Raw genomic sequence first — 72,089 nt, 5'->3', positions numbered from 1 at the left:
ACTGAATGGAGAGCTCTTCTTCAGCTACAGTGCTATTTTTTGTACATGTAATAAGCATCACTGATGATTGTATTTCTGAGTTGCATTTCATGATAAGTTCAGATACCACCTGAATACTTCAGTATGCACCTTCTGGAACATAGGCAGAGTTTAGGCAATGCTCTGCATATCTGCTGTTCAAAATGGAATCACATGCCAAAGGGCTTTTTTGCACTGTATTTCTAATGCTTCCCATCATTCCCATAATTCCCACCAGCACCTGAAGATGGGGCTATTTCTCATGTTAAAATATTCATTGTTTTTCTACATGATTGCAGGGAGTAAGAAGGTTGAATTCCTAAAATCAGTGAACAATGATGGCAACAAAAACATCTTAAAAATCTTACCCCTGTAAACAATTTTCTAACTCTAGGAATACAACAAAAATAAATTATGTGGCACTTTTTTGGTGTTTCACAGCAGGAAAACATTGGTAGTGTCAAATAACAAGAGAACCTTAGAATATGAAACACGAACCCTAACAATAATGGAGATGCAGGCTAGTATTGCAGGTTGCATGCTGGAGGCTTTGCAGAGCCTACTATATTCACTATAAATCCTACTGGTGACAGAAACAGCCTCTTTCCTGTACTGTCGACATTTCCTTTTCATCTGTGTGTTTGTATGGGTATTGACCGCATCATTCAAACATGGACTTCGAGTTATGTGATCAAGGAGATGAAATTTTAATACTACCTTACCTGACAATGTAGAAGTTAATACTGAGGTTGAACCACCTCTCCACTGGCAAGAATCTCATTAACTTTAGTGACTACTAGCTTCTATATCAAACTCCCAACAATTTCAGTTGCTAAAAGCATGAGGAGTATTTTATGGGAAAAGTGAACTGCTCCAGTGTGAACATGTTTTTGGCTTATGCAACACTTGGGACAATAAAATTCTGATCCTGACTGAAGCCTCTACATGACAATGACACCGGATATAACAACTTCAAATTATACCCAAATATGGATTTTATAACTGGCCTGTAGAAAAGAATGCCAGGGGAGACCTTATAATAATCTTCCAATACTTAAAGGGGGCCTACAAGAAATCTGGAGGACTTTTTACAAGGGCATGTAACAATAGGACAAGGGGAATGGTTTTAAGCTAAAAGAGGGTAGATTTAGATTAGAAATTGGGAATAAATTATTCATTATAAGGATGGTGAGACACTGGAAAAGGTTGCCTAGAGAAGCTGTGGATGCCCAATCCCTTGAAGTGTTGAAGGCCAGGTTGGATGGGGCTTTGAGCAATCTGGTCTAGTGGAAAGTGTCCCTGCCCACAGTAGGGGGCTTGGAACTACATGATCTTTAAGGCCCCTTCCAACCCAAACCATTACATGATTCTATGAAATACTAGATCAGACACCAGATCCAGAGTTCATTCAAACATTTTTTAGTTGAAATGTGGATCTAAATATTACATCTTGTGTACACTCAAACTCAGAATTTATGAATCTAGGAAATTCTGAGTGTTCAGATTTTACTGCAGTTCACTAACTAATTCCCTCTAACAACCTGCCATATGTTAGGTTTTTTGATGTCAGTGGCACATAAAATAAATTGTGAACCAGAACCTTCAACTAGTTGTTACTCCAGTTTTAAAAAGCTATCTAAGACTTTGCAAGCACCAAACGGTTTATAGTTCACATGAGAATGCAATGGTTTTCCTCTTCCATTAAGTATTCCAGTTCAGAATGTCTCCCTCCATAAACAGGAAAAAAGACACCATTACTACAGCCTATTCTTTCTTACAAATAATGTTCTTGAAAAGGAATTATGGAGAAAACAGGCTTTGACTGGTTCAGATTTAGTTTGAAAAATACTGTCATAAAATAAGGGCAGGAGCAACTGCTACTGAGGACAATGTGTTGCCAACATGCTGACCCCTAATTTTAAAGATCTACAGAATAAAAGAAAATGTAAGAAAGGCTTAAACAAGATTAGCACAAAATAAGGAACATGGGCAACTAAGAAGACTGGCATTTCCTCCCTAGAGTCATAAGAATTTCAAATTCCACAAAATGTCTTTTTTGAGACTGTTAACAATTCTGCTTTATTTTGTAGTGAGTTCTTTCCGAGGTGGTAAATGTTGGTATCATAAAATATTTCTTACAGGATACAATGAACAAAAAGGACATAGCATATGCCAGTAAAAAAACATCTCTAATATTAAAAAGTAAATATTACTTCAGATACTGAGAATATACTGTAAAATAGATATTCCAACATAATTTAATTGATCATAAAGAAAATGTAAACTTTTATAACAGTGCAGTTAGCAGATGACAAAATCAGAATATCCATTCTATGAAGGTGTGCATATTAAAAGTATGTGTACATATATTTGTACTATTAGAACCTAAACCTTTTCCAAACTTTTACGGCTTTGAACTAAAAAATTTAAAAAAAAAAGGAAATTAAAGTCACTTGCCTTCATGGCAATTGTCCTGGTTTTAGATGGTATAAAGTTGATTTTCTTCCTAGAAGCTTGTATAGTGCTGCATTTTGTATTTAGTGTGAGAATAATTTTGACAACACACCAATGTTTTAGTGTTGCTCAGTAGCTCTTACTCTGATCAAGGACTGTTTAGTCTCTCATGCTCTGCCAGTGAGGAGAGGCACAAGAAGTCAGGAGGAAGCAGAGATGGGACACCTGACCCAAAACTAGACAAAGGGGTATTCCATACCACAGAACATCGTGGTCAGTGTATAAACTGGGAGGAGCTGGCCAGGCGGGTGGTAAGCAATTGCACTGTGCATGACTTGTGTTTCTTGGGGTTTAGTCCTCTTTCTCTTTTTCCTTTTCTTTACAATTATTATTATTACAATATTTAACTGTATTTCAATTACAAAACTGTTCTTATCTCAACCCATGGGTTTTACCTTTTTTTCTGATTGTCCTCCTCATCCTGCTGGGGGAAGGAAAGTGAGCAAGTGGTTATGTGGTACTTAGTTGCTGGTTGTAGTTAAACCATGACAGCACTGAAAGTTAAAATTTTTATTCTGACAATTTATCTTGCAACTGAATAGCATAAAATGTCATAGCAAATATATTGAAATTAATAAGTACTCTGAAATGAAAAGTTACAATATTCTGTTAAAGAAGGCCAGCTAGAATATTTTAACTTTACTGAAATTATTTGTGTTATTAAAAAAAAAAAAAATTGAAATCTAGCTGCTTAATTTTAATAAAGTGCTGTTCCTCAATGAAAACAATATTACCCCAGAACAATTTATAAGATTTCAGATGTTTTTTTCATGTCTCTGATGCAAATGTGCATTTGACATTAAGAGTGCAAAATGGGAAAACACACAAAACTGTTTCGTATTGGCCCAGCTTTGCTTCCATGGAAGGAAAGGAGGTGCGAAGAGTAAGTTGACAGACATGTCACAAGCTATATACATGCCTACTGCATCCAGCAGTGTCATAGTGGAGCGATGGTGAATTTACTTCTACTTCAGACCACAGCCAATTATATATTATTTTTCCCAATTTCAAAATATAAACCAGAGAACAATAAGAATACCTAGAATAAGATCCTGCCTGTCACTCTGTTGTCTGTTTAAATTACACATAGAAGAGCTTCTCAAATTTATCTTGCCTTTTAAGAACATCCCACCATAAAAATATTTTGCAACTAGCACTGAATTAAATCCATTGTACTTTCCTGTGACACTGATGAAGGAATTGTATGCTATGTTTTCATAACAAACACATCATTAGCGTACATACATTTAAGCTGATTATTTCATTCAGCGCAAGGGACATTAGGGTTAGAATGATACAAAAGCACAAATCACACTTGATGTTTCCCAAATACCAAGCCTTGTGTGATCTAATCAAGATTTCATCAAATGTTTTATTAAACTCAGTCACGTGAGCCTTGCTGAAGCCAGATGATCTCTTATTATCAACTAGCAGTAAATTACATTCATTTTTGAACTGAATTTCAATTAAACCCTTCCTAAAATACTTGGAAGCTAGAAGGGGGTCAGCTTGTAAAAATATAAAATTGCTACTGTGTTTTTTCCTAGAAATTAAACGATGAGCAGAGGAAAGTGGGGTTATAAATGCTACTGATCACAAAAAAGATGGAGATTATGATACTAACAAAATGTGGCATGATCATTAATGACCAAAAGGAATTCTCTTTGATTTACCAGTTAATCCTCATTTGTATTACAAATACTATTACAACTAGAGAGGTGAGTCACTGGAACAGGTTGCCTGAGAAAGCTGTGAATGATCCATCCCTGGCAGTGTTTAAGGCCAGGCTGGACAGAGGCTTGAGCAACCTGACCTAGTGGGAGGTGTCCCTGCCCATGGCAGGGGAGTTGAAAATAGATGATCTTAAGGTCCTTTCTAACCTTAACCATTCTATAATTCTATGATTCTATAAACAAAGGATACCCAGTAGAGAGCAAAGAGCAGCAGAAAGAATCTTACACACATGACCCCAGCCTCTTACACCACACCTTGCTCAAAGTAATTGGGATTAATGCATGGTAAAAACAAAGCAGCTGATAGAAGAAAGGGTGCAGGAAAAGGAGCCAGGATAGGTGCTCAGCTCAGGCTGAGTGTAGGAAAGGGGAAAAAATGTGCTTAATAGTTTATGTTTTCTTTTTTCTCAATTAAATGTGATTAGAAATTTATATTAACTGGCAATGTATTAAACAAAGTGTAAGTACTCTGAGCCAAGACTGGTTTTTCTGCAATGCATCCGTAACTTATTTCTATGGGAGTTTCACTGTCAATCGGGCGATAAGGCTCATCAAAAGAAGGAAATAAAACTGCATTATTGGCCTGATTATGACTATTACTGCCCCACTGGAAGAAGTCTGATATACAACTAGAGAGATGTTGAGCTGCTGAAGCAGGTCCAGAGAAGGGCAATGTAGCTGTTTAAAGGCCTAGAGCAGAAGTCTGACAAGGAATGGCTGAGGGAGCCGGGATTGTTTATCGTGGAGAAGACAAGGTTCAGGGGGGACCTTATTGCTCTCTACAACTACCTGAAAAGATGATGGAGCAAGGAGGTGGTTGACATTTTCTCCCAAGTAGCAAATGATAGGACAAGAGGTAATGGCCTCAAGCTGTGCCAGGGAAGGTTTAGACTGGATATTAGGAAAAATTTCTTCACTGAAAGAGTGGTCAGATTTTGGAACAGGCTTCCAAGGGAAGGGATGGAATCCCTGGAAGTGTTCAAAAACCATGCAGATGAGGCCCTTACTGACATGGTTTAGTGGTTGGTGTTCTTAAAGTCTGTTGGACTTGATAATCTTAAAGGTCTTTTCCAACCTAGTTGATTCTATGATTCTATTTTTAAAATATATTCTTATGTGAAACTTATGGCCCTGATAATCATAGTAAATGTTGAGGACTGCTTCCTTCTCATTATTTTTGTCTATATTTTGTTGCAATTGATTTACATTTTTACAGTTGATATAAACGTGGCAGTATACCTTGCTTCTTATATATCAAAATGTTTTGTACAAAGCATAGTGTAATGCTAGCACAGTATTTAAACACTTCACTGCAAATTGGACATTTAAACTGGACACTTACTTGGAAATCGAGTGTAAGGTATGAAAAAGAAAGAAATGGCTGATTTTAAATAATATTATTAATGAGTAACTGATAGGCCACATAGACTTTTCTATCAGAGTACACTAAATATTTCAAGTAGTGAAAATATAGCAGACATTGACCCTTGCTGCGATATAACAACTTTTAGATTCCATTATATTATACCACTTCCTACTCTAGAGATCTTTCTCACATTGATACCTCAGTAGGTTGAGACCTCAGCTTCTGTAATGATCTAATGCAGAAATTACAGCAAATTGACAGTAAAATGGCAAGGAAATAATCATTAACTATGAAGGAGGTGAGGACCATGCAGTTTTCTTCAATGATGATTAAAACAAATATTCCAGGGCATTTAGTAATAAAACTTCTTTCTCTTTTAAAACACAAATAGTCTGATTAGACAACCACATGAAGAAAGCAATACATAATTTACTCTTGGATAAAATTTACATAAGAGTAAAACATACTGGAATTTCTAGTGCCATAGTTTTGCCTATATTGTCTTTACAATTACTACTTTCTCAGCAAAGGTTGGTGACAGGATCGTAAAACACCAGTGACCAAACCTTCCAAAGTTAACAGGAAGGACCTGGAAGTCCTGAAAAAGAATAAGATTTTTTTCCTGTTTGGAAATGCTCAAAATCTTGAAACATTAGCTGAGAATCTCTTTGTGGATAGCTAGTATCGATCTATTACTTTTCTTAATATGGGATATGACTTGAAGATGCTCTCATTTCTCTCTGTAAGAATTTCTCACTATTTTCTACTAAAACATCAGAAGACTAAATGTAGAATAACCTTAAGTTGGGATGCTGTAATGAATATTGTCTGTTTCTTTATATAAAAAAAAATCCAATTCTATACACACCCAATGGTCACAATGATTTGGGTTGGAAGAGACTTTTTAAAGATCATCTAGTTCAACCCCTTCTCATGGGCAGGGATACCTTCCATTAGACCAGGTTACTCAAAGCCCCTTTGAACACTGACAGGGATTGGGGAGCCACAGCTTCTCTGGGCTACCTGTTCCAGGATCTCACCACCCTCATAGTCAAGAATTTCTTCCTTATAGCCAACCTAAATTTATCCTTTTTCAGTTTAAAACCATTACACTTTGTCCCATTATTATAGGCCCTGGTACACAGTCTTCCACCATCTTTACTACAAGACCCCTTTTAAGTATTAAAAGGCCAAAATAAGGTCTTCTCAAGCCTCCTCTTCTCCAGGCTGAACCTAGAAATTACATAGAAAATGTCTGTCTTTGTACAATAGACTGGTTTGAAAGATTATTTTCTTCTGGATTTTTGTTGTTGTAAATTTGCTTAAATGTTATTAACGGGAAAAATACTGCCAACATCTCGTCTCTTTTATTCCTTCAGAGATTAAATATAGAAGTCAAGGGGTAATGAGTTAAATAAGTAGGTATAAGTTAGTTTATGGTTCTTCCCAGATGGCAGGAATACTTCTAGATGTTATAATAAAGTCACAAACACTGACTGCAAGCCTGTAGTGACTGGGTGAGTTCTTCAATGATAATTCAACTGATGTGAGAAATGTAATTCTCTGAGGACAGATGATTTCTACATAGTTAAGTGCATTGGTAGTGCTTCCACAGAGATAGGGATGTAGGAAACACAGCTGGAAATGAAGAAAAGCAGGCCATTCAGGGTACCTGATACTGAAACAGATGGTGCAAGGGTTTATACCCTGTGTAGGCTCTCAGAACACCTCTGGGTACAAATCTTTTGGAAAGAAGTTAAAAAACAAACCCACTCTCCACAAATAATTGAAAATTCTTAATTTCCTATGTTCAGTGGCAGCCAAGTTCAGTTTGTTTTATCATTAGAGGAAAAAGTTTATAGAGCAACTCTCACCTGAAGGTTGAGACTCACTTGCTACTCAGCACAAGTCCTGTGCTATGGGGGTTCCTTTAATTTTTTTTTACCAGCAAATCTGAGCAAAAAAGTAAAGATAACACACCACCTCTGGCAAGGGCAGGTGGCTGCAGGTTTCAGATATAAGCTGTTATTTGTGGCTAAGTGAAGAAGAATTAGTTCTGTTTGCTTGACAATATGAGAATGTCCATGTCTTCTATGTTTATGAATTCCATACTTTCAGTTTGAATTTGTGAAACACGGACTGCTTTACAAAATAGAAGTATATGTTTTTTTCCAGGCACAGGTACATAGGCATATATGTAACTATATGAATTATCTAATCCAATAAACCCTTTCAGTTTAGCCTAACACAAACTCAATGATAACACTTAAGTTTAAAAACAAGAAGGTGGAGAGATGATTCCTCTTTTGAAGTATTAAACACTATTTGTGTTAGCTTCTTTCAACTGCATGCATAAATATTTAAAAGGTTCACTTACATTTAATATTATACATTTTTCATCCTATTAGATTGAGGAGAAAAATCAGATTTAGGACAGAATTGTACAGGAAATGTTTCATGACAATTTCATGAAACTAAGAACCAACTAAGTTGGTTCTAGATCTCCCATTTCTGAAGAGAAGCTTCATTTATGTGAAGTATGGGACTTATCTGAAGTGATTCTGACATGCTCTGAAGTGCTGCAGATGCTATATGTGCTTCAGTAAATAACATGCAAACAACACTGATTAAGATCATTTTGGTCATTCTGATTCTTTTTCAGTGTTGATTTTCAATATGTTATAATTCCTTTTGTGATTTATATAACAACATGATGATGAGACAGTTTCAATCATACCCTTTTTTTGAGGCCACAGAAAATATGACAAGAAAATGTGTAGGTTTTTAGTTAGTTGCTGTTAACAGAAAAATCTACTCTGAAAGGGTCACTTTGAGATATAAAACTGTGAGGTGTATGAGATCACTGATTTATTTTACTTCATTTAATTGAATCACATCTGTGGAAACAGCAAATTAAGTCATGATGAGGCCAAGCACCCTGAGGAGTCAGAGCGAAGGATGGTTATTAAGCAAGGAGCAGTTAGGAAGCAATCATGCTGCTCTCTCTTTCCATCCATATGAGGCATTTCAGACTGGCTCTGGAGTGATCTCGTCATACCAGTGGCTGAAGTAACCATCAGCACACTGAAGCAACCTCTGTTTAAACACTAAGATTAGGTTCCAAGTGAATCCTTTCAGTGAAGACTGGCACACTGAAATGCAGTCTTAAATTTACATCTTTTCTTCTGTACTGTTCTTGGACATGACAAACAAAACTCCTTTTCACTTCTAAACCAAATAAAACCTTTTAAGAATGACAAAACTATTGAGTGGGCTATATGTAGGTCTGGTCCTGATACCACTGATATCAGCAGGAGCTTGGAAATTTAATTTCAGTGGGAAGTTTGGATTGATTAATGGACATTAATAAAAATATGCTCCTATTAGTATGGTTAAATATCAGGCAAGTAATCTGTTTCAGTGATAAACCCTAAGGAAACCTAAGCACTTGGATAAGTTCTCCGTAATTTAAACTCCTGTATTTGTTAAAGTACAATGACATGTTTTTTTAATTTGTTCAGTCAGAGCAGAAGTTTACGGAAATAATTCTGCTGTTCCAGAAGAAAGAACTAGATAAAGAGACACCTTACTTCCACACTAAATTCAACAGGAAATTGTTCTGTGAGTAGGTGTACATGTGGAGAAAGTAAAAGAGAAAGCAAAACCCTAGTGTTTTATTTGGTAGAAAGACCTAGAAAGAAAACAGCATCCTTTCATATAGACCAGAATGTTTTTTCTAATTGATGAATGAAGTTTTGCCTGAGAAGTCCATCCTTTTTATAGAAAGGCATTCTTTGGATTATCTTAATTGTAAGCACAGTCTTGATCCCAACATATGATCCCACCCGCTTCAGGCAGCTAAGCTTACAATTTTGCTTCCAAATACGACCCAAGGAGAAAGGTCATAAAAATACGCTCTAGATGTGTTGACACTCTCTGACATACACTGGCTGCCTAATCTTCTTTCAACAGAGGTACAGTTCATAACTCTGGTTTACCTGGGTACAGAGACAATTGCACTGCCAAAGCTTTGCAGCGCAGTCAGGCTATACCATGAAATCTGGCTGAGAGAGTCTTGGAAATTAGTTTGTGGAATATAGGAAGATGTTGCCTTTACTGGAGTAATTTAAATTTCCAGAAAAGTAGCAAAGTCTATGTTTATTTTTTTTTATGTGTTTCAGTTATATTTACTGGAAAGTGGTGCTAGCCTTGATATTTTGTAGTATTTGTTTATTTGGTATTTTCAGCTGCATGAAAGTTTATCTTACAACATTTATTTTGTTGCATCACACTCTTTGAATTTAAAATTCAGCAGAAAGATCCATAGTGCACTGCGCTTCCTCCTACCCCAGCCACCTATTTCCTAAAGTACATAAACACTAGCCTCTTTGTGGCTCTTGCATCTTTTAGAATCTCACGTTTACTTATTGATGAGTTCAAAGCCAAGAGATGCTACTTCTCTGAGCTAGATCCTCACCAGTTTTGAATAGAATCATAGAATAGTTAGGATCGGAAAGGACCTTAAGATCATCTAGTTCCAATCCCCCTGCCATGGGCAGGGACACCTCACACTAAATCATATCACCCAAGGCCTCATCCAACCTGGCCTTGACCACTGCCAAGGATGGAGCATTTACAACCTCCCTGGCCAACCTATTCCAGTGCCTCACCACCCTAACAGGAAAGAATTTCCTCTTTCTATCCAATCTAAACTTCCCCTGTTTAAGTTTGAACCCATTACCCCTTGTCCTATCACTACAGTCTCTAATGAAGAGTCCATCCCCAGAATCCCTATAGGCCTCCTTCAGATACTGGAAGGCTGCTATGTCTCCATGCAGCCTTCTCCAGGCTGAACAGCCCCAACTTCCTCAGCCTATCTTCATATGGGAGGTGCTCCAGTCCCCTGATCATCCTTGTGGCCCTTCTCTGGACTTGTTCCAACAGTTCCATGTCCTTTGAATGTTGAGGACACCAGAACTGCACACAATACTCCAGGTGAGGTCTCCCAAGAGCAGAGTAGAGGGGCAGGATCACCTCCTTCGACCTGCTGGTCATGCTCCTTTTGATGTAGCCCAGGATACGGTTGGCTTTCTGGGCTGCAAGCGCACATTGCCTGCTCATGCTCATTTTCTCATTAGCCAACACCCCTAAGTCCTTCTCTGCAGGGCTGCTCTGAATCTCTTTTCTGCCCAACCTGTAGCTGTGCCTGGGATTGCTCTGACCCAGGTGTAGGACCTTGCACTTGTCATGGTTAAACTTCATGCAGTTGGCATCAGCCCACCTTGGTTCAAGCCAGTACATTTATATCAAACACACTAACTGACGATCTGGCCTATAGCTGGTGAACGTTAGGCTATACATAATTAACACCATTCAAAAGAGCCCCTATATACTTGATTTTTCTAGATCATTTTAAAATAGGACGAGTAAAGCTGAAAATAATGGGATGAGCACTGGTGTAAAACTGATGGCAGAAGATTACAGGAATATGAATTGCTATTTCCCTTCATTTGACCCATCTTTTTCCATTTCATCAGGCACTACAGGAAAGAGGCACAGGACGTGGTAACACCAATGTGCCATGCCAACAGTCTGGAGAGCTGCCTAAGCTGGCTAAGGTTTAATGACATCTGCTGTACTTAAGGATGCACTTCAGCAGCAGCAGGAGGGAATTGCCATATTGTTCCCTATTTGAGAGTGAAGAAATCTTTGACAAAATTTCTAAGGTTGGAATTATGATGACTGGGAATGTGTGTGTAAGCATTGAAACTTAAATATAAAACGAGACTGTTGATAACACAGGACACTGTTTCCAGAACACCATTCCCAGCAGTAAAATTAAGAAATGTATTATGACAGGACTAAAAGGCTTCCACTTGAAACATCAAAGCACGGTGACTGTCAGCAAAGACCATGAAGATGACAGCAAGATTATCAGTTTATCACATATACCATTTTTCCTGTTATCTGTTCAGGAGAGCAAACTACAAACATGTATTTCAAGCCATATATATCATAAAAGGAAAAAAAGACCCAGGCAGCAAGCAAGCAATGTGGCCTAAGTCTATGGAGACTGAAGTAAGCAAGATTCTGAGCCATATTACAACCGTAACAGCTGATAAACTACTAAAGGTTATAAAATATTTGGTTTGTCATTGCCAGTCAAGAAGACCCAGTGCTGTTGTGAGGACTCGACAGCCAAGTCTCTTCTGTGGTCACACAGATGTGACCCTAGCCGGACCAGCTGGATACACACATCCTGTTGCTTGCAAAAATGTGAACGCATAAAATTAACTTGCATAAGGGCTTTGTAAAGAAGGATCACCTTCCCCTTCCATAAGGTCTCTAGTTTTATAGTAGCAGTTTCATAGAATCATGGAATCAGCTAGGTTGGAGAAGACCTTTAAGATCATTGAGCCCAAGTGTTACCCCAGGACTACCAAGCTCACCACTAAATCATGTTACTAAGGCAGACTTATCTCCCATCATGTCTCCCCCTCATGATCTCCAGTCACAGCCACCCTTCATCTGCCCTCCCCTAGTGGCCGCACACTATATAGCTGCTGCCTCAATCCCTCATGGCCACCCCTCATCTCCCCTTAAGATCTCCCCTCATAGCCACCCCTCACGGCCCATGGCTGCCCCTTCTCTCACCTCACCATCTCCCCTCACAACCGCCCCATCACCCCCTTCATGATCTTCCCTCATGGCTGCCCCTGCTTTTCCCTTATGATCTCCCCTCACCCCTCATGGCCACCTCTCCTGTCCCCTCACGATCCCCAGTATTGATCGCCCCACCTCTCCCCTTACGATTTCCCCTCATGGCTGCCCCTCCTTTCCTCTCACAATTCCCCCTCATGACTGTTCCACCTCTCATGTCATGATCTTCCCTCATGGCTACCCGCGCTCTCCTCTCATGATCTCCCCTCATGGCTACCCGCGCTCTCCTCTCATGATCTCCCCTCACCAATTATGGCTGCGTCTCCTGTCCCCTCATGATCTCCCCTCATGGTTGCCCCTGCTCTACCCTCATGATCTCCTCTCACCCCTCTGCTCTGCTGACAGGGTACGCCACAAAGTGACCACACACTAGCTGCATAATACGCAGAGTTTATTAAACAAGCACACAAAAGCCAACAAGCACACTAAAAGCAAGCACACTAATGTGAATAAGGCAAATATCTCTCTCTATATATAGTGACTAAGTACAATAAGGCAAATCAGAGTTACAGGTATATAAGTAAAGTACCAAAGAAAGTTAGCAATGCATTAGATCATTACTGTATAGAGAGAATAGAGATTAAGAAGAAATACATCACCAGTTACCACTCACTCATAATTGACGCCCACACTTCCGGCTGGGAAGCCCCACTGCAGCTGATGCCAGGAGTCTCAGGTAATTGGGAAAATTCCTATGCAGTGCATTCACCCATAGGTGAAGCTTCTCACATGGCCACAAGATTTTATACCCTTATCAAACCAACTGGCTTTATGCCAGATCTCTAATCATTTACTCATAGGACCGTGCAGTTTCTCGTGATCTCATCGTTGTCCACTCTGACAGCGTTGGCCAGGCACACCAGTGCAGCCAAGTATGAAGGTCATAGAACAGCTGCACATCTATGTTTTCCTGCCTCTTTCTGACAGTCACAATGAACACAAACATGTATACTGTGCTGAATACACTGTCACAAACAACATCCTTTGTTATGGTTCTCAGTCGTGAAAGGGAATCAACTGCCAGCTAGGTTCCCATCCATTACACCCTCATGGCTGCCTCTCTTTCCCTCCCATTGAATGATGCCTGTGATTGCCAAGAAAGCCAACAGCATCCTGGCCTGTATCAGAAATAATGAGGCCAGCAGGGCCAGGGCAGTTATCTTCCCCCTGTATTTGGCCCTGATGAGGCTGCACCTCAAATACTGTGCTCAGTTCTGGGTCCCTTACTACAAGAAACACATTGAGGTGCTGGAGTGAGTCCAGAGAAGAGCAACAGAGCTGGTGAAGGGTCTGGAGCACAAGTCTTATGAGGAGTGGCTGAGGGATCTGGGGTTGTTTAGCCTGGAGAAAAGGAGGCTGAGGGGGGAACCCTATTGCTCTCTACAACTACCTGAAAGGAGGTTGTAGTGAGGTGGGTATCAGTCTCTCCCAAGTAGCAAGCAATAGGACAGGAGGAAATGACCTCAAGTTGTGCCTGGAGAGGTTTAGATTGGATATTAGAGGAAACTTCTTCACCAAATCAGTTGTCAAACATTGAAAGAAGATGCCGAGGGAAGTGGTTGAGTCACCATCCCTGGAGATATGTGCAGATATGGTGCCTAGGGACATGGTTTACAGGTGGACTTGGCAGTGTTGGGTTAATGGTTGAACTCAATAATTTTAAGGGTCTTTCCTAACCTAAATGATTATGGTTTTTTTATTACAGTGCAATCCTGCAGGAATCTTATGAAAGTGCTTATTGTGAAAATCATCTTGGTACCAAATTTATGTACAGTCCAGTCTAACAAACTACAGTCAAACCAGTTAACTGGAGTCACAAGATCTTCCCCCAACAAACTAAAAAAAAAAAAAAGCCTCTTACGGATCAGAAATAAACAATTGCATGCAGCATTCTTCCCAGTCTTCATTTTCATTCCCCAAACAGCAAGGCTCCTAAACAACTAGGTATCAGAAGTGTTGCTTCCTTCCAGTTGCATGCATTGGTGAAACCTTAACGTACTCAATGCTATTTAGTACGCATTTACTATGCTAAAACACTGAAGTCAATCAAAAGTTAATATGTATTTTCTTTGGTTAATTAAAAAAAAAAAAGGAGCATCCACATGCAGAGGAAGTTGAACCAGAAGATGCACTCAGAGCACACTTCATGTTCTCTAGCTGCTAATGGGCACTTATTTAATGTAACAAACTGCAGCTAGTTTCAAGTAAAAATCATGCATACTATAGCCATTGGTACTCCAGCACAAGCTGTACCTATCCCTAACAGGTACCACTACTACTTAACAAAGACAGTGCCAAACAACCTTTTCTTTTTCTGACAGGAGAGAGAACATCTAGATGTGTTCTGGTTTCTCCACTTTGACTACTCGTCCCTCAGATTCCTGCTTGCAGACAGTAAAAAATTCATTCTTACAGTAAAAATTCATTCTTACGGGCTCTCTGCACCAGTTTCCTGCCATGAAACCCTCACTGCATCAATAGCCTGGTACTGGAAATCCTTACTCAGCCAAAGCATTGACAGCTTTCCATTGGGTACAGGGGCCAGGTAAGGACATGCCATCAAGGCAGACTCTCCAAGTCCTTTCCTTCAAGAAGGGCTCAGCCCAGCTCCCCATACACAAAGCTGGCTCTCGCATAGGGCTCAAGCACACCCCTTATGCACATTAACAGAGTTTTAAATTGATCATAGAATCATAGAATGGTTTGGGTTGGAAGGGACCTTTAAAGATCATCTAATTCCAACCCCCTTGCCATGAGCAGGGACACCTTCCACTAGACCAGGTCGCTCAGAGTCCCATCCAACCTGGCCTTGAATGTTTCCAGGGATGGGGCATCTACTGCCTCTCTGGGCAGCCTGTGCTAGTGTTGAACCACCCTCATTGTAAAACTTTCTTCCTTATATTTAGTCTAAATCTGCCATCTTTTAGTTTAAAACTAAAAACACCCCTTTTCCTATTGATACAGGCCCTGCTAAAAAGTCTGTCCCTATCTTGTAAGTTCCCTTTAAGTACTGAAAGGCTGCAGTAATGTTTCCCCAGACCCTTCTTTTCTCCAGGCTTTTCTCTCAGCCTTTTCTATAGGCAAGGAGCTCCAGAACTCTGATGACTTTTGTGGCTCTCCTCTGGACCCAATCTCCAGTTTGGGCTGTTCTGGAGATGCCCGGAGGGTCCCCGAGCTCCGGTCCCTCTGGGGTTACTTGCTGAATCTCCCGTTTGCAGGGTGCTGGCACGGATGAGAGGACCCTCACCCGCATCATGATTTCCCAGAGCGAGATTGACCTGCTCAACATCCAGGGCAAGTTAATGGACCTGTTCAACAAATCTCTGTACCGCATGATTGAGGTGAGGGCACACGGGCATCCCTCCCTGGTTTGTCACTTTGTCTGGTTGGGTCCTGGTCCTATAGGATCCATAGCCATGAGTGGCACAGGGGCTGAGCATCACCTGGGGAGGGAGAAGTACCCCAACCAGCTCCAGTGTTGGCATTTCTGGCTGTAGAGGGGATGTACTGACATCTGTGGCATGGAAATATTCCTTCCCGATGCCTTGCCCTGGGCTTTCCCAGTTCTGATATGGGTCTCCCTCTTGCAGAAGGACACCTCCAGTGACTGCCACATGGCTCTGCTGTCCCTGTGCGGAGGGGAGGACTAGGTGGCTGCAGGAGCCCCTTCTTCGTGCCTGAGCCAGCACGCTCAGCCACCCACTGCCTTGAAGTCACTGCAGCTTCGGGGGTTTCGGGGGACACTGGGCTCCCTGCAGAGGATGAAAGCAGCAGCACATTGCAAGGGGGGTCTTGGGGAGGGGAGCAGAGGGCTCTGGGTAAGGAGATGTGCACAATAATTCATACCCAACTTGCCACTAACCCAGGAATTTACTCATATGGAAAAGACAATTTTAGATCTCATAAATAAAACCTTACTGTTGCTGACCATGGGGTGAGAGCAGTTGATTTATTGGGGTAGGTTTGGGGGAGATTGAGCCCATGCTGAGGAGTCTCAGTGTCTTCTTGCTACTGCAGGGACGCCAAATTCCCTTTGAACAATACTGCAGCATTCCCTGCTGTGAGGAAGGGGCTGGAAATTCATATGGGGCTGGCAGCAGCGCAGGGAGTTCACTGAGATGACACGGTATATAGGCTGCACAGCCTCTTAGTGTTTTCCTGTCTAAGACCATTACAATTCTTAGACGCTGATGGGTTTCTGGGGAGAGGTTGGAATTATATTTTAACTTGAATACATTTCCTTTTTAAATTAGGTAAAAACCCACAAACAAACAAACAAAAAAAAACAACACCCCCCAAACCCCACCCAAAAAACAACCAAACAAAAAAAAACAACCAAACAAAAAAAAACATCAAAACCTGAAAACGAAAACCAGATTTCCTCCTAAGACGAAAAGCCACCACCACCCCAAAATCCACCCTTTGAAGAACGAAAGCATTGTTTTCCAATATACTGCCTGCGTCACTGCAAGGCTCCCACCTCTGCCACTTTCTTTCCTCTTGAAACAGTGTTGTTATGAAGCAATCTCTCCCCAAACGCCCAGGCTCGCCAACGCTGCAATGCCCCCCTCCTGCTACCCCTGGCATAGGGCTGTACCGGGCTCACCCACTGCCCTGAGAGGTGGGAAAGCACGAACTGCCAGCTTGCCACGGGTACCCTGATCGGGCAGGTGGTCGCCCTGAAGGGTGGCAATGGTTGTGCACAGCAGGGAGCAAACGAAGAGCGCTGGCAGAGCGGTCGCCGAGAGGCCGCACACGAGGCGCCCGATTGAGGGGGACACGGCTGGAGCCGCGCTCTCAGGAGGAGGCTCCCCGCTCCGGGAGGGCGCCCCTAGGCGGCTGCGGCCCACGCCGGGGCAGAGGAGCGGGAGGAGGCAGCTACCGGCGGAGGGCGAGGAGCGAGCTGCAGACGGGCACCGCGGCACCGACCCCCTCGCCTGAGCTGTCCGCCCTCGCCTTACCGGAGGGGGAAGGAAGTGTAACCTGGGGCGGGGAAGAGGGTAGGTGTGTGACGAGGTGTTTGGCGTTGAACCTCAGGAAGCGGGGGGGGGGGGGGAAGCGTTTACCTCAATACCGGGAATTAAAAGTTTCTGTTCATCGGCAGTAAATTAAAGGGATGAAAGGTCTGAAGTCGAGGAAGTTTGCCTGCGGCAGTAACTGATGGAGAACGGGAGTACTGCCCTCCGGAGGCTGGGACTGAATCTGGAACTTGGCAGCACCAGCACTGTGGTCGGGTATGAAGAGCTGCCGTGGGGTGCCCGGGGCTCACCATGCGCTGCCGGCCGCGTTCAGCCGTGGCCGCTCAGCAGAGCCGGGTGGGCTGACAGCCTTCATTAGAGCTACGCGCCGCTAACGGAGGCGGCAGCTGGCGCTCGGCGGGGCCCAGGGTATCGCCCAACAGCTGCAGACGCGGCCCCAGTGGTGCGGGAGCGCGCGGCGAGATGAAGTGACCGCCCTGGCGGGGGAAGCCGCCCCTCGGTTGCAGAACACGAGGTCTGGTCGCAAAGGCTGTGTTCAAAGTCATGTAAGCGTCTGGGGTTTGCATTTTGCAGGAAGAGGGGAGGTTTGTGAATGGCGTTTATTCAAACTGTGGTGACATTAAGAGCCACAGTATAGTTTCCAGAGACAATGGATGGAGATGTACTTAGTGTGCGAGCACATTGTAACAATTTAATCTCCCTTGTCTAAGAGGAGTGGCCGACTGACTTTGCAATTTATGTATATTAAAGTTGTGATTATGCTAAAAGTACAGTTTATAAAGATGTATATTAAAACAGGAATGTGAAGGGGCTTGTTTCAAGAGAAAATGGAGGAGAAAGTAGAGGAGACATGGAAAGCAACATGCTTGGATATGCAGCTGGAGAAGTGCTTCCTGCCAGAGGTATGGCCCTCAGGGACTGTGGACTGTGAGTGAGTTGCCCGCACCAGGGCACAGACAACAGGCAGGCCCACAAGACTGTGACTTACAGACAGCTTGTGCTGGAACAGAGGAGCAGTAAGAAACCAGTAGCTATGGGAAAAAAAAAAGATGAATAAGCAAGCACTGGCAAAAGTAAGCTACTAGACAGCATCCATAGCATTCTCCACTGTGTACTGCAAAAATAATGAAAGCTAAGGCTAGGAGAGAAGAGAGGAGAGATAGATGTTGGGATAAGTTGAGCCTGGGGAAGGGCCAGTGGGGAAGGTGTTCCCTAAGTGTTTGTGTAATTGAGGGGAAAATATTAATGCAATCAAAAATTCAAGGCTTATATTAATTGGCAGTATATCAAATTAAGTGAACCTCTCTGAGTGAAGACTGTGTTGGCTGCAGTGCTGTAGCAGGCAAAGAGGACAAACTAACTTCCCTCTTCTTCCCTGCTTTCCTAGAGGTGTCTGATACAATCTTGTCAATTTTTCTGTCTCCCAAGTAAAACAATAAAATTCACAACAGTCTTCCAGGCAGGTAACCAGTAGTCATCACTATGATTTTTCCCCAATAAAAAAATGAGACCCTCTCAATAAATAAAAAAAAAATTGCTTTTAGAATAAAATATGCCTTTCTATCAGGAAATGTTTATTTTATGAAGTAATAGGTTATCTTTTTCATGTTCCTGGAGAAAAAAAAATGCAGTTTGTGTTGAAAACTTCCTTATATTTAGCAGAACTTGTTTTTCCTTGTACTCGGGTGAATCGATAGAAGAGTAGCCAAAGTGAACTCTCTTGTACTAAGGTGAATCGATATAAGAGTTACCAAGCGAATATAAAATACTCTCAAAGGCCTACTTTAGAAATAGCATGCACTGATCTGCTAATGATAGTTCTTGAGGAGAAGCCTTTCCTGTGAATATAGTCAGAAGAATCAACTTTATATATATATAAACTTTATATATCTCTTATGTGTCTTCTGAATATTGTGTCTAGTTCTGTGACAGAAACATACTTACTTTCTTCTCAGTACTGACAAGCCAGTATAGCTGCAGGTGGGCAAGCTGTGTTCTGTTTTGTCCATCATCATCAGAATTTCCAAATTAATTCTCACTCGAGTCTTTCCCACTAGAGTTTGTATTTTAAACAGAAACAAAAAACACTTGATCTTGAAATCTCCTCTCCTGATCTGGAAACTGTAAGTCTAAAAAATCATTCCTGGGCTAGGAAAATTACTGAATGCACTGTGCTTCCAGCTAAAGAGTCATAAGGGGCTGTATAGAGAAGCACAGAGGCTGTATCTCATGCAGTTGTGTGTACAGGGAGAGTATATGAAGCTACACACTTAAGATGATTTTTCATTGTCTTGGCTCAACTGAGGGAAATAGGTGACACAAGGGGTTGAATGTTGTGAACCATAGGAATAAATGAACATTTTCCAAATGCTATTTAGGGTATATTCAAGTAATTAACTTGTATGTCTTTGATACTCAGCTGCCTTGTCCACATTCCTCTGCTGAATTTGATATGCCTTACGAAGTACAGCTTCAATGTTGCCACCAGAAAAGCACACATTAGCAATGCTTATGTTCTACTATATCTGCAGTTCTGTGAACTATCACTGGTGTAAGGTAGTCTCCTTCTTTACAGGAGAACATGTATTTTTTCTTTTGACTTTGTTACAATGAAATGGCATTGCATTAAATCAGACTGGAAGAATAGCTTTTGATGTCCTACAAAAAAGAAATCAAAGTATGTTTTTATGGCTAGCCAGTAACGTTAGTGTTATAGAAGCTACAGTAACTAGGCAGAATAAAACTGATATACTCACTGAAAATGGAATTTATGCCTCAGGTTCTAGTATTCCTAACAGAATTGAAGGGTGGTATTTTCAAAACACTTAGTCCTCAAATTTACTCAGGAACTACCTTAGTATATAAGTGGTCTGCTGATTTCTCGTCATAAAATGTACATAAAATGTACATTTGCTATTGACAACCTGGACTGTTGTTAAGTAGGAAGTGTTCCTTGACTCATTGACATTGTAATCTTAATAATAGATTCAGTGGTGTGGGCTGAGGTATCTTGTCTTTAGGGAGCCAAAAGTATGTATTATGGGTGTGCTAAGTGAATGAGCATCACAATGTCTGCACTCCTGAATAGACAAAATCTCTGTTTCATATCCATGTCACTTAACACAGTACTGAAGACTTGACTTTTTAAAAAAAAAAGTTACTTGAGCAAATGGAGTAATTTCTGCAACTTAAGTTAAAATAGTAACTCAAAGATTGATTTTAAGTGAAGGTTGTCAAAAACATAAAGAAGAAAGGAATGATTAAGGGGTTACTAGATTATAGCTGAGAAAGCCTGGAGGGGTGGTCTGTGTGTAAGCAAGGTAACTCACAGAGCAAAAGAATTTGTGTGGCTTCTTACTCTAACTTCTTTGTATGGTAAGTGAAGGTTAACACATCATGAAGTCAGTTGCTTACCAGATTCTGTTCAGACGCTTGCTGTATCCTTGGATAAGGAGATGTACTCAAGATGGAGCCTGTTTATGTAACAATGAGGATTATATCAGCGGAGTATTTGGTATTGTAATACTACACCTTTTAGCTCTCCAGCCAGACATTGCTTAGGGATTGACTTCCTGTGGGTGTTCTGCAAAGCACACTCTTTTTAGCAGGCTTTTGGGTGGAAGCTTTTGCTGTATTTTAAGAAGAGTAAAGCCTGGGTGATTAATTGTACCAGTTCAGCTATCTAGATTAACATGAGGTGGTGTAAGGGGGACTGTGGAGGAGGAGAAAAGATGATTAATTCTGTTTTGCAATAAATTCTTTATTAATACTGATGTAAAAGTTACAGGCTGCTTAAAAATAATACCTGGGTGGAAATGTGAAAGATATAATGAGAGAGAATTAATTAAAGCCTGAAGAAAAAAAAATCATTATGAAAAATGATAGATAAGAAGGCAACATGCTTAAAACTTCCTAAATGCTCACCTGAGCCAGACACATCATCTCAACAGAGCTGAAGGTTGGTGAATGATCACAAAGTCAGTATAATATTTTTCAGCTCAACAAATCAAGTGAGTGTTAAATAAAGTAAGCTTAAGCAATTTAATCTTAGATGACAATATGCAAATTCCATAGAGTATGTAGTAAGCACCTTTCTTTTTATATTCAGGATCTGGATAGTGTCTGTGTAGTCCCTGAGCAGGTATCTCATTGTGTCTGCAGTCACTTATCTGCATGACTGACAAGCTACAGACAAATATGAAATAGAAGTATTTTGCATTTTTGAAAAAGCAATAGCAGATTTCAGTGCATATTAAAGAATAAATCAACTCAAATACACGTAATCCTTTCTTGCTCAGAAGAAAAGCAGGACAGTTATATTTACCTTGCAACATACTGTGTGCTTCTCTTATAATGAGAAATTCATCCAGTTCCAATTCTGAGGTATTATTCATGTAATCCCTAAAAAAATTATTTCCAACGAGAATGAAAACTTACACAGATCTACCAAGCTTATAAAAATGTTACTCAGGCTGTCAGTGTACTGTACCATTTTCTACCTCTTGGATTCTGGCCTCTCTGCTGAGTAGGTCAGAACAGCATCAATCTTTCAGTTTTTAATTTGAATCACAAACTATATGATATCCATTTAAATTCTGATAAAACAGTGGTTTATGTATGCAATTGAAAAATTTTGTATAATTAAAAACCCTCACTCCACAGAGCTGTACATTATCATAGAATCATAGAATAGAATCATAGAATCATAGAATAGTTAGGGTTGGAAAGGACCTGAAGATCATCTAGTTCCAACCCCCCTGCCATGGGCAGGGACACCTCACACTAAATCATATCACCCAAGGCCTCGTCCAACCTGGTCTTGACCACTGCCAAGGATGGAGCATTCACAACCTCACTGGCCAACCTATTCCAGTGCCTCACCACCTAACAGGAAAGAATTTCCTCCTTCTATCCAATCTAAACTTCCCCTGTTTAAGTTTGAACCCATTACCCCTTGTCCTATCACTACAGTCTCTAATGAAGAGTCCATCCCCAGAATCCCTATAGGTCCCCTTTAGATACTGGAAGGCTGCTATGAGGTCTCCACGGAGCCTTCTCTTCTCCAGGCTGAACAGCCCCAACTTCCTCAGCCTATCTTCATACGGGAGGTGCTTCAGTCCCCTGATCATCCTTGTGGTCCTCCTCTGGACTTGTTCCAACAGTTCCAAGTCCTTTTTATGTTGAGGACACCAGAACTGCACGAAATACTCCAGGTGAGGTCTCATGAGAGCAGAGTAAACAGGCAGGATCACCTCCTTTGACATGCTGGTCACGCTCCTTTTGATGCAGCCCAGGATACTGTTGGCTTTCTGGGCTGCAAAAGCACACTGCTGGCTCATGTTCATTTTCTCATCAACCAATCTGAGTGTTCCTTTTGTGGCACAAGATACTCAGTGTTATCTCTGGAGTTTAGCTAATGAGCTTTCAGCAAACAAACCACAGTGCATAAAACAGGAGTAAAAACTTGGGGCTACTCAAAAGATGCACTTGAACATTCCATTTAATCAAAACTGATTAAAACTATCATTCATAGAATATTTAATTTTTTATACATTTTTGAAAGGAGGAAATGAAAATGTATTCTGTATTTTTTTTTTCTAAACCCATGTTTACATTTTTATTTCAATTTGATTTTCCACTTGGAAATACATATTTTTTAATTAAAAAGCTGTACAGAAGAATTTGTGCAGGAAGAAAGTAATACTAAACAACAGTAATTCAGGAAGTCATGGCTTTAGCTCAGACTAAACTAAAGTGAAATGTACTTGCCTGTTCCTTTTCCTGTAGTGCAAACTTGGTATAAAATCTAGTGTTGTGAAAAAATGGTTCTAGTGAAAAGTTTAGTAAAAAAGCTGGGGGTGTTTAAGAGAAAAAAAATGAGATAAAAGTTTCAAATAAGTTTTATTTTACCTGACAGTTTCTATCCAAAGGTTTGATACCTAGTCTTACCTACTCATTGGTGTTGCCTCCAGAGTCCATGAAAAGGGAGAACATCCATCAGATGACTCATCTCCATCCTGGAGTCTAGGAGTTAGCTATAGTGAAGGTTTAGTTATGTTTCCCTTTCTCCAGCTTCAAGGGAGCAGCATTACCTTTTGCTGAGACAACTATTCATTGACTTTTACTTACAATTTTGCTTTTTCGGATCCTAAAGCAGCTCACTGTGCCTGGTGCTAGGGAAGGCAAACAGTGGCAGCTTCTTGCCAGGGATGGGATGGAATGTGAAGCCAGGCAGTCATAATTAGATCAGTTTAGCCATCCATACTCATGAAGGTGTAGCCTTATCTACTTTCTTAGGATCAGCTGAGAGTCTCTCCATATGCTAGAGAGAGTGCCTTTGAAACTGAGATTATACACTTAGTTTTCATCTGACTAAAGTTAATTCGTTATTCCAGTTATCTCTGCTGTTCAGGTGATTATTTTGGATTGTTCAACTTACAAAAAAGTTTAACTTGGTGTGGCATTATGTGTTATTTTCAGTGTCCTTTGATACAATATTACATATTATTGCTAGTATTCTGGAATAATTTTGTGAGAACCCAGGACCATGTCAGTGCCATGAGGGCACATGGCCTGGGCAGAGTCCTCTGGACCTTCTACACCACACTGCCTCCAGCCCAGGACCCCGTTTCAGCCCAGCTTAAGGCTCTCAGTCCCTGCCCTACTGATGCTGCAAGGAGTGCTGGTTGCTAGATCCACCACAGCCATGCTCTGCCTGGTGGCTATGGTCTGAGGCTGGTGTCTTACCCTGGCCTTATGCTGTCGCTGTCCCTGCAGCTCTTCCCAGCCATCATGGGGCTTAGTCTGACCCTGACTGCCCTCTCTGGGTCTGATCTTGACCCGTTGCAGGAGGCAGTGATGTGGCCCAGCCACTGGCCTGCCAGCCTTGCTATCTGTCCTGGCTCCATATTCTTCAGGAAGCAGTCGGCTCACACTGCTCCCTGGAAAAAATTGCTGTATCCCTTTTAGCACGGTTTATCAGAAATTGATTTACTGTGATGTTTAGAAAATATAATAGGAGCTGCTTAGAAGTAAACTGGGAATTCTAAATATGTAAACTGTAAATGCAAATTTGTCTGAATAAACATCTTAATTCTAAAATAAAGTTAATAAATCAAGTTACAGAGCTAAGTAGCAATTATTATCAAGATGTAGGATTAGTGTACAGTTTGCACTTGCATGATCTGTAGCTATCTGTTGTAGTGACTAGATTTTGAACATTAACATGGAAAATGAAATTTTCCCATTTCATATAATTGTACAAGGAGAATTGGGTCTGGATTATGCTCAAAATTAGCACTAGTTTTCTAACTGCTATACACACAAGGACTCAACTACTGTGCTTCAGTATATATACTGAAATATAAAAGTATATATTAAAACATATATATATATATGTAAAACATATAAAAAATAATATCTATAATCAGTATTTCAGGTTGAAGCCCTAACAAGCATACAGGAGTATCAGCATTGTGGGAATTTCTCACCTGTGTCAGTAGTTTCGGAAATTCTTTAGTTAATCTTAAACATACATGCAGGTACTTCTGATTTATTTTTGTAAATAACTAATAAATGTATCAGTCTAACAATAAAATTTTTAACAATTGTGTGTATTTCAAAATTGGAGTTTATCACTACTCTTACTCCTATTTTTTCAATTGAACAGCCATTAAAAAAAAAACAGTATCTTGCTGACTTTTAAGAAACAAGTTTATAAAGCCAGACATTTGTATTCTTTCATGTTGACTCTTTTTTCCTTTAGCCCACAATAATTCTGGAACTCCAAGTGCATGTAAAACGTATTATTTGTCTTCTCGGGTCAATATTTAGAGACAGGAACTTTGAAACAGTGCCAGTGATTATGTTATCAAGCACTTGAATTCTTCACTGAGTTACTTGTTTTGGAAGAATATATGATGGCTGATGCACTGGTAAAGAAGATATCTACTGGTGCTGCAAGGAAAAAGTGGCAGGTTGTAGTGGTGGGGGACTCTACTTTGAGAGGGACAGAAGCAGTCATCTGTCAGCCTGACCCAGTCCCAAAGGAGGTGTGTTGTCTACCAGGGGCACACATCAGGGATGTTGCAGAGGAGCTGCCTGCTCTAGTAAGTTCTGCTGACTATTACCCATTTCTAGTGATCCATGTGGGTGCTAGGAATATAGATAGTAGTAGTCTGGAGAACATAAAGAAGGACTACAGAGCCCTGGGGGAGGTGGTTAGAGGCTCTGGAGCTCAGATAGTCTTTTTGTCAATTCTCCAGGATACATGGCAGGACTTTAAAAAAGCTAGGAGTATTGGCCAGGTTAATAAATGGTTAAAACGGGTGGTGTCATAGTCAGGGGTTTGGGTGTCTTGGACATGGGACCCAAGTTTGTAGGCCAGGTCTAGTGGGAGCTGGTGGAGCTGGTCTTAAGAGGAGGAAGAACACTTTTGGTAGGAGGCTTGCCAGACTGGTCAAGGAGGCTTTAAACTAGATGTGTTGGGGGAGGGGGGCATCATTCTATCTCAACACATCCAGTCAGTTGCCAGAACCTATAATAAATGCTCAGAGCAATGCAGAGATATCCCATCTGCTCCAGCCAATGAGCCGGATTCATTTGGAGCTCGGCTCAGATGCCTCTATACAAACGCCCATAGCATGGGGAACAAACAAGAGGAATTAGAGATGTGTGCATGTCTATGGGGGTATGATATAATAGGCATCACAGAAACATGGTGGGATGGCTCCTGTGACTGGAGTGTTGGAATGGAAGGTTACAGGCTCTTTAGAAAGGACAGGCCTGGCAGGTGGGGAGGGGGAGTTGCCCTTTATGTTAGGGATAGGCTGGAGGGTATGGAACTCTGGGGACAGGTGAGCAGTCAACAGAGAGTTTGTGGGTCAGGGTTAAAGGGAGAACAGCTATGGGAGACGTTACTGTGGGTATCTGTTACAGACCGCCTGATCAAGAGGACTCTGTGGATGAAGCACTATATAGACAGATAAAAACAGCCTCATGCTCACAGACCCTTTCTCTCATGGGGGGCTTCAGCCACCTTGACATCTGTTGGAGCGATGGTATGGCCCAGCACAAGCAATCCAGGAGCTTCCTCGATTGTGTGGAAGAGAACTTCCTTCTTCAAGTAATAGAGGAGCCGACAAGGAGAGGTGCCATGCTTGACTTCGTGCTCACCAACAGGGAAGGGCTCATTGGAAATGTGACGCTGCAGGGCAGCCTTGGATGCAGCGATCACGAGGTGGTCAAATTTGAGATCCTCAGGACAGTGAGAAGAGCGTGCAGCAAGCTCACTGCCCTGGCCTTCAAGAGAGCAGACTTTGGCCTCTTCAGGAACTTGCTTAGTAAGGTTCCACGGAATATAGCCCTAGAAAGCAGGGGGCCTCAAGACTCTTGGTTGATATTCAAGGATCACCTGCTACAAGCTCAGGAGTGTTGCATCCCAACTAGAAGGAAGTGCAGCAGGAGGGCCAGGGGACCTCCTTGGGTGGATAAGGAGGTGCTGAGAAAAATTCAAAGAAAAAAAAGAGGCTTATAAGAAGTGGAAGCAAGGAGGGGCGGCCTGGGAAGAATACAGGGATGTTGTCTGGGAAGCTAGGGACCAGGTTAGGAAAGCTAAGGCCCAGTTAGAATTAAACTTGGCTAGGGATGTTAAGGATAATAGGAAGGGACTCTATAGGTATGTAGTGAATAAAAAACAGACTAGGGACAACGTAGTCCCCATGCGGAAGCTCTTGAGAGAACTAGCTACACAGGATTTGGAGAAGCCTGAGGTTCTGAATGACTTCTTTGCCTCAGTCTTCACTGGCACAGGCTCTGACCGCACCACCCAAGTCAGCAATTGTGAGAATGAAGACCTTGGGCCCACTGTAGGCCAGGATCTAGTTCAAGACAATCTCAAAAACCTGAACGTACACAAGTCCATGGGACCTAATGAAATCCGTCCACAGGTCCTGAAGGAGCTGGCAAATGAAGTTGCTAAGCCACTGTCCATTATAAGTGAAAAATCACGGCAGTCACGTGAAATTCCCAACGACTGGAAAAAGGGAAATATAACCCCCATTTTCAAGAAGGGGAAATGGATGACCCAGGGAACTACAGACCAGTCAGTCTCACCTCTGTGCCTGGCAAAATCTTCGAGCAGATTCTCCTGGAAGGCATGCTAAGGCACACGAAAAAAAACAAGGTGCTTGGTGACAGCCAGCATGGCTTCACTAAGGGGAAATCCTGCCTGACCAATTTGGTGGCCTTCTATGATGGGGCTACGGAACTGATGGACAGGGGTAGAGCAGTTGATGTCATCAGCAGGTCGAAGGAGGTGATCCTGCCCCTTTACTCTGCTCTTGGGAGACCTCCCCTCGAGTATTGTGTGCCATTCTGGTGTCCTCAACATAAAAAGGACTTGGAACTGTTGGAACAAGTCCAGAGAAGGGCCACAAGGATGATCAGGGGACTGCAGCACCTCCCATATGAAGACAGGCTGAGAAAGTTGGGGCTGTTCAGCCTGGAGAAGAGAAAGCTCCGTGGAGACCTCATAGCAGCATTCCAGGGGCTTATAGGGATGCTGGGGATGGACTCTTCATTAGAGACTGTGGTGATAGGACAAGGGGTAACGTGTTCCATCTTAGACAGGGGAAGTTTAGATTGGATAGAAGGAGGAAATTCTTTCCTGTTAGGGTGGTGAGGCACTGGAATGGGTTGCCCAGGGAGGTTGTGAATGCTCTATCCTTGGCAGCGTTCAAGGCCAGGTTGGACAAAGCCTTGGGTGGCATGGTTTAGTGTGAGGTGTCCTGCCTATGGCAGGGGGGTTGGAACTAGATGATCTTAAGGTCCTTTTCAACCCTAACTAGTCTGTGATTCTATATGAAGACATATACTCAGAAAATCTGTGATATTCAGTAGATATGTACTCATGGAGGGGAATTGTATTCCATTCTCTGGAAGTTTCTTACACAAATCTACAGTGCAAGAAAATCGAGCACCATTATTCAACTACTTCCATCAGCTGGGAATTTTTTATTATACCCAACCGTAATCATCAGTTCCAATGCCTTCTATTCAACAAGTAATTTTCTAAGTTAAAAATGCTAATAAGTCTGGTTAACAGCATAAAACAGAGCTAAATTATGAGCCTCAGAATTACAGATGTTTTCATCTGTTTCAATCTTGCAGCTACTAACCACACTGAATTTAACAGTAACAAACCTCACTGCACTTAACATGTCTTTCAGAAATGATTTTACAGACTGACATGGAGAAAGTATTTACCCCAGTACAGACAAGAGTAAACGAGCAGTGGTCTAAGAAACAGGGAGCCAGAAAATGTTCATATTTTTCATTGTATGGAAAATGTCATCCTATCAAATAAAATTTCTGGGTCATATGGGTCATAGCAAAGTACTTGTAATAAGTTTATCATAAAGGCAATTTTGTTTGTTTGAAAACTGGGTGTTGTTTAAGTAACATAATGGTTCACAGTGTGTCAGAATAAAACTTAACAGTCTATATAGTAGAAATATATTCTGCATGAACAGTTCATGAAAGTTTGGATAATTTCATTTTTCATCTTGACTGGGGAAAAAACAAAATGAAATCTCAAGCAGTAGGAAAGCATTTCCTACACACTTGTACTGGGAAATGTCTGATGGTCCAGGAGAAAAACTGCTGCTGGAACCTACACCAGCAGCAAGGGCAGTGCTAGTACAGTATGAAATTGTGCAAATCCACATTGTTGTGTCAGCTGCAGTTACTACTCAGAATGGGGGACTCTCCCTCTGGATCAGTAGTTGCTGCCAGAAAGGTGGGAGAAGACAATAGGAAAATTATTTGTGTATTGACTGTTGCTTCCTGTGACAGGTACATTCTTTCTGCACAAGGAGCTTGTGAATATCCAGTATTGCTTTTGTCTCTTTTGTCCAAAGGTAAATTTGAATTAGTCATCCTTGTTGAGAAGGAAATTAGCCCTGATCCATATTTTCAAATTGTGCTGATCCTACAGCAAAACATTCTACAAATATCTGCAGCATGTAGTAACGCTGGTAAAAGTTAGTGGATGCTTATACAAAATAGGGCATTAATTGCATAACTGGAAGTGCATTGGAGAAATATATGCCTCCATGAAATCAAGCCACAAGTTAGAAACTTAAGTCAGATGACTTCGTGAACAAGTCTAATACCAATGAAAGACAGCCAAGCATTCAATTTTGCTTTTATTTATCAAAAAGCAGGGATTGCAAGTATGTGGAGGATTTCTGAGTCTTCCAATTGTTATTTGAATTTGCTGGTCCTTTGAGGAAGAAATCATTGGAGTAAGGAATTCATAGACTCATAGAATTACTGCTTTGTTGTCTGATTAATGCCTGTTGATCTTTTCTTAAAATGTGCTAAAAATTCACAGGTGGTGCATTTAACCCAGGAATTCATTAGCACTAATTTATCAGTGCCACATGTCAAGTTTGACCTGAAATTGGCCAACTCAAAATCCATTAGGTTTATGAGAAGGTGCAAAAGCACTGTTTTCAACAGGGCTTTCCAATTATAATTGCATTAAATACTGGACAAAACCTTGTATTTCAGGAGAAAAAAAATGTATCCAATAAGAGCTTCTTTATAGTTTTTTAATTCATTTTGTGAACATTTGCGATGTGACTTTTTCACAGATGATTTGAAATCTTGGGAGATTTGTTTTCACTTTTCCCCATTTGTTCTCTCTTTTCTTATTCCAGTGAATCTTAAATAAATTTACTATTTACTCTCTTTATTATATTGGTTTTTTCCTTCTTAATATGTTTACAAAAGTACACAGTGGCTCATGCTGCTACTAGTCTTTGCTCTAAGTGCTGCCTTCACTATAATCAACATCAAATGTTTGCCTTAGATTATAATACATGTATTTTTTTTAAAGACAACAGAACAGGACTTTGATCTCAATGAGCTTTGGTAAGGGCAAGAAGGAAGTTTTGTATTTCAGTAGTATCCTAATGAAAACAGTGTTATGGAAACAAGGAAAACTTCTCTTGCACTAATTTTCTACTTTATTACTGTATTGCATACTGTGTTTTACGTTGCCCTTTGTACTGCTTTTCTGATAAAGAAGAATGAACACTGTCACAGAAAATGCCTCCATCTTGGTTTTCCTTTTGTCAAATCATAAAGTGGTTTAAAGCACATTTTTTTCTTTATGTGTGTTTTGGTTTTTTTTTCCCTGGTATAGTTCAAGTTGTCTGTCTAGATGGACTTCTGTCACTTTTCTTAACATAACCAAATAGGTCTCCTGTTCAGAAGTCAATTTCTTAACTTCATCTTGCTAACCTGTCTATAAAGCCTTTCAGCCTGATAGAGTCTATTCTTGTCCAGTGGTTATATTCTTTCATTATTTAAAAGCTTCCACTTTGTCATCCAGGCATTTTACTTCTAATAACATGAGAATTGCTACAGCAGCAGCAGCATTTTTGCTGCTCCTTTCTGATTCTTTTCAACTTACCTATACACTCCTAAGAATGAAGTACCAAGGTCTGTCTGCAGTATTTTAGGTGCAATTTTCTGTTCATTCTCTAAAGAGGGACTTATTAAGCCTTTGTCATGATATCATCTTTCCCTTCATACAGTTTCAAATTTGCTTTATAAACACATATCTAATTTACTGTCCATTGTCACTTGTCCTTTAACCAGTGTTCTTTTCTAGATTACTATCTCATAGAATGTCTATTTCATATTATTTATTTACTAGATAAATAATTCACATGAGAAAGCCAGCTGCATCTCCATCCTGATATTTTCTGTCCATATTTTATCTGGTTTATAGTTATGAATCTTTGAGCTCTCTTAATTCTCTGAGAATCTATGAATTTAGTATCATCTTCAAATTTAATTACCGTGGTGGCTTGCCCCAGCCTTAAATCATTCAGTAGCATGTTTGAATAAGAGCAGGTGTAACAATGATCTTTGTAACACACCATTGCACACTTCTGTACATTGTATGCTGCTACAGTTTTGAACTTCATTATCCTTTCTTTTGTCCTTCACTACATTTTCATTTCCCATTTGCTTAAAGCCAACAGCATTGCCATTAATTTGGCATGATGCTAAATGAAAACAACACTTGTATGTTTGGGACTTGCATCACTTTTTTTTTTATCCAGTCATTTTATAAACACATATAAAATAATCTCTTTATTCATTGGGTAGTATAAGCCTCCTGCTAAGCAGGTCTCATGACTCTAATCTCCTCAATGTTCATTTATGGGTATATTGTCAGAGATGTGTTAGTTCCAGAGAGGAGCAAGCATTTGACACCTTATATTTAAATTATTATTCTACCCAGCTCATGGAAAGGTGGGATATTTGATTATACTCTATTCTACAGGAAGCTGTTAGGTGGAAAGATCTGGAAAGACCTATCTCCAGGTTCATCCTTCCCTATTCTATAATATGAATGAATATAAATAAATCAACAGAAGGCAGTGTGCATATCTGCAAGAGGAGAGACATTATGTTCTCTTCTGGAAATAAACTGTAGCTGTCTTTTGTGATTTGTTTCCAGATCTGCTGCCTGTAGAGGAGGCTGGAGAAGGACCGGTGTTGCTGTTTGTTCAAATTATGCCATAAAATTCTGAGCTTTGTCTTATGATCTTCCAACATTTCTTACATTATGTAAGTTTCCCTAAGCAATGGAGTTAAATACATGGTTCCTAAAGATTAGTATTCTCTCTCTTCCTTTTTTATGATCACTGTTAGATTTTTTCTTGGGTACTTTCTAATTCTCTATTGCTTAAACAATTTTAGATCTTTCTGTAAATTTTTTAGCTAAGTCCCTGAATACCTTACAATTCATGTTCAATGATATGCTCCTTATTACTTCCTAATTGTCCAAAGTTGCTTTGCGCATTTTGTATAACACTAACACTTTCTTCTTTTTAACAGCTGAGCCTTAGGAGAACAGGTTTGCATTATCTATTTTATCTGACTCCTTATTTATTAATGAGCTAAATCTGACTTGTTTTTCTTTGTCCATTTATTGGATCTGCAGACATCTTCCTTACTCTCTTGACCCTATTTTACTACCAGCTATTCTGTTGTTTTTACCTAAATGTTTCCAGTTGCAGAATATGTGCTTTGCACTTCTGACAAAGAAATCTTGTTAGCCCATCAAGGATTTACTTTTTTCTTTACATTCTGACCATGAATTTTCTTTTCTTGTCATAATTGCCTTACATCTTATGTAACTTGGTTCCAGAAATACATATTTCAACAAATACTTTTTGGAGTTAAGATTCTGAAGTCGTGTCCTGATCAATCTACTACAACTATGGCCTTTGAATATTGGAAAGAGCTAAAACTTAACCATCTCAATTACTTCCTTTTGCTCTTACAAAATACAATATTTTTATATTCCTTCATTCAGGGAGAACATTTCTTACTTTGTTCAGTTGAAGTACCTTGTATTCTAAAAGGTGCTGAATGTCGCTATTTCTCACAATTTCTACTAATCCTTCTTGAGCAGGCTGGTTAGATCTTCTCCTTTCTGGATCATAAAATTGCTTTCTGTGATGATGCATACTTGATTAGTTTTGCTTTATCCAACAGCTGTCTTGGTACTTAATGTCCCCCATGACAAGTATGGTTTTGCACATCTTGGGAGATGGTCCAGGAGTCTTTTTCTGTTTAATCCAGTCTTGATGCAGTCTTCCAGATGTTCAGCTTAATTCACCTCCATACCTCTTTCCTGATACTGTTCATCAGAGTGCTTCACTAAGTTTTTATACATTAAATAACTTTTTTTTGTGCATCGATTAATCTACATTTGCATACGTTAGTGTTGCAGTTAATGTGAATTAGCATAAAACATTTATTTGCCAGTGGAAATGAGGCAGTCTGCTGAACTTGCTACATAGGAAAAGCATGCATACAGATCCTCGAATGTCCATATACACAGTAAAATGTGGTACTTTGATACAAATTATTTCTGGTAATTAGGTTGTCAACACAGAGCTTCAGCAAAATATTTTACCTTAATTTTATCTATCGCCCCTTCTTTCCACCATATTTTTTTTGTTCCAATGTAGAAATTTTGTCCAGTGATTTTAACATGAATTTTCAGTATTACTCTGTCATGTGTCAGATATGATTCTATTCCACAAAAATCAGTCAGTGATTATTTTTTTTTTAAATGCTTTTATTAAAATAACCCCTGTGACCTTATCTGGCATTAAAATGTAGTCGTGGAAAGACAAGAAAACATACTGAAATTAAGTCAGTTGCTGTTACAAAGATCAGGTACTTCAGAGAACCAAGACAGACAAAGAAAGGGAGAACAGAAGTATTACTATCCTATTTTACAGATAAAGAACTGAATAACAGAGAGATTAAGGTCAGACAGGGAGGCTGTGGCAGGTCTGGGAGCTAGTGCCATAATACTTCCTTAATCACAAGGCCATTCTTCATTCTGAAAGATTTTATTGTTTATTCTTCAGACACCTTCTGTGGAGCTGAAAGAGAAGAAGAGCTTGGATCAAGCTTCAGATCTAGAGTGAGGATAACTTTGCTGTTTGACTTAAAGACTAACTCCAGGATAGGATCTCTACTGAAGTCTCTCATTCTTAGAAGTGCAGTTATCTCCTGGTGATATGGAGACAGGTTCTATGTAGTTAAATTCAGGTTACAGTGATTTTTGCACATCTAATTAATTTTAGTGAGTATGAGACAAAATACTTTTGGTTTACATTTATTTCACATTAATTTGCATTATGGGAGAACTCAGTTTTCTCCATGTTGCCTAATTAAGATGATAACGTGCTGCTCTTCTGGTGTAAGTGGGAAGATGCTGATTCAGAAAGCTCCCATTTATCACTGCCTATGTTTTAGCAGTCTGTGGATTCCAAGGTCTGCTAATTTACAACACAGGACACCTTTTCAGATTTGTCCTGCTCTTCTGTCAGTAGGGAGACAATGTATGTTTTGCAGTTTCCTAATGGCTTTAAAAAGGAACAAGAAATGTCAATAGGCAAAAAGGCCAAAAACCAGGGAGAACTGATTCTCACTAACAGATCTTTTGGGGATTAGTCATATAAGTTCTTGGTTCTTTCTTTCCACAGGCATTTTTACAATAAATGGTATAAGATCTAAAAGCAAGATAAATGTTAAAGGGCCTTTATTCACTGCCTCATCCGACAAATGGGTGAAAATTGAAGAAAATAGCATCTAAAAAGTCTAAGCCCTTGATTTCAAATCTTCAATAGTTTGAAGAAGCAGGTCTTCTATTTATAGCTTTGATTATCTTGAATTCTATGTCTCCCATGGCTTATACAAAGAAGCACAAAACATGTATTTAAAAAGAAACATGTAAATCCATTTTGTTATCAAAATTAGCTGTGTTCTAAATTATATATACTTTTTATAGAAATGGATGTTACTAGTTTATTCTATTACTTCAGTCATTTTTCCTGTGATTTTTTTCCCCATATAAAAAAAAAACCAAAACGCAGAAGTCCACAACATACTAAATTATTTCAGCTATAATAGCCTCATGTTTAATATACTGCTTACTTATCTTATGGTTTATTTTAGTTGGTTACATAGATGCTCTCCTTCCATAGCATAATATTTATAATGAAATTAGGAAAGTGGATGTGTCTGCTCGAACTTACATCATTTTTATTCAGTCCTGCCTAAAGATGCTCTTTTTTTCATTCAGTAATTACAACTGATAGAGTTAAGAATGGAAAGAATTTTGAGTGTTTCAGATTCATCATGTCTGCTGTAATGAGAAATCATTTTATGAAGTATACCATGACCTGTATAGTCAGGTGATGATTTTCCTGTCCTTGCTCTTTACATTTCTTAAGAACAAATCTTTTGTCCACCTATATTCATTGCCATGGGAAGCCTTTCCATGAGATAGTCCTGCAGTAGTCTGCTTATTGATTTTGAATGATACTGAAAATAAGAGACTCTACTCTTCAAGATGAACCTTTGGGCTATATTTTCCCCTTCATTAATGTCACAAACTGGCATATACATAAGAGCACAGATTAACCTCTGAATTTGGCAGTACTCAGGAGGCCAACCCCCCTACCCTTTAGAAACACCCTCTAAGTCAGGCCATAAGGAGAAGACCCTAAGTCATTTTTGAAGAAAGACGTCCTCTGAGTTATCAAACCATAGAACTGATTAACAGGGGTAGAGCAGTTGATGTCATCTACCTGGACATGTGTAAAGCGTTCAATGCTGTCCCACATGACATCCTTGTCTCTAAATTGGAGAGACATCAATTTGATGGATGGACCACTCAGTGGATAAAGAACTGGCTGGGTGGCCGCACACAAAGAGTTGTGGTCAACGGCTCGGTGTCCAGCTGGAGACCAGTAACGAATGGTGTCCCTCAGGGATCGGTGTCGGGACCGGTCTTGTTTAACATCTTTGTCAGTGACATGGACAGTGGGATTGAGTGCGCCCTCAGCAAATTTGCCGATGACACCAAACTGTGTGGTTCGGTTGATACGCTGGAGGGAAGGAATGCCATCCAGAGGGACCTTGACACGCTTGTGAGGTGGGCTGATGCCAGCCTTATGAATTTTAACCATGCCAAGTGCAAGGTTCTACACCTGGGTCGGAGCAATCCCAGGCACAGCTACAGGTTGGGCAGAGAAGAGATTCAGAGCAGCCCTGTGGAGAAGGACTTGGGGGTGCTGGTCGATGAGAACATGAACAAGAGCCAGCAGTGTGCCCTCGCAGCCCAGAAAGCCAACCGTATCCTGGGCTGCATCAAAAGGAGTGTGACCAGCAGGTCGAAGAAGGTGATCCTGCCCCTTTACTCTGCTCTTGTGAGACCTCCCCTCAAGTATTGTGTGCAGTTCTGGTGTCCTCAACATAAAAAGGACATGGAACTGTTGGAACAAGCACAGAGGAGGGCCACAAGGATGATCAGGGGACTGGAGCACCTCCCGTATGAAGACAGGCTGAGAATGTTGGGGCTGTTCAGTCTGGAGAAGGGAAGGCTGCGTGGAGACCTCATAGCAGCCTTCCAGTATCTGAAGGGGGGCCTATAGGGATACTGGGGAGGGACTCTTTATTAGGGACTGTAGTGATAGGACAAGGGGTAATGGGTTCAGACTTAAACAGGGGAAGTTTAGACTGGATATAAGGAGGAAATTCTTTCCTGTTAGGGTGATGAGGCACTGGAATAGGTTGGCCAGGGAGGTTGTGAATGCTCCATCCCTGGCAGTGGTCAAGACCAGGTTGGACAAAGCCTTGGGTGAGATGGTTTAGTGTGAGGTGTCCCTGCCTATGGCAGGGGGGGTTGGAACTAATGATCTTAAGGTCCTTTCTAACCCTAACTATTCTATGATTCTATGATTCTATAATATTTTAAGTTGGAGGAGACATCTAGAGGTTGTCTGACCTCCTGCTCAAATCATGTCTCACTCAGAACTAGAGCCATTTTGGTAATTAAATCACCATCTAATGTTAATGACCCACTGGTGCAAGTGTTCAGTCTTCCTGTCTTTCCCTGTCTTCCTTCCCCATCAAGAAGTCATGTTTCTTACCACTGCATATGCATTTAGCTTCCTTCTATTTCAAAGGGGGGGCAGGAAGTAAGCTTTAATTGTCTTGTACTGCTCTAATATAAGTTAGACTGGATAGTTACTCTGAGATGCAGTCGTCTTTGGAGCTAGCAGCATTTGTAGTGTTGTCCCAGAATCTAGAACTTAACTCTATCTGCTCTGCGCAGTAGTAGATTCCCTGCCAAAACATTGTTAATAGGGTAGAGAAGAACTGGATGGGGAGGCAGAGTTAGGTAGCTCAGAGATTTATGTAGTAGTGGGTTTGGAAAGCTGTGTATAGTTGGTGAGGAGTGGATCAGCAGCCACAAGATTTAATACTGCTTTTGGAAGGTAGGGTTTGTAAGAGTAAATGGCAAAGGTAGACCTGCCTAGGCATCGTACACTGCAAGTGGGACTTACTTATTTGTCTCCTCTCTCATACTCCTTCTTCATAGTATCATATTTTATGCATCTACAATTAGCATTGTAAGCCTGTTTCTCTTGATCATTACATAACAGATGAAACCATGAAATAGATAGAAAACAGAAAGGCAGAAATTACTATTCTTCTTGGAAGGTGAGTTTCTTAGATTTTGACCTGCAGGATGAGACATACATAGCTGGCTTCTCAGGGATGGAAAGGACAGTAGAGGAAACTTGACAAATGAAAATGTGAACAGCTGATTTGCATAGCCAGCAGACCTGAACAGACACTTCTACTGAACTAACTGTTCCTTCAGAAAGGCTGCAGCTTACAGGACTGAAGACAGTAGCCAGGCTTCTTAAGTAGAATTTGTGGCTCTATATCTTTCCTTTTTTCTTTTTTTTTTTTTTTTTTTTTGTGGAGCTTTGAACCATGAGAGACAGGCTCTGTATCTGCATGTTTTGCAGTGGGCACTAAGCACCTTGCAGTAGCAGGACATTTCAGACTTACTGCTGCTTTATTGCTATTACAAATACTGTCATGGCAACTAATAGCACTTGTGCAGACAAGCAACCTTTTGTAGAGACTCAAGCAACAGGACCACTGGGTGGCCACCAGGTGATTACCTTTGTCTCCTTTTATTATGAGTTAGGGAGAAGTACCTCTGTTATCAATGTCACTTACTGAACATTCCTGTGCTTCCAGTTTCGCTGGTCTTGCAGCCAGCTCGTCAGCTGTGCATGTCTGTCAACAATCCTTGAGATCAGGGACAACAATCTTGGAGACAGTGGACCTCAGTTCCTCATACCAGTCCCTGAGATAATGGAACCCAGGATCTTATCTCAGTTCTTCACACCCATCTTCCAGATAGTGGACCTCAGCTCCTCACACCAATCTTTGAGATAATGGACAGTGGAGTCTGATTTCAGCTCAGTCTCTCACAATTCTTCTAATTGTATATGATTGATAAGTACTTACTTTACCCTAAAATCTGGTACATAGACTTTAAATAGTATGTTGCACAGTTTGAGCTTGCAATGAATTGTATTTTGAGAGTATGTTCTTAGTACTGCATATAAGTATCTTTTAAAAACCTAAGTCTTAGTTTGCATACTCCACAGAAGATAGGAGACTGTGCACATGGTACCTCCCACTTTACATGCTTCATATTTGTACTCTGGAGTCTAAAGATTATGTGGTTGGTCATAGTTAAGTGGGGAGAGGGAAGGTTTGGATGTGACAAGAGCAGAGCTCAGAGTATCTGGCTTCAAAATTGTTGCAGCTCTGTATCTTAAAGGCAGGCCGTGGGTGTGTGCCAGTGGTGAGTAAGTAGGTATTTTGAGTGGGACAGTGCTTTCCTAACTCACGTGTACCCGTTAGCACGCTTGGTCAACATGGAATATAGTCTGTGAACAGCATCTTTTCTCATAAACCACAGAAATAAATAAAATGTTTCTTTTAGGCAGAGATGATTCAGATATGCAAAACTGCATTATTTTTGCTTCGCCTAAATTTAATTAGAGCCTCTGTATGAAGCTTTTAATCTCACTGACTTTTTACACCGAATTAAGTGTGACTACGTACAATAGTCGCAATCATGATTTTCTGTCCTGAAGAAGTGATCACACTATGCTTCATATAGCCTTTACCTGCTAGCATGCTGGATTTCTTATGATTATTTTTAATACATTCCTTTACTATAGTTGTGCAATAAAAATAAATTTCTAGGTATCTTGAAACTGACATTTTTCTTCCTGGCATAAGCCTTTTGAGAGGGAATGATGGAAGACTGAAAGTTGTCTTTGTTTTTTATCAGAAGATAAAAATGAAGTGACTGAGCATTTTACAGTTTATAAACTCTAGCCCTTGGATAAAGCAAGAATATTGCTGGCTAAAAGCAGATTTTCTGCTTTGGCAGTTCTGTTTCCACTGATACCAAATTTCCTCTCAGCTCCTGCAGTAGTGTATAAAAGCCTTTCATGGAGGTAAATTACTGTGTTTCTTCTGCAAAGGGACAGGATTTCTTAATGTGTTTTCAAGCCTTATAATCTCACCAGACACCATATGTTAAAATATAATCTCCTGATTTTAAAGTCACACTCTTGAATTTGCAGAAAAAACAAGTCATGATTTGTGGTTTGATAAGTTTGGCAGCATTAGAGAGCTGGCTTTTGGTACATTCCAAGTGGTAAATTGTAGTAAAGACAATAATGTAGTGTCTAGTATCTGTACCTGTAATTTCCAAAGTTTAATACCTGTAGTCTTTATTAAGATGTACAATTACTTTTTTTTCATTAAGTGCTTTACAATGCCCAAATTATAAAATTAAACTCGAGTTATAAGCCTCTCAGATTTACCAACAGTAATGTTCCCTTTTCTCCCAGTGGCTTGTCATTAGATGTTCAGTTACTATCGTAAGTTCCTTTTTCAATCTGCTCTGTAGTTGTTTATGTCCCAGTGATGTTTTACTGTGATTTATATTAGTTTGTGAGATTTAAATTTTAACATTGTAAGAAAATACTGGATTACATTTACACTGAATAAAGCATGGATCTGTAAGAAAGGATGATGGGACTCTGAGTCACCTTGTTGGCTTTCAGATTCTGGAATTAGCCAGACACCTGGCTTTTTCTCAAAAAGAGACAGAAACAGTCACATAGTTCTTGTACAAACATATTTTCACAAGAAAACCGTGCTGTAGGAATCATTTTGCAAGACCCAAACATCTGGCTAATCCAGGATGATCCCAGAATGATGTTTGCTCTGTCATTACAATACAGGAGATATTCTATGGAATAAACATACAGGATAAGTCATATGTCTTCTGTGTTTTTAAGCGATTTGAGGAAGTGAAACAGTGTGCAGCAGGACATTGTTTCCCTCCTATATGGATTAGTAGCAACGCTGTATTCAGTCTCCAGTGTTAACACCTTCTAAAATCGGGCTGTTTATCAGTCCATTGCTTCCATAGACTAAGCCAGAGAATTTGAAACAACTTTGTTTGAATTACATATTTTAGCTTGGAATGGCATATCTTAGTTTCGAAGTCTCAGCTAACCAATAATTTAATGTGTGTCTTACTTTTGCCCATTTGCATTATTTAGCCTTCTTGTGTGGCATCTGGCCCTTACATTGGGCCAGATGTAATTGTCATTACATTACAAATTCTTGACATTTTATACAGTAAATTACTTTCTTGCTTATAAAAATTATTCTTCTTTTCTCCTCACTTAGACTGTTGCTAGAACCAAAACAAACCTACTGACTTAATCAAAGTCAGTAGATTTAATCCTGTGAAAGTGAGCTCAGAGGCACACCTACTACTCATTGTCAGTTTAGCCACCTACTACTCATTGTAAATTCAGCCCTTTTTCACATTGTAAATCTTCTAAGGAATAAATATTTCTAGTTCAGTCTTTAATACAATTAATAGTTGCTATTTGAGAGTTCTCACGGTGTCAGGCAGCAATTTGGAATTCATCTGTTATTAGTATATCATTAATTTTGAATATTTCCCGCTGGTTATTAATTGTTTGCAGTGAGAGTGAAAGATCCAATTGGGCTTTGTTTTTCTAGATTACTTCTACTTTTGAAACAGGGGAATGACAAAGCAAATAATTTTGCTCATATAGAAATACCTTTACAAGTGTTTGAATTTGCATGTTCCATATGAAGAGCAAGTCTGTCTCCTAATCGTACAGAACAGAATCATAGAAAATAGAATATATTACATATATATGCATGTTAGAAACACTATATACATATTCATAGATGCAGACAGTTCACAAAATAACAGTCATCCTTTTTTTGCATTGAACTATCCTGTTCAGTAATAATTCTCTTTCTTATTTGGTCACTAATAGTATTTGATATATTCATAGTTCATTACTAAGGGAATTGTTATTCATTCCTTTTGTTTGTGAAGGCAATACATATGAGCTAGTTGAAGCAGTGATTAGCGCTGAAAGCTTCCTATCTTACATTTGCTAATGCAGGCTAGGTATTTGATACTGCTTTTCCAAAATACGGTAGCACTTCATTTGTGGCATCATGAAATTCTAGCAATGTGAATGCTTGACTTTGTAACCCTGTTAATGTTCTTTTAATGTAAGTTGTCATTGTGTAGCTTCTTAGCTGTTTTTCTCTTAAGCGAGCTAAAAAATCACTGTACTGATAAGTAGCATCCTGTTAACACTCAGTTGTTTCATGTTCTTGTCTGGAAACTTTTTATCCATCCTACAGATGTTGGTGCTATTTTTTCTTAATTCTCATTGGCTATTTCTTACAAATAGCAGTTTCTATAAATTACAAGCTCTTTAAAACAAAGCCTGTGCTTTACAGTATATACAAAGCGTAGTACTTTCAGTCTAGAGAAGTACAGAAAGATTTTTTGAACTTCAAATGTTCCTTAGCTATAGGAAGCATTAAGAAGCATTTATCAATAAAATATTACTTTTCTTGTGGGAGTTTTTCTTTTTATGTTATAGTTAGTCCTTGTTTCAGCTGGGATAGTTGCAAAAGTCTAAAGACTGCCATGATATATATTTCAGATTACTGTGGACATCCATGTATATCCACTTTCCTGCCCTTATGTGTGTAACGGTTAGGATGTAAAGATACGAAGTAAATGGAAATGTTCCTTCAAGTAGGATAAGATAAGAGAATTTTGGTCATATAAATCTCATTTCCATGTTCCAGATGCAAAGTCCTCTTGCAGCAAAGTCTGTTGAGTCTCAAAGCAATTCTACTGTTATGCCAGGACAATTAAAGAACTGAATTATTTCTTTATACTTCAACAGAAGTGAAATTTCATCAAATTGTTAAGAAAAAACATCATTTTAAAAGGTGAATCAAAATACAACATATTTAATTTTTAAAATGGAATATCTGGGTTTGGTTTTCTTCCATGTTCAAATTGTGTGAAGACCCCTGTGGTTTAAATAACCCAGTTGTTGTACATTAATAAAAATCCCATTAAATTAAATGGCCACTAGGCATATAGAATGTCTTGTTGCAATTTCAAGAGACAGTTTGTTACAAGACACCCTGCTACGTACCTTTTATTTTATCAAAATAAAGGAGAAAAATAAAAGGTTGCAAAATGTGTTTATTTCTGTGATGTGTTGTTTGTTGGTTTTGGGTGTTGCTTTTTTTTGTATATATATAAAGAATGAAAGAGTTGGCTTATTCTATGTCTGGTACATTTATAGCACAACCAACAATAAATATATATAATCATCAGAATCGATCAGTAATTTTCATCCTCTGAACTATTACTTGTTTCCTTTGGAAGATGGCAATTCAAGAAGTAATTCAGTATATATTGTATTAAACTGCTTGAGAGCACTTATTGTGCTTGTTTGCCAGCAAACATTTCTGAAATAGGGCACTGTTTTTCTTGCAAATATTTTTCTTTTCTTTTCTTTTTTCTTTTCTTTTCCTTTTCTTTTCTTTTCACTTTTCTTTTCTTTTTTCTTTTCTTTTTCTTTTTTCTTCTTTTTTTTTTCTTTTTCTTTTCTTTCTTTTTTTCTTTTCTTTTCCTTTTTTTTCTTTTTTTTTCTTCTTTTCCTTTCCTTTCCTTTCCCTTCCTCCCTTCCTTCCTTCCCCCTTCCCCTCCCCCCTTCTCCCCTTCCTTCCTTCCTTCCTTCCTTCTTTTTCCCTTTCCTTTCCTTTCCTTTCCTTTCCTTTCCTTTCCTTTCCTTTCCTTTCCTTTCCTTTCCTTTCCTTTCCTTTCCTTTCCTTTCCTTTCCTTTCCTTTCCTTTCCTTTCCTTTCCTTTCCTTTCCTTTCCTTTCCTTTCCTTTCCTTTCCTTTCCTTTCCTTTCCTTTCCTTTCCTTTCCTTTCCTTCCCTTCCCTTCCCTTTCCCTTTCCTTTCCTCTCCTCTCCTCTCCTCTCCTCTCCTCTCCTCTCCTATCCTCTCCTCTCCTCTCCTCTCCTCTCCTCTCCTCTCCTCTCCTCTCCTTTCCTTCCTCCCTCCCTTCCTTCCTTCCTTTCTTTTTCTTTCGCTCCTTTCTTTCTCTCTCTCTTTTTCTCTTTTCTTTCTTTCTCTTCCTTTCTTCCTTTCTTTTTTCTTTTCTTTCTCTTCCTTCCTTCCTTTCCTTCCTTCCCTTCCTCCCTCCCTTCCTTTCTTCACTTGACATATATAAAAAAACCTGTGTATATATTGAATACTTGTGCAAACAAATCACAAATATCACAGTGAGATGTAACTGAAGTAAGAAGACCTTGCAAGTATAAGAGGTTTATAGCTGCTCCTTTCTGAATGATGCAAGCATTGTTGTAGACAGCTTTCCCTTTCTACCTTCCAACTTAATAAGTGGCAAGTTCTGCCATTGCCTACCTGTGGTTCTGAAATCCCTCTGTTGACTAAGTTGTTTATGGTTGGTTTATTTTTTCTGAAGACTGAATTATTATGGTACTGTCCCTATTCCTTTAGCCAGTTGCTTCAATGAGTTCAAAAGACAGTCTGTCCTCAAAAGTTTATGACCCTAATATCTTAACTATTCTCATGTAGTTGTTTGTCTTTAATTTCTATCCCATTTTCTCTTGGTTTTTAACAGCCTGCTGCTAAACCAGACTAATGCAGTCAGGCAGCAAGTTTTGTCTAAAATACCTTAAAAAATCAACATTGATAGTTACTTGCTGCAAATACCTGTTGTTGAATTTTAGTTTTCTTCTGCTTATACTATTTACACTCACAATTTAGATCAAAAACATCATCTTCGCATGGATAGTGTTTATTACTTGCTAAAAATGCATGAAACGGGTTTTATATACTACATGTTAATAGCACAGATTTCTTTCCTGCCATTCTCTTTTCAGTTTTGAATGACTCCTTGCAATTTAAAGGGTAATAGATGCAACCCAGTTTTGTATTAAAAATTTTCTTTAAGAACTGGACAGATAGTAACAACAATATACTTTCATTGTTTTTCAAGGATTAAGTTTTCTGTGAGAGTGGATGGATCTTGGCTGTCGTAATATTCCTATAGACCCTTCACAGGACTAGGAGGGTTGTGCTGACCCTGCTCAGGCTCAAGGACCAACTTCACTCCATCAGGTGAAAACTCAAGGAATTTTGCTGTTAACCCTGATTAAGCTATGTAAAAAGTTAATCTCTATATGGAGGCCTTACAGGACAATGAAACTATTTTGGCTGAAATGTGAAATGATGTTAGCAACAGTTGGTGTAAAAAACAGAAGCAGATATTGCTCGTCTGAAAATAATTTATGTAGATACAATGAAAGTTTCCTGAGTACATAGCATGATTCTTAGGTGCCACCATGTTATGACCTGTTAAAAAGCAGTGTAGCAAAAGTGTAAGAAGCTGTTTTAACTGGTCAGATTTTCATGACAAATATTTCAGGTGGTGTTTCCAGTAGTTCCTGTTCCTTTGAGAAAACAGGCAAAGCAAGAGAGATTTGTGAGAGGGAAAGATGTCCTTCACTTCTTTATTTAGCCTTTTAATTTAAATATTCAAATTATATGTAAATTGTGTTATATATATTTAAGTAATACTGTCTTCTTACGGGAAACCTTCTTGGCCCCTCCCCCATTTAATTAATGTGTACAAGCAATTTCTGATAGAAGGCAGAATGCAACCGTCTGCATTTCTCAGTATTGTCATTTTTCAGATAGAACTCACAGGTGTCTTTTAAACAATGATTAATTAGAAAGCAAAGTCTATTTTTCCTGCTCATTTGTTTGTTAACTACCTCTGTGATAATAATATATGTGCATATTTAATTTCCTCCATTGTCAATGAGCATCTTAGAACCAATTACTACTTATTTTATAATATTCTTGTATTCTTCTTTATTCATGCATTCTATTTACCAAATTAAATTACTTTTCCTCCAAAGGACATTTTAAAGTATTATAGTCCTATTCATTGATAGGTTGTTTCCAATACAGTATTAGAAGATTCTGAAGCACATAATATGAAGCACATGTTCAAAAAACAGAGTTCTTCATTTTGTCTGAAATAGTCTTTCCTTTGCTCTCTTTTTTTTTCTGCGTGCAAATTCTGAATAAAGAGGCTGCATATGGACTTATTGGACTAATGCGTGGGAATATGAAAAACAACATTCACTCGCATTAGTGTAGATGGCAAGGAACATACTACGTCAGTCCTGCTAGTGTCATAAAATCAGAATATTTCGGGTTGAAAGAGAACTAAAAGTCATCTAGTCCAACATCCCTGCAATGAGCAGGGACACCTTCATCTAGGTCAAGCTGCCCAGAACCATATCCAGCCTGGCCTTGAGTGTCTCCAGGGATGGTGCATCCACCACCCTCTGGACAACCTGTTCCAGTATTTTACCATCCTCACTGTAAAAAATTTTTTCCTTACATCCAGCCTGAATCTCTGCTCTTTTAGTTTAAAACCATTATCCCTCATCCTATGACAACACATCCTGCTAAAAAGTTGTCCAGTCAGTGGTTGCTAGTGACCACTGATAATGTGTTCTGAGATACTGTATGTTCTCTGATGAGTCTTTCTGTTTCCCTTGACCATACATACCCCTATTGCTAAGTCTGCAGATATAGCTAGTAATTTATTTTATTCAGCTATGTTGTATGTGGGAGGCAGAATCATGTTCCCACTGAGGGTGCTCCCCTGACTGCATTGTGCTCATGTAACATCTACTTTCTTTCACTCTTGGCTTTCTCTTTCAAGCACTGTACATCAATTTCCCACCTCCATGATGCTGTTTCTTCCTGATTTCTACCCTTCCATTATGTGCTCCTTAATCTCTCACACTCCACTCTGAATCCTCCACACATTACAAGTAAACACTAATCTCTATCATTCATTGCTGTTTCAAGTGATAGTATTGGACAGCCCTAAAGGAAGCCAGCACAGCACTTTAGAGACTGGGAGAAAATGTATGGGTTGCACATTGTCAGCGCTGGCAGTCTTACCTCAGCATCACTTCAACATTTAATCAACTACAAAAGCCATTTAATGCTTGGGATACTCCAATGCTATAAATATGATCCCTTAAGTAATTACACAGCTTTATATCCTGTAACATATTTGGTAACACTTTAAATAAAGTGTCTTGTGTGCATTTCAAGGCATTTTTAATTTAGACTGGATACAGCTATGATTGCATGCTAGATAAATAACAGTTCAAATTTAAATGGATGCATTGAGATTCCACAACTAGCTAATAATTAAATAACTTGGGATATTGCAGTTGAAAGTATCCATATATTTTAATGATTAATTAGTAGCATATAACTTTTATGAAAAACATCTTTCCTAATAGCACACTATCAGACACACAAAGAAGTAGTGTGGCGAGGCCTATTACTTTGCCTATGAATACGGATTCTAATAGAGATATTGGACTGTAGAGAAGAAAATTATGTCAGTGCCTGGGTTTCTTCACCTGGATACCAACTCCTATAACCTGAAGATGAGCTACCTCAATCTTTTATTTACCCATGACATTCAGGGTATGGTACTTGTAATGTTTGTCTCTGGTTTGTAAAACCCTATTATGAAAATAAACAAACTGGTCTTAATTTAAAAGTCAAAGTGTTTTCCTATCACAGTTTTTAAATGAAATGTGTATCTATGTATTAAAAAGCCTGTTCATGTAGTACTTTTCTTTAGCTTCCCTTTTAATTTAAAATCATTAAAACTTTTACTCGACTGAAGTAAAATTTTGTATTTCAAAACCAAATTTCAAATTGAGCTTTTGCTTTTTCATTAGAAATAATAATAATTAAAAGAGTAATTACTAATATACACAAATATAACTTTGGAATCCTACAGGACAAATAAAATATACAAGTCATATTACATATTTCAGAGCAGAATTAACACTTCTCTTGCCTTCAGGGTTCCACACCACTTTAAATACAGAGTATAATTGAAGGGGTACAAAATGTTTCTGCACCTGTAAGTTCACAATAGTGTATTTAACGATATACTATTTGAATAACAGTTGCTTATTCTGTAATTTACACTACAGTTAAATGCTAGTTAAGGATCCCTTCTAGCAGAGCACTCCAATATTGCAAGCATTCACTAACTTCCAGAAATTGAAAGAATTGGGGGAAAAAAGTCAACCTCCTTTTACTAGTTGTCATTATCCAGATAGCTTAATTTCTGAAATTAAATTTCTGAAATCTTTGGAAGAGTAAGATGCTTACTTCTGACATGCAAAGCTACATTTGTACAGCATTTCCTCTTCTTTAATATTGTTATACAGAACCCTGAGGAACTGGATGTAAAGTGGACATCTAGGAGCATTATAAAGCTCTGTTATTCAATACCATCCAAAGCTTTACACAATATTGTAAATCTACACTGTATTAAGCTGACAAATCATTTAGTTACATTTAGGTACTGTATTAAGCTGTCTTCATTTAGTCAGTAAACTTCATTAAAAATGCTAATAAACATTTTCACTTTTGTAAAGCCATGAAAACACAAAGAACTGCATAGAGAATGATATGTAGGTTTATATATATGTAGGATATATATAATTTTGTAATATCTCTCTTAAGCAGGTACAGTTCTAAAAGAATCAAAACTATCAAGTGGCATAGGAACGGTCAGAAATCTTTGTGGCAAATGAAGGCTATATGCTTATCTAGGAAGCCTGAGTAACCTAAAGAAAATGGTGTTCCTGAAAAGCATTTCAGTTAAGCTCATAGTGGATACATTATAAAGTTTGGTATCCATTGAAAGTTTATGCCTCGCCTTCCATGAGAAACTAATTGTTTAAAAGGAATAGATACAACATGTGCAACCAAACGCCAGAATAAACCTATTATTTTCTTCTTTCTTCCATTAAAATGCAATTAAATAGCAAGGACGAGGGAGGTTTCATAGCAGTCTAAGTTAGGCTGGTCTAATGTTTTGTCATGTAAACAATTAAATAAGCGGTTTTATTTTTTCCTAAAAATTAATCTATATCAACTTATCTCCAGTTTCATCGGAACTGGTAGAAGAGAATAATTATTTTCTATGTCCTACACAGATTATTTCTGTTGCTGAAGCTCTGATATGCACTGCCTAATTTTTTTGTAATGGAAGCATGCAGCTGACTCATATTTAATTTCAAAGATATTATAACCCTTATATTCTTTTCTGTACTCCTCTACAGGTCTCATTTTGTACAAGTGCATTTAAATACTCTCTTTGAACTGTAGATCTTTACTCATGCTTTCATTTAATTTGCTCTTGTCAATTTCTTGCTTTCTCTCCAATTAGCCAAGATCATTTTGATTTATGATCATATTCTCCAGAGAGCTGGCAAACCTTGTTCTTTGCAGTTTCCTGCAAAAATGTCACTCTGTCATCCAAACTGTTGAAACTGTTAAGTGGAACTTGGCCTTCAATAAACCCTAGCTGGAAAAGATTCCTTCCCGTTTTGACAGAGGCATATTGATAATTCTTTTTGAGAGCTACTATTCAAATTTGTTGTACATGAACCAGTCAATTTCTTGTAAAAATACCATTGATGTAAGTTACTTCTAGACCAGTATTTACTTAGCTTGCTTAGGAGCCAAGCCATTTGAATAATACAAAAAATGTGGCAAAATCCAAATATCCAAGCGCATATACTTTATTCTGTCAAAGAAGGAACTCTTTCACAAACCCTTTCTAGAGATGAAAAGGAGGATAATTTTTGAGGATTTTCACTCTCCTTTTCCTCTCTACTAAATATAGTTACTACATTTGCCTTCCTTTGGTCTTTGGGGATGACAGTAAAGCTTAGAGATTGCTTTAGAAAAGCATTCAAATGTGAATTTCATAAGGCCCTAACAATTCAGACTGTTTTAATCATATATTTTTCTTCTTATTTGGACAGTGTTCCTGTCTTCTGGATAAATTCAAGTAGCTAGTCACAATTTAATGTTTTGGTAATGAGCAAAGAAACTGAAAGGCACTGAATATTTCAGCTCTTTCTGTGCATCTATTATTTGCTGTCTTTCGGTTTGGTAATGGAATTATTCTTCCCTTTCTTTTCCTCTTATTTATAGTGTATTTATAGAACCTTTTCTTGTTGCCTTTTGTGTTCCTTACTAATTGAAGTTCTTTGTGTCTCAGCCTTTCTGGTTTATTCCTAGGTATTTATGGATTTTGTTTGCAAGTATATGAGTTCAGATTCAATTATTATATTCTCCTTGAATATTGCATTATTATTATTATTATGGATTGTAATTCAGGTATTTGTATTCGAAAATTTTTATTTTCAATGTAGTATTTATCCAGAGGACTCTCATCTTATGCATTTTGTGTACAAATGTTTTGAGGTGATAAGGAATAGTCATCATTTATTGCTTGAGTCGCACTTGTTTTTCTTTCCTCCTTATCTTTATTCTTGTTGCATATTCCTAGCCCTTATCTATAGTATTCTGCATGCATTACTAATATAGTGACTCTAAATATTTCACTGTTATTTTTCATGGCTGTCTTTCTTTTATCAGATAGAATGCAAGTGAAGAGTGAGGTTCCCTGAGAGTAACAAGGTCTAAAGATACATGTCCTTCCTTTTAGTTTGGCCAGTGGAATATTATCTTTCCTTGTAACTTCAGGAATTAACTTCTTTCTGAAAACCTTTCTTTGTTTCAGTGGGATTAGAAACCACCATGGGATCTTTTTTCCTCATGGAATGTCTTTGCAGTAGTTAAAAGTTCATTACCACTAGAACCATAATTAGTGTATTTTAAAATATTAATATATTTTGAGATTGCCACTGAATTGCACTTTGTTAGAATGATATACCACTACCTTGGTCTCTACAATATTCTTCATATCCCAAACGGTTGCACAGCTACTACAAACTGAAAGCAATCACCAGCAGCTGAGACAGTGTGGTCAATTCATCTTGCAGAAGCAAACTTCATAACAGCACAGGTAAGTGGTAACAGGTAAGACAGTAAGTATTTTGCTGGAAATTTTATCACTCAAAAGAAAATTCTGTTTCTGGCTGGAGAGTAATCCAAAATCAAGTAATATATGCCATCACTGGTTTGAGGCTATTCTTTAAAAGATAGTACACACATAAAAGTTTTCTGTTATTTCTTCTTATTCTTCCTGGCTTTTTACTTAGTGTATGTTACATTTCCAGTATAACGATTGCACATACCCTAGTCAATCTGAGTAATGAAAACTATGATTGTATCTTCCTTAAGACTTCCTATCAAAGTAGAAAGTTGCATTTCCTGGCCATTTAGGGTGTGCCCATGTTCACTGTAGCATTTGGTCTGTCTAGCCCTCTATCGGTTGCCAAAAATATGCTAATTAAATTAAACAGAAGTTATTAATCCAAACTATCAAGAAAATGCTGCCCCTTTTCCTCACTATCAAATAGAGTAACCAATTTAAATAAAATAGAAATTATACTTCTAGGATAGGCAAATCTAGTTAACATCATACCTTCAAAGATGTGGAAAAACATATTCCTTTCCTGTGAAGGAAGTGATTTATGGCTGCTACTTACCATTTTCCCACAAAACACGGTACTGTAATTCAGGGTTTAAAATTTCTGATGCTTTCCGTTAAGGAAAAGAACTTTGCTGCCATATGAAGGAATAAAAAAAAAAAAAAATTGGGAAAAGAAAAAAAAAAAAGAACCCATATGTAGAAGGAAAAACCTCACAGAGATCCAAAAAGCTAAGAGCATAAAGAAGTGGATAAATCATGTTTATAAGTGACTAAAATTAGACATTTTAAATGCTTCTAAAATGGAAGTTTAAGAGTTTGCTCCTCCTGGAAATCAGAAGGTTACCTGTCTTGAAATGGAGGCAAGCAAACACAATTATTTTTACTCTTTCCTTTTTTTCTTTTGTGATTCCTTCTGCCTTGCCATTTTCATTCATGTCTACTTTTGGTTTTTCCCATTAGGAAAATGTCATCATGTTCCAACTCACAATATTTATGGAAAAAGTTACAAACCTGTTGCAATAATCAGTTCTGCTTTTCCTTAATATATATTTGTTTGCTTTGACATCTGAATGATAAGGTGAATTGCCGATGACACCAAGCTGTGTGGTTTGGTTGAGATGCTGGAGGGAAGGAAGGTCCAGGGGGACCTTGACACACTTGTGAGGTGGGCTGATACCAACCTTATGAAGTTTAACTATGCCAAGTGCAAGGTCCTACACCTGGGTCAGAGCAGTCCCAGGCACAGGTACAGGTTGGGCAGAGAAGAGATTCAGAGCAGCCCTGCGGAGAAGGACTTGGGGATGTTGGTTAATGAGAATGAACATGAGCCGGCTTCAGTGTGTGCTTGCAGCCCAGAAAGCCAACCGTATCCTGGGCTGCATCAAAAGGAGCGTGACCAGCAGGTGTAAGGAGGTGATCCTGCTCCTCTACTCTGCTCTTGTGAGACCTCACCTGGAGTATTTTGTGCAGTTCTGGTGTCCTCAACATAAAAAGGAATGGAACTGTTGGAACAAGCACAGAGGAGGGCCATGAGGATGATCAGGGGACTGGAGCACCTCCCGTATGAAGACAGGCTGAGGAAGTTGGGGCTGTTCAGCCAGGAGAAAAGAAAGCTGCGTGGAGACCTCATAGCAGCCTTCCAGTATCTGAAGGAGGCCTATAGGGATGCTGGGGATGGACTCTTCACTAGGGATTGTAGTGATAGACAAGGGGTAATGGATTCAAACCTAAACAGGGGAAGTTTAGATTGGATGTAAGGAAGAAGTTCTTTCTTGGGAGGGTGGTGAGGCACTGGAATGGGTTGCCCAAGGAAGCTGTGAGTAGTCCATCCCTGGCGTTGTTCAAGGCCAGTTTGGACAGAACCTTGGGTGATACAGCTTAGTGTGAGGTGTCCCTGCCTATGGCAGGTGGGTTGGAACTAATGATCTTCAGGTCCTTTCCAACCCTAACTATTCTATGATTCTATGATTCTAAATTAAGCAAGGCATACCTAGGTACTCTGTGTACAGAATTTATAGTGAGAACACTAAGATGAGATGAATTGTTCTTGAGACCTATTGTAGCTGTTGCACCATCTGCTACATCAAAAAAAAGTCAAGGCGTAGTTTCTGCGTGACATACAATGGTTCTAATTATACACTGAGTTTTACAAAAGCTCATATGGATAAGAATTTAATAAATGTGAAACACACCAAGGTGATAAATTGATAAAGTTTTGTAAGGGTAGATTTCCTCTTTGATCTGCAAACACAAATCAAAATGAGAACATTAGGAAGCATAGCTTTCAAGTAAATTGCTTCTCTGATAGCAGGTCTGTAAGTAGACTTAGTAGGGAAGAAAGCTAAATTAAGTATTAAGGCAAATGCTCTCTTCCTGAATATTTATATGGCTTACTTTACTATTCTTCTGTCACTGCTAGTGTCAGAGACTCTGACAACTCAGAATGCTGTAATGTTTGTCCTATAAAATAGAGGTCATTTTATTTAAAAGCTTGCTGCCAGAGAATGCCAAAGCAATACAGTCAAACCCCTTTTTACTGATCACTGCAATAGATATCATTCAGCCATTTAGGCCAAAACAGGCTTTCTGAAAGTGGTAGTTTGTACTTTTGCTCTGAACTTTATTTACAGTGTAAAGGTTCAATAACTCATTTGAAATTACAGTGTTCTTTCTCTTTGATTTGGGAAGCAGTTATTGTGTCCTATTCTTGAACTTCTCAGAAATCCAAGTAAAGGAAGGACGTTCATAGACCCTTATTTTGCTTTTATCTGCTCTTTCCTGAAGCAGGTTCTTGATAAATTCACTGTTCTTGATAAAAATGCCAAATGGTGCAAATAGAACTTTACATCCATTGACCAACCTCACTATTAAAATCCCAACAATGCATCACCTACTTCACTCTGCCTTTTTTAAATAAAACTTGTGTAATTTTTGCAAGCTGATATATAAAGATCATGTCATGCTCAAGAATTTTTTTGTAGGATAACAATGACATTTTGTTGCCCATCTAGCAGTGACCTTTTAAGAAGGTTCTAATTGAAGATGAGAACTTTTAAATGAATTACTATTTACAGTTTTTGTTGTAGCTTCTGGTAGAAATATACTACTTTTCCATTTTCAAATTAATATCAAAAGAGGTGGATTCTGTGTACTCAAGTTCTCAGAAACACACAGATTAACTTTTCACACAGGAGGAAGAGCCAAAGTTTTATGCACCAATTTTCAGAGATTTCATGGAAGAGGAGAAGTTGAGGACTGTCAAGTGGATATAATGCAAGCTCATCTCATTCATAGAACACTGGAGAGTGAAAATGGGAAACGAAGGATAACATTTAAGAAACCTGGTCAACGAAGGAAGAGGAGCTATCACTTTAAGAAAATGGAAGTGAATTTGGGAAGAGGTGGCTTGAGTTTAGAGCATAATTTTGACTTGCCAAATGGTTATGTGCCAAATGGGAAACGTGCTTGAAAAACTTTGGTTTGCAAAGATGATAACCTAAATATTGACATGGGTCTCTATAAGAGTTCTATCTTCCTTCCACTGTCTACTCCAAGAGGGGGTCACCTCACTGTATATTTGCCAACAGATTCTTTGGCAATCCCAGGCACAGCTATAGGTTAGGCAGAGAACTGATTCAGAGCAGCCATGCAGAGAAGGACTCAGGGATGTTGGCTGATGAGAAAATGGACATGAGGCGGCTTCAGTGTGTGCTTGCAGCCCAGAAAGCCAACTGTATCCCTGGCTTCATCAAGAGGAGGTGATCCTGCCCCTGTACTCTGCTCTCATGAGACCTCACTTGGATTATTGTGTGCAGTTCTGGTGTCCTCAACATAAAAAGGACATGGAGCTGTTGCTCCATGGAGCACTTGCTTGTCCAGAGAAGGACCATGAGGATAAGGGGGCTGGAGCATCTCCTGTACGAAGACAGGCTGAGAAAGCTGTGGCTGGAGACCTCATATTCCAATATCTGATGGGTCCTACAAGGATGCCAGAGAGGGTCTCTTAATTAGGGACTGTAGTGATAGGACAAGGGATAACAGGTTTAAACTTAGACAAGGGAAGTTCAGGTTGGATATAAGGAAGTGTCCTGGGTTCAGGTGTAGCAGTCATTTACTGTGAGGGTGGTGAGCCATGGGAACAGCTTGCCCAAAGAAATGGTGAATGCTCCATCCCTGGCAGTGTTAAGGCCAGGTTGGGCAGAGTCTTGGGTGACATGGTCTAGTGTGAGGTGTCCTTGCCTTTGGCAGGGGGGTTGGAACTAGATGATGATTCTATGTTAAGGTCCTCTCCAACTTTAAACATTCTGATGCTATAGTGAACTCCAGAAATAATGATTTACTGGTGTGCTCTTCTACTTAGAAAGCTATAAGTAAAATGAAGAAAACCCAAACCCACAAGGAAAAGATAATTGGAATTGCTCATGTTTAAACACTGGAGAAAACTGCAGCCGTTGTTTTTCACACATCCAGCTAATACTGGGTAGCATCTTGCACTGTATTGAATGAAACACAGGCATTTGGCTGTAATTAAAAAAGATTAATGCATTCTTATCAATAAGACGTTTTGAATAATAATAAACTTTAACTGCCAACCTCATTTCTTTTCCATTGATTAGCAGTCCTCTAGAATTACTCAGAAAAGAAAAATGAGAGTTTCTTTAACTGTCTTCAAAATAGGTAAAGACAGTATTTATCCTGGCCTGAAATTGCATGTATGTGTTCTTCCTCACTTACATACATATATATATATACACACACATATATATAGATACATATAACGCTACATCAAAAATGTTAATTCTTCAGTAATTGTTTCTATATTAGAATAAAGATATCTAGTCTTCAGAAGATGCAAAAATCTACATTAAAACTAACATCATGGATATTTACCTCCTTGATAGAGAACACATGAATATTTTCAATTTTTACTGCAGCAAAGATGATAAGAATTTCATGTTACAGCACAGTTCAAAATGGCAAGTATAACCCCTGCAGTTAATGACCCATTTTTTTAGGGTGAATTTGGCATACAACAGCTTTCTGATTTTTGGTGAGCAAGGAGGAAGTCCTTAATCATCATGAAAAAGGGAATACTTTCAGTTCTGGTTTGATCAGAGTATCAGAAGACCCTTTAGCATTTAGGTTTAGATGAGAATACGTTGAGTTTAGGCTCAGAAATTAATTTGTCAAATTATTTCTGCTTGAGTGTTCAATAATAAATCTAGACTATAATTATCTGAGGAAATGTCCTGACTTAGTCTGGGAGAGAGTTAATTTTCTTCCTAGTAGATGGTACAGTGCTGTGTTTTGGATTTGATCTGAGAATAAAGTTGATAACACAGGGGTGTTTAGCTATTGCTGAGCATGCTTACACAAGGGCATTTCTGCTCCTCACACCACCCCGCCAGCGAGAAGACTGGGGGTAAAAAAGAAGGGAAAGTTGATCCCAACTGGCCCAAGGGATATTCCATGCCATATGATGTCTTGCTCAGCGTATAAACTGTATAAACTCGAGGGGAAGGTTGGTGGGGTGGTGTCGTGGTTTAAACCCAGTCAGGTAACTTGTTCACTCACTCCCAGTGAGGTCCGTGTCCGTCTCCCCCCCCCCCCCCCCCCCCGCACCGGGGCTCTCCCCTTCCCCGCTCCCGGAGGAACGGGGAGGAGGATCGAGAGAGTGCAACTCCTACGGGTTGAGACAAGAACAGTCCAGCAACAAATCACCACCGCTACTATCAGCTAAAACAATGATAAGGGAAAATAACAAGGGAAGAGAATACGATACCACCGGCCAAGCAAGCGAGTTCCACCCGGAAGCCCGTGTCCTTCCGGGTAACTCCCAGTTACCCCTCACCCCGGGCATGACATGCTGTGGTATGGAATACCTCCCTGGCTAGCCCGGGTCAGGCACCCCATCTCTGCTTCCTCACAGCTTCCCCTCCTCCCTGGCAGAGCATGAGCCTCACAGAGTCCTTGGTCAGGGTAAGCATCACTTAGCAACAACCGAAAACATCGGCTTCACCAACACTGTTCTCAAGCTGGAAGTCAAAACACAGCACTGCACCAGTTAACACAAAGGAAAAACATGACTGCTACTGCTGAACCCAGGACAGGTGGCCACTGCTCAGGGACTGGCTGAGCATTGGTTGGTTGGTTGGTTGGTGGTGAGCAATTTTTTTTTCGTTCACATCATTTACCTTTTTTGGGGTTCATTTCTCTTTTTTCCTGTTTTATTTGTTTCATCATTATTATTATTATTATTCAGTTATAACTGTTCTCATCCCAACCCATGAGTCTTCTTACTTTTACCTTTTTGATTCTCTCCCCCCATCCTACCAGGTGCCAGCTGGGGTTAAACCATGACAGGAAAGACTCAAAATCAATCAATATCCAAAGCTTTCAGAAGTGTAATTAGTTTTATTCTTGCCCCTCCATTTGCAATATATTTTCAAATTTTGTTTCCAAGTAAATTGGTTATATTTTCATTGTTATATATTTTTGACTATGTTAGATTTTGGTTTTGACATTTTTTTTTAATATAAGAAAGATAAGCAAGGTGACACAACTAAACTCTAGATCTGCACTCTGAGGTAGAAATGGAAATAAATTCTAGTGGCAGCTTCCCAAGAGATACTTTTGATTTATTAAAAGATATCTTAAGCATGTATAAAATGGGTATTTGGTTGTATCATGACAGCAGCAATTCTGAAGATAACTTTCAGATCCCACTGGGCATGTCTACATCTGCTAAGACTTGTGTTAGGTCAGGTTGTGATATGATTTTTGTAGCTTGCAACTTTGATAGGTTTTAGGAGGGATACTGACTGAAAGGTAAATGGTTGATGGTTATGAGAAGGGAATATTTCCTTTGTTCTGTATTACTAACCTTCCATAAATATTTCGCATCTCACATTTTATCAGAAGCATAGCATCAGAATGGTTAAGATTGGAAATCAAAGTCTTTACCATGAACCATGAGTTGATTTATTTATATTATCTTCATTAAGGATGAATGTTCAAGTAAATTCATGATAAAGAGAATTTAAACCTTGTACACAGAATATTTGATTTAATGTCATACTGCATTGTTAATTTTAAGATTTTTTTATATTATTTCAGGAAATAGCAAATAATAAATGTGAAATCTTTTTCAGTATCATCCATCTGCAGAACTCACTTTAACCTAGTTTTTTCTAATAGTCGTGGCTCATAAAAACTTCACTATCCTAACAAGAACAGATTGTACTTATTAGAAATATTCTTATTGATATACTTGATATAATTAAGAATTCTTAATTCTACCAATTTTCAATCCAGGAAATTCATAGCTTTGTGTTTCCTGAAAACTGTGTTCCTTAAAATTATATTCATCTTATCTAGGAGCAGAATAATTTCATATGACCAGTCACAGATGTTCAACATCTCCCTTTTGGAGTAAAAAATATAAAAAATCCAAGGAAAAATTGACACAGTGCAATGAATGATTGAGATGGTGTTGGTTTTTCTTTTTATTATAGAATATTTTATTATGTCAAATGTTAAATAAGAAATTGTATCATTTTATTGGTGCCTTCAGCAAGCAGCATAGAGATTACTTTGTCCAATAAATATTTGCACTTCAGCTTCACAGAGTGTAAACTTAATGAGCAGGTAATTTTAAGGGTTTTAAGGGAACATGGCAAGGAGCTAAATTTACAGATGACAGTTCAGTGCTTGATCCTGTGAAGCAGTGAGTAGCCTGGCCCAGTCAAGCAAATCCCAGAGAATGGTTATGTTTAAGCACAAGCTTAAGTGCTTTGCTGGAGAAGAGAAAGAATGCTTAGTAGTTTGTAGGACTGAAGCTCTAATGGGTAATTCCAGATAAATTAATTCATCAGTGAAAGCTAGTCAGATTAGTTTCTGAAGCCTAAGTGTTTATTTTCTACTGCTCCATTATCCTGTTCTCTCTCTCAGAGGAGAGTTGAGGATATTTACTTGAGCTTTTCTTTAAAATACCAAGTTGTGGCTGAGCAATGGTTTTCCTCAAAGGCTGCAATCACTATCTCTATAGAGAGCTGAAGCACTTCTCTGGAGTATTTGCAATTCAGGTTATACCAGCCTATGCTTCATTACCAAGAGTTTTTTAAAATTGTTTGCGATTCAGATGAGGATACTGCTATTACCTGAGAATGGAGTTAGGTTTGAATTGCTTTCCGCTGTTTCAAGTTTTTTGTACTGGGATCCTAAGAGCTAGAGGGTAGTTCCAAAGAGTTTTATTATAAATGTATTAAAGATGAGTGATTATTGAATTGATCTCATAATATTGGATCTAATGGTGTATAATTACTTAATTTAATCTAGTAGTTCATCATAACAGAAAGCTCCCCATACTGTAAGAAAATTAATTTACTAATCTTTTCATGTATCAGTGAGACTGGGATATAACTCCTCCTCAGCAAGAAATCAAGAGTCCAGCCTTACAGCAACTCACTTTTCATTGACATATGTCCACATAAGCACAGAGGAACCATTTGAGCATACCTGTAATAAGCTGCCATCTGTCCGTAAAGCAGGAAAAATCTTCTTTGTTTAATTTAGATTTAAAGACAGGCTCGATCTCCGTGTGCCTACATGAGCTCTATGGATGAAATAGGAGGTGATAACAAAAAAATCATATACTGTGAAGACTTACTGTTAAAATGTAAATCCCCCTGTATCTGAAGATGCCTCTGCAGTACTCAGTACTACTACAACTCCATATTTTGATGTGTGTATAAATCCAGTTCTTTATAGGTATCATGCTTTCCTGAGCGTAAGGGTGAGAAATAACCTTTACAAAGTTGGATAAACTAAACTATTAAAACAGAATAGTATGGGGAGATTAGCTTCTCAAGCTGTCTCAATGTTAGTGAGCTCTTAGTGTGAAATATATTTGGCCTAAACCCAACTTGTTCCAGAAAATTTCTTGTCTAATTTAGTTGCTTTCAGTTAACCTAGTTAATTTTTTCCAGAATACAATTATTTTCAAAGAAAAGCACAGTCTATTAAACACCTTCAGATAGCTGCAGCTAAGTACAGCCACTTTGCATTTGGAACTGAAGGTGGAGCAAATTACTCAAGGGATTAGATCTGTGTTTTCTTAAATGGTTTTGAGCAAAGACAATGTTCTCAAGATAAAATTCCTTTTCTGAAACTCTGTGTTGTTCTATTCTATTTCCTGTCACATCAGCCATGCACTACCATGTTACAAAAGGCAGTGTTAAAAAGCTCAACTGGGGAAGCTAGATGTGCTATGTCACAGTATGGCATTTCAAAGAAATTTAAGGAGAGTGTTTTGGAAGAGAAGTGATCAACAAAATCTGTTTACATTTTGTCTATAAAAGGAATAGCATTTTATGTTCTTTCTTATCAAGAAACAATAAAGCACATATATTCATATTCAACTTACAAATTTCACAATCCCTGAAAACAAAAGCAAAAGCAGGAAGAAATGCCTGTTACAATTTGAGTTGCTTTTTTATCACTACCACAGCAAAACAGAATATGTGTTTTCAGGACTGTTTGTTGCACAAATTCATTCCTATCTTTTTCCTTCTTTCCCTCCTTTCCCTTCATTTCCCTTCCCCTCTCTTTTCCTCCTCTTCCTTTATTCCTCTCCATCTTTCTCTGCCAGCTCCTTTCAGATTGGTGACATTATTACAGAATGTGGAGATTACTTAGTGAATTTACTAGAAACTGAACACAGAGGTATGTCCTTGCCCTCATGCAGATCTCTGTGCAAGTGTGCCATAAAAATACCTCCCCTCTGGATAAACGTATGCCCAAGTATAAAATGTTATTAATTTTTTTAATCAGCTTTGATTGTGTTTTTCATCCTGATCAGCTAGCAGTTGAACAATTGATTGTTCTTGTAAAATGAAAATTGATCTTGGTGAACTAGAATTAAGCATGGAACTAATTTCGTATCTGCCACAGAATATGCACCAGATAGTTCTAGCTGTCACTCTGTACTGACTTAGATTGCATTCAGACCACTTAGCTGAAGAGAAAAGGTCATGTATCTTTCTAACAACCCCTTGACTCATTCGTTTACTTATAAACAATGTGTTTTTAACTAATGGAGGAAAAAACTCTGGTGAAGTGTGTATTTTTGCTGTCAACAGATCAGGTAATACAACTATCTGTGTAGTCTGTTGTTGCTTTCATTAATTGAGATTCTTGACATTTCAAGTTCTACAGATGCAATTTCACAGTCTGTTATCTTTATTAGGAAGTAGAAACCATGAACCTGTTTAAATTTTTATCCTTTTCTTTTTTTTTCTTTTCCTGGATTTAAAAGAACTGAACAGAAAAATGACCAGCTGCTTAGATTACCACTCCAATCCTCTCATGAATTTTAAAGGTAGGGATTTTCTGAGAACCAACATCAAATAAAGGATCAAATGCCTTCTATTACAGAATACAAATGTGTTGTTCAAAATCCCAAGAAATTACGGTCTTTGAGAACCATCTGGACCCACATGTTATGCAGAAGAGGAGAAACACAAAGAAAGTACTGATTAATTTTAATGTAGGGTGAAAAGACTTGTAATTAAATGCAGTTTTATGAAGTTAGTGTTGTTTGTAGCTCAAATCTTCAAGATTAGTGTCACAGCCCAGATTTCACTAAAGTAGATGTTTTTCCGCATTTTGAAAATTTACTGAATATATTGACAGCAATAGTAAGCTTGTAGATATGCATTGATTTATTTCATGAACATCCTTTCTGAGCAATACACTGCATTAGTAATTCTATCCATTAATGATTTATACAGATTTGTCTGAAATATGCATTGATATATATATATTTTGTGGGTTTGCAAATTAAACGAATTTGCCTTTTTCAAAGATCATCTCTCAGATTTTGTTAATGACCAACAAATGCTCATTCAGCTTGGTGTCATTTGCAAATGTAATAAGGCCATTTTGTATTCTGTCAGAAAGATTGCCAATGAAAATACCAAAGGGTATCATATCTTCAGAATGCTGCTTGACACATCTTGTCATATGAAAGTGAATTGTTGAAAACTTATTTTCTTAATTGAGATGTTCAACCTGTTTTGCTGCAACAGTGTCCTGGGTTCAGCAGTAGCAGTCATCTTTCTCCTTCTTAGTAGCTGGTGCAGTGCTGTGTTTTTGACTTTCGGCCTGGGAACAGCACTGATAACACCAGTGGTTTTAGTTATTGCTCAGATGTTTAGTCTGACCAAGGACTTTGTGAGTCTCATGCTCTGCCAGGGAGGAAGGGAAACTGGGAGGAATCAGAGACAGGACACCTGGCCCAAACTGACCAAAAAGGTATTCCATACCACAGCACATCATGCCCAGAATGTAAATTGAGAGTTACCCGGAAGGGCTAGTGCACTGCTTGGTCGGGCTGGGTATGAGCAGGTGGTATTGTATTCTCTTCCCTTGTTATTTCCATGATCATTATTATTACTGGTGGTAGCAGTAGTGATTTATGTTATACCTCAGTTACTGAACTGTTCTTATCTCAACCCATGGGAGTTACGTTCTTTCGATTCTCCTCCCTGTCCCTCCTGGAGCAGGGAAGGAGGAAGGGGCGGGGGGGGAGTGAGTGAGTGGGCTGCATGGGTCTGTGTTACTGACTGCACTTAAACCATGACAGTTCTTTTTGGCGCCCAACGTGGGGCACGCCCAACTGGGCTTAAACCACTACAAACAGAAAAGAAGTTTTATCTAAATCCTTTCCCCACATCTTATGGGAATGTTGTTCTGCATAAGTTAATAAAGTCACAGAATTTCTGTTATTTCTTCCCTATCAATAACACCTGTTCCTTTATCATTGTCATGGTTTAACTGCACTAGGCAGCCTAGCCCCCCACAGCCACACATTCACTCCCCTGTGGCAGGATGGGGGAATAGAATCAGAAAACCAAAAGTTAAAAAAATGTGGCTTAAGATAAAGACAGTTTAATAGGCAAAACAAAATCTGCGTGCAAAAGCAAAGTAAAACAAGGAATTCATTCCCTGCTTCCCATTGGCAGGAATGTCTAGGAAAGCAGGGTTCCATCATGTTCAGGTATGTCAGGAAAGCAGGGTTCCACCACGTGTAATGGTTACTTAGGAATAAAAACGCCATCACTCTGAACATCCCCCATTTCTTCTTCCCCCAGCTTTATATACTGAGCATGACACCATATAGTATGGAATATCCCTTGGGTCAGCTGGGGTCAGCTGCCCTGGCTGTGCACAGCCAGCCTCCTTTCTGATGAGGTGAGGAGCAAAAGAGGCCTTGGCTCTGTGTAAGCACAGCTCAGCAATAGCTAAAACATCCCTGTATTATCAACACTGTTTCAGCACAAATTCAAAACATAGCCTGGTACCAGTCTGTATGAAGATAATCAACCACCCCAGCCAAAACCAACACAATTATTCAGGTTTGTTTGACTCAATTTGTTCTTGACTGCTGTTCTTCTCCTTACTATTATCCACTTGCAAATAATTCTTTTGATTCTCTTTTGAGTGGCCACAATTCCTTTTCCTCCCTTTTTGACACCTGTGCTATATTCTTCAATGCTCCAGTACTTCATGTTTCTCAAGAGTTTTTGTTGTTTTTTTTTATTATTATGAAGCTGTTTCAGGCATTTTTGACTTTTTTTTTCCCAGTTTTTCTAGGGAAAAAGCCAAGAAAACTTGGTCTACAGAGATCTCTGAAGGAACTGAAGAATCACACGTCTGTGCCACTTTCAAAAATAAGTTTGTTTTTTTTTTTAACACAGAAGTTCTGTAACGTAGCTTTTTACCTTACTCTCAAAATGACTCGTGTTACCAAACTATCAGGAGTGTGACAACATTTGAAAAATTGTTTGAAAGAAACAATCCTGAAACTGTAAACAAGTAGGTGAATATAGTTTTAATTCACTTTAAAAGTTTAAAGTACCATTATTCAGCTCAAATTATCTGCCTAACAGGTAATGTAGCTCTTCCATTATGTAAACCCTATTATTTAACGTATTTGAGTAAATTACAAGCTTCACATGAAGAGTATGTTTTCCTTTATAAACATTCCTTGAAATACTGGAACATGATAAGATAGATGTGACTGAACCTAGGTCAGTTCTGGAAAGGAAAAAATACGGCTCCAACCTACTGAAAGATATTGTTAAGCTGGTCAGCAAAACAGTAGGTAAACAGGAACTAACAGTTATAATTAATTTTTATTCAAAAATGCTGCAATCAAACACCTCATAAAAAGCTTTGTGGAAATACAGATATTTTGGGATAAGAGGCAAACTACTGTTATGGATTGGATACTGACAAACAGCAGGTTTTAAACATGGAAATGTACAGAGTTTGCTAAATTGTGCAATTTAGGATGGCTTTTAGTCTTCATTAATGATCTGGAAACAGGATGAATAAGGAAAATGAATGAAGCTAACAAAGCTAAATACTGGCTGCTTTTGCAACCAGTAATATTCCCGCGGCTTTTTTTTTTTTAAGTTCAGTTAATGCATTAACCATTTTTCTCTACTTCAGTTTCAAAAATAAGGTAATAAAAGGTACACATCTGAATAACTGTGTTTCATAGCAGGTCCAATGTTATTGTTCCTCCTCATAAGCTAATTTTTGTACACATACTGAAAGTAGAAGTTGGTTTAGAACTGAAATTACTTGATGACTGCACATATCCAGGTATGATGTTGGCACCTGAGTGAGTTTGTGTTGTTGACCAGTTTACACCAGGACCCTTGCTTCCCAGTTGCATGCACACTATGTGTGAACATGTTATACTGATGATACTGAGCAATTTACTCTCAGACTTCTGTTATGGTGCAAATCCTGAGTATTTTTCTGGAAGTTCATGCATTTGGTAGTATAGGAATGCCTTAGATTGCGAATGCTTGTGGGTTGTATATAATCATATGGGTGCATGCATGAATGTCTCCAACTAAGCCTTTGAATTCCAAGCACAGCCTACGGTAGTGAGGTACAGTCAGTGCAGGCTAGTTGTAAACTGCAATAGCAGCCTAACTGAACAGAAGTTACACATAAGGGACTAAATAAAGTGTAGAGATATGCAGTGTACATTTATCAAAAGAACCAGCTGGGAAGGTGATGATGTATTGTGCTTCTGCACATAGACTGTTGAGATTGGGGAAACCTTGTACTGTGAGAGATATGCTTTGAAATGCACCAGCCATTCCTGGAGGAAGCCCAGGGACACAGCTGCAACTGCAAACAGCTGAACCACATAAAACCAACAGGACTTTCAGTCCAGCTTTCCTAGACCTGCAGTGATCTCCTTGATGGGAAGGAAGGCGAGACTAAGCAACGCTGGGGTGAACTGAGTGCATGAAATAATCAAGGTAGAAGCACTGGATTTTTTGTTTCTTAAATAAACCCCAGTGTTCAAACCTGCTATGGATCACTGTTTAGTTTGTCTCTCCTGTGATAGACATCACTGAGAGAATAGCTCACATTCTGTACAAGCATTACAGACACAAACTGTGAAGACCTTAAAATTAATCTTTGCACTTCTTCTGCTTAATGCAGGGCTAGTTCTCTACACTCTGATAAGAGAGTCTGAGGGGGTACACGAACTTAGGCTGGCCCTAGCTTTTCACAGGAATGAGAAAACACCCTTGAATATTGGCACAGAGTTATGATGTTCTGGCAGAACTTTTTTATCAAATTCACTCTCTTTTTTTCCATAATAGCAGCTGGAGTTGGGAAAAAGACTTTTGGAAGAATGACTTTATTACCTCCATAAAATTAGGCTCATCCTTAAATCTAGTTAATCATGGCTGGCTAAACCAGCTTTGGAAACAGATTATATTTCCTATAGGTTGTACTGTTACTGTAAAGCTAAGCAAAGTGCAGACATCATAAAAGAGCTGTGTTGTCCCTCTTTATCCTGCAAGCTGAGTGGCAAATTCTGACCTTTTACCCAAGCATGTGGCACTTCCAGTGACTTTTACAACCTTTGCAGGGTTATAGTAATTTTACTGAGAGCAAAATCTGACTTCTGTTTTTAATATTAGTTTTACCCATCCTCACTTTTTTTCACCAGTATGTGATAGAAAACTTCCATAGAAACAAAGGAACTCAGTTGGCTTTTTGTAAAATTGTTAGGTAGGTAATCCTTTCTTGATTTCACTGGGAGCTTACGCTTCTGCAAAAAATCTATAGCCAAGGAAGGGGATATATTACTCCACCTCTTTCTTGCAGACATTTTACATTTGAGCAGTAAAATAGCATTGGAATTTATTGCCATCTTGGATATTGCATCTTCTACGTTTGCAAGACGCTTTGGGTTCATATTGCTGATTAGCAGGTAAGTAGAACATGTATCTTCTCTAGATCTGTGATTTCCTTTATCCAATATTCTCAAGTAGAAGTACTAATAGATGTCACTTAATGGCTTTATTTATCTGAGGACTTTAGCATGGACTGTTACAAAAGGGAAACAATGCTAATAAATTCTTAGTTTCCCTTATTGTTTTTTCCTAATGTATCTGTAGTAGCCAATAACAGGAACTGGCAGAATTGAAGTTTCCAGCTGCCTTGGCTGTTAGTCATATATGTTGCCTCATATTAATTCAGAAGGCCTTGTTTCTGCTATCAGTCCTGGCACAGATGTCGATGTAAGTCTCATCAGGTGCAGCTAAAGCTTATTGGTTGTGGTGCTGAAATGTAATACTGTATTAATAGCCTTCAGCTTCCACCTAATCTATGGTAAAAGCTGAGGGGCAAACAGAATTTCCATTTCACAGGTGCAAACACCTGTAGGTGGGTAACAGTTTTAAAATGTTCCAACACCTGCACATATCCAGGTATGATGCTTCAGGGACAGTCTGCAAGCTGTGCATCTGCCTGAAGCACATTTACAGTGTGTTGACTTTCTGCTTTGCTTTGGTTCATGTTTTGCCTTGATACCATAGGTGATCATCCTCTGGAGGCTGTGGCCAGGGAATTTTTTGGTCACTTCCTCTGAAGCATTAAAGTGCATTACTCCTGATCTGTGTCTCCCCTAACTATATAAAGTCATTCTGCCTCTTAGCATTACACAGGGAGCAGAAAGCTTTGATAGGCTCTTTGAGCAAGATACCTGTTGGGGTTATTGATTTTGTGTACTCTTTTATTTGACCTGCTTAAAACAACTTTTAGCAGTTGACTAGGTTGTCATTTTCCTCCCCACATTCCTCTCATGAGAATTTTTAGACTCCTAAAAGAGAAAGCATACAATTCAAACAAGTGGCCAACCTGCACAAACAGTGGGATAGGTATTTAGTTTCTGGAATATTTCTCCAGCTCTCATAGTGAGAGTTAAAGTGGATTTCTAATTTTTATTCCACTCATTACTAAACAGGAACACTGAGGTCACAGCAAATAAAGCAGTATGAGTTAATGAGAACGGCTTTAGCAAAAAGAGGAGGTGTTTCTCAGAGTACATCAAGTGCTTCACATATATTAAGAAATCCCAGCTGAATCGATTTAATAATGTTGGGATTTACACAATTATTACAGAGCCTTCATTATTCACCCAGCCTGCACATACCACAGCACAAATGAACATCTCAGTCTGGTGGTATTAACATTGCCATTTTCTAACCCATTCCCAGGCCATCTGCTACATGCTGATCATTCACTGCTTTAACATTTAACAGTTACCCAACTGCAACTTAGCAGATTTGTGTACTTTTGAAAACAGCTGGTTTAATAACTGCTTCAGAGCTTTTGGATAAAGAAATTATTTTGTAGTGCTTTCCAATTGACTTTTTTAAAAAAACATAAAAAATCAGTGCCTCTGAGAAATGGTAGAACAATTGCTGCCACAAATTTATGAATTTGCAACTCTTCATTTTTGTTATTGTCACAGAAGGAAAAAAATTTAATTATTTATAGAAATTTCAAGAAACCTCTTTTATCATTACTATTTATTTTTTGTCCTGTCTCAACTACAGAAGAAATATTTATATGCCTGCCTAATGTAAGAGTTTAGTATGTCAATCTGTGTGAAAGGCTCCAACTTGGAGCTTGTCATATACAACAGCAGACATGTAGCTTAAAACACAAAATCATAGCGTAATAGTAACAATTAAGTTAAATTAATAGTGAGCTTTGAACATAGCTGTGCTATAATCCTGATTTTCTAAACATGATGAGAATGTGAATATAGCGTGCATTCTTCCACTGCTCTTGATGTCACATGTTAATATTAGCTATGACTGACTGAAACTATTTGCTTTACTTTGTCTTTTGCATACTGCAAACTATAGCGATTTAGCTGCTCTTCTAATTTAAAAGATAGTCTCAATCATGAAGGGAAAAAAGCCTTTATCTTTCATGTGAAGCAGTTTAAGTGTATATATAAATATGTATATATGTGTACACATAGCTCTTGTTTATAACCATATGGCTTGCATATTACAAGTACTCTTCAGATGATGATTAACCCTTGCTTCATAAACATTCAGGTAGTTGTTGCTGGATGTTGACATTGATATTTATATCAGAAAACAGAATGGAAGCAGTTAAAAGAAATGTGCCACAAAAGTGACAATTCGTGAGAGTTTGAGCTTTATTTAAACACCTCTTCTTTTACACAGCCGTCAGTCAAAGTGACAGGATCCCTTAGATTAAATTTGGATTCTTCAGCACAAATTAATTAATCTGTCCAGTACTTCCTATCTCACCATTTCAATCAACCAACAAATAAACCCAATCAAGACTTCAATTCTTTGCTGATTAGCCAATAAACCATGACAGCAGGCTTGTGACAGTACTTCTGGGATTCTCACAGAAGCTTATTTATAGCAGGTAGCAAGTGTCATGATCAGTCTTCACAGAAACAAATGGGTGTACATTTCATTATATTTTTTTAACTAGCTTCATAATAACGACAAATGAAAAAGTGGAACAGCATAGAAACAAATTTGAGAAAAACATTATCTGAAATGGAGCAAAAACATAAAATTAAACATCTCAGAAATCACAGAAAATGAAAGTGCTTTGGCAGAATGTAATAATAGCTTTCAACTCCTGTCATTGGATCCAAAGCAGTGAGAAGTGAAAAACTGAGATATGCAGTGATCTGCACACGGCTGGCCAGCAGGTAAGTTACACTGGAAATGTCCTAATGTAGGAAAAAACACCGTATGCAGTCACTCCAAAGACTTTTTCTGTTTTACTAGGAAAGTTACACACTTTAGCCACATGAGGAAGAGAGAGCAGGAAGATCTCCAGATATGTCCTTAGAGCACAGCTCAGTTATTAGCCCATACTAGTCTGGTTTGGACCCTTGCAACTAGTTCTTTCCAAGACAAAGCCAGAGGACAGTCATGGGAACAGTTCATTCTGGATTCCCATATCTGAATATTCGGTGGAAATTTCAAGCTTTCTGCCTTTTCCTGTTTGAATCTGACAGCTAAAATTTCTTGCTTACAAAGGACTGCTCTACCATATAACTTTTGTTTGGTAGAATAGGAATGCAAACAGTTGGATTACTGAACATGACTCTAACCTAAATCTGCAACCATTAGCAGAAGGCACGGTTTTGGTTTTTATAAAGCAGAATAAAATTTTGCTCCTGGAAATCGAAAGGTTCTTTTCAGAACTTATTGTAAAGATCTCATTCAAGTTCCAGTTAATTCAGTACCAAAACTCAAGGGCAGCAAGATCAGGCATTAACAGAATAAAGATCTAATTCTCTCTTAATAAAATTCTGACTAGTGTTGTCAACAGATGTAATTTGAAAAGAGATGTGTGAGCAACATAAAAAAAACTTACTTACAAAATAAATATGCAGGGATTCTGTGACAAGAACACTATGGCTAATAGAAACATGAACCATTGTATTTTTGGAGTGTTAAGGAAATGAAATTACATACAGTGTAGTATTACCATGAGCATAAAATTACATTATAATTAAATTTCTAAGTAAAATTTTAATACATTAAATAACTTAAAAATAACAGCAAAACAAAGTATGAATGAGTAATATTGGATTTCACATTATTTTCACTTCCGTGATTACAGTTCTGAAAATAATATGCAAAGCATTATTAAAATGGCTTTTTCATGTCAACAGTTAAAATTAATATAATTAGATCCATTCAAATTTTGTAGATGTTGAAAGTAGGTTGATGATGAATCATAAAATATTTAATGTAACTGAGTAAGAAATTACAGAGAAACTATATTACAAGTTAAACATAGTTGATTTTAGATTGATTTCAGTTTTTCACCCATAATCTAATAACGGTTGTAACTATCAGCCAACCTAATATTTATATAAATGCAAATTAATATTTGATTTTCCTAGAGGACATAGTTACCTCTCATAACAGGCATTCTTTCTGTTTTGGAATGTCCGTCTTACTATTTTAAGATGAATACTGATTGCATGACTTCTGAACTAGCAGTAGTTCAGAAAGACCTATCTGTAACACAATTAATATAAATAAATGAAAAAAAAATAATCTGGGGGGGCTTTGCCTTAGGCTGAAGAATGGCTTGAAAGGCTTCTACACTGATTTGACTGTTCTCTACATTATAAATACTGTAAGCTTAGTTCCTTAAACAGCTTGTCTCTGCTAAATTCTATTCAATATTGAAACGATTTAAATAATTTAAAATTATATGTCAGAATAATTATCGAGATTGAATTAATGTACACATATCTACATATCTGTTTCTTGTTTCTCTCCCACACTTTGCACATAAAGTCCTGTTTTCTTACAATCATGTCAACGTCATTGTTAGCAGTTGTATTTGGGACTTTTCTCCCTTAAAAAGCATGAGTGTTTTCCTCAATGTAAACTTTTTCACACTGCTTTAGCACTGTCCTGTCAAAATAAAAAACACTGTTACACTGAGAATGTAGGAATAACAATAGGTTGCAAAATAATGAAGAAAAGGTCTTTGTAAACGGCGAGGAGAAGCAGACAGGCCAACCCAATATGGGTGATAAGCAACTTCTACTTTATTTGTGACGCAGTTCACACATATATAGGAGTGGTATTCAGCCACTCCTTCTTGGCACAACAGTATTGGTTAGCCCCCCACAGCTTCCTCCACCTTCTCCTCCCATGTCCGGTCTCTGGCTACCTGTGGGGGCCACCCCCTGCCTTGCTTGCACAGTCCTCCGGGACTCTATGGTCCTGCTCTTAGAGTCATTCTGCAACAATTCCCCCCTTTTTCTTTGTGCGAGCAAGGCATTGTGGGTTATTCTGTTCACCTGTCGTATCACACAACTATAAGCAAGTCTAATAGCTACGATGATTAACCTAACAATGATACATAAGTGCAATACTTTAAACCGCAGTGTTTGACTCAACCTGTAATGCCCCGTGAAGACAACCATCTAGTTATTCTTAGGATATTGCTCATTTACTACTGCTGGGTAAGCTGAGCCAGGGTTCTCAGCTGTGCGTGCATCGAATTAGCATAATCAGAGAGACTCATGCAACACATTCCATCAAACTCTTCACATCCATATCCCTGTTCCCACAACAAAAGGTTCTGCAGTGTTGCATGTCTTACAGAGTCAACGTTAAAACAAATCAGAAATTGCCTTCGATGTAGGATTTGCTTAGCAACTCAGCAACCCAGTCTGCTTAGTTGAGCCAAGGCCCCGGCTGAAGCACTTACAGTGATTTGGCATATTATGATTGGATACATGTTTTGAAGACCCTTAGTGACTAACATATAATTGGTTAAACACAGGTGTGAGAACTCAACCTTGAAAGCTTGCCTACAGTCCACAGTTCTCATTAACTTGGTGAATTCCAGCCCCTTATCTTGCTTGCTTAAGCTTCTTCGGGCCTCCCATGGCCTTGCTGTATCTTTCAGGACTATTCAAAGTTTATGTACCACTTATGTATTCTCCTGTGAGAACACTGCCTCCACATCTTCCCCCTTTATGTTTTATATATGGTTTGGGTGACCCTACTCGAGCAGGGGATATGGGCTAGATTATATTTCCAACATATGCCAACTAGAGGCTGCCTGGGCCTGCCCCTTTTTTCTGCTGTATGGCTCTCTGATAACAGGCTGTATAGCTCTCTGATCCTTCACATCAAGGTCTGGCATGGCATGTGTCCCCACCGCTCCATGCCTGCTGGGTTGCAGCCAACAGCGGAGCTCAAGGTTCTTCTTGGTGGCAAACACAGAAGCCAACCCAGTCTTGCCCTTGATTGTGGTAGCAGGCATTTGGTCAGCCTCAGTCCTTGCACCTTGTTGTCAATGCACAGTTTCACCTGCTTCATCCAGTAACAAGTGGCTACTACAGCAAGGCACACACAAATTTACATTAGCAGAGTAACTATTACAGGGTGCAGCAGCATGTTGAAGATGCTGATGGCAGTGAAGGACTAGCCAAAGAAATTTCTTACCAGTGGAGTTCTCCCCCCCTCTTAATTTGTTCCATCACCTGCTTTATAACACTACCATTGTATTAAAATTTTTCTAGCTTTTGCCTTAGCATTTTCTAGCAGCTACTGCAAATTCCCGTACTCTAACATCTCTTTTACAAGTGACAAATCTATACAATACAAGGTGCAGTTTCTTATTAGCAACTAGCTAGTAAATACAGGTGGTTTTATACACAAAATCACAACCTCTAATAATAGCTATTTTACAAGCACACATATTCAGGATGTTACTTTTCAGTTGCCCCCAAGTGATGTTTTGCAGTTATTTGTTATTTCTCTTCCTTTATCTCATTCTGCTTGGGGTAATCACGGTCAGCTCCTGTAGCTGAGGCATCAGGTTTATCCATTCGTCTGTCCAGCTCATGGCAAGGCTTGACAAACTTTGCAGGCAGTCACCATGGACCTGTAGGCAGGAGGACACAAATATACCCCCTCCCCCAGGCTATCAGTTCTTCAGTTCTTGAGAAGTA

General features: G+C 38.8%; 1 long non-coding RNA gene across 2 annotated transcripts; it reads left to right on the top strand.

Moving 5' to 3' along the window:
- The first annotated feature begins 18,140 nt into the window (after window positions 1-18,140).
- On the top strand, window positions 18,141-37,904 carry LOC130598087 (uncharacterized). 2 transcript variants are annotated; one of them, XR_008971973.1, is made up of 3 exons: window positions 18,141-18,232; window positions 31,870-31,979; window positions 37,760-37,904. It is a non-coding gene; the product is annotated as an uncharacterized LOC130598087 (long non-coding RNA). The 2 variants fall into 2 exon arrangements; XR_008972025.1 differs by lacking the exon at window positions 37,760-37,904 and adding an exon at window positions 32,830-32,894.
- The last annotated feature ends 34,185 nt before the right edge of the window (window positions 37,905-72,089 follow it).

This window comes from Pezoporus wallicus, unplaced genomic scaffold (assembly GCF_028554395.1).
Source record: "Pezoporus wallicus isolate ANWC-B61680 ecotype Strahan unplaced genomic scaffold, APGP_CSIRO_Pwel_v1 contig_7099, whole genome shotgun sequence".
In the NCBI taxonomy this organism is placed as follows: Eukaryota; Metazoa; Chordata; class Aves; order Psittaciformes; family Psittacidae; genus Pezoporus; species Pezoporus wallicus.
Note: the sequence above shows the minus strand (reverse complement) of the source record. Positions and strands in the feature narration are given on the sequence as shown.